Below are 72,089 nucleotides of genomic sequence, written 5' to 3'. Positions count from 1 at the left end.
TTTCTCCCCCTCTACAGGTACTTCCTTTCCCACACTTCAGCCATCTCTGCCAGGGCAGCTCCACCAACCTCCCACCTAGATTACCCACGTCCATTCTCTACAGCACAGCCAGCAGGATGGTTCCAAAACAGAACTGTGTATGTGCTTCCCTGCATAAGACACTTTCCATTGCTCTTTGAATAAAGACAGAAGTCCTGAGCTTAGTCAAATGGACCAGCAGTGTTACCACCACCCTCCCCAGGTTCACCTCAGACCATGTCCCTGGTCCCCTCCACGGGCCTGAAATGTTCTTTTCTTCCCTCTTTACCTAATTTCTTTTCATTATCCAAATCTCAACTCAAATACATCAAATTCCCCTTTATATGTTCTGACTATACCACATGTCTCTCCCTAATAGCACTTACTGCATTTCAATTTTATATCTATTGTTTTGATCAGGGTTGGCAAACTACAGCTTACAGTCTAAATCCACGCACCATCCATCTTTGTAAGTAAAGTTTTATTGGACACCACCACCCTGTGTGATTATGCACTACAACAGTAGACCTGTGTGGTTATGACAGACCGTGAGGACCGCAAAGCCTCAAGTATGTACTCTCTGACCCTTTACAAAAGCAGTGTGCTGATCCCTGGTTTTGCTCATTTCCTAAGCTTGTCTTCCACACTGGACAGCAACCCCACAAGGACAGAGATTGTGTCTGTTTTTCTTCACCAGAACATCTTCATAGTCTACACACAGCGCCTGACACTCAGCAGAACTTTGGTCAGCATTGGCTGAAAGAATGAATGCTCAGATACACCATGTTGTCAGGTCACACTTTCCCTCTTAAGGCACTTTCCTAAGTCATGACGCTGGTAGATAAGATGATAATTTTCCCGTTTTCTTTTTTCCTTGCCTCTTTGATAATAGTTGAGGCTCACTGACGACTCTTCATCTTCTGAAGAGAGAGTGGGCACAGGAATAGACAGTCTGAGGAGAGGGAGCTTGTGCCTCCAAGTGTGGGTAAAGGGATCACACGTGAACCAAGAATAGCTTTGCATGACAGTCCTCTCCTCCACACACATCACCACACAGCCCGTGAGGGATCTAGGGACCACACTCTCACTTTATAACACAAAGAACTGGCTTGAGGTGAGGCATTTTAAGACTCTCACTGACGTCTTATGGCTGCAAAGTCTCTTCTTTTCAACACACCATTATTTCCAAAAAGCGTGCTTTGTGGAGATGTTTATGAGGGAAAAGGGTGTTCTGTGATGAAATATGCCTGGAAAACCGAGCATATTCCACAGCCCTGGTGGAGATTCCGCAAGAAAGAAACCTGTTTAACATTTCCAAAATATGTTTAACCTGGGTATACCTTTTTCCCATAAAATACCTAGACACCCTCTGTAGAGACTCAGAGAAACACATATTTTTAATAATCTGACTATCTGCCATTTATCACAATGTGAAAGCCAGTACAAGCATCCATTCTATTCTCTGCACAATACATGCTCCATGCCTGTCACTGCTGCCTGAAGATGAGACGATTTGGGCTGGGAGTGGGGAGCTGTGTCTCAGGTCTTCCTTCCTATAAAATGCCTTCAGCATCTAAATTACCCACATTGCTCCTTTCTCTCAGAGCAAATGATTTAAACTCTGTTAAAGAAAAGCAATTTCAGTATCTGAGAGAAGGAATTCACTCAAAATAGAAATGACAGAGACAATCCTCTTAAGTGCTTTTTGAGTCTAAAGAGTAGCTTACCTACATATGTGAAAGTTGAACATCAAAGTCCACCTCACTCGACGCTCCATAAGCACCCACCTATGTTCCATGTTCACACATAGGGATCAGTTAAGCAGCAGCCTTCCGAGGTGCTGCCTCATCTGCTCTCTGTCGCATTAAGTACGTAACTGGAGCCACCACTTATAGAGGATACGCTTTTTTCCTCATTCAGTGACAAGCCTCTCATTTGTCTTTATATCACCCCCACTACCTGGCATAGTGTTCAAGAATCTTCCTTGAATGAAATTGAAAGCCTTTTGATTTTCATCTTACAGATCTCTAACCAGTAAATATTTCTTGGGCTCCTACTATGTGCTAACTTCATTCTAGGCTTAAGCCCAAGACCCAGAGTCTACGTGGGGAAATAAGCAGGGATATGATGTAATGAGTGTTATGTCATCATTATTAACAATAATGATGATTTTCTGGAAAATTGGGAGAAGGCTCACAGAATACACCTGGTCATTGGAGCACCTCACCCCAGAGGCAGGCTGGAGGAGCTGGACCCACACATCCCAGAGGCCCAAGAGGCTGTGGAGAGCAAGGCAGCAGGCAGGAGGGGCCATCTGCGGCATGGATTGTGGAGGGTCTGGTGGGCTAGCCTGGGGTGCTCCAACTTTGTCCTATGGATAATGGAAGCCATGGATGATTTTTAAGAAGATTTTGTTCCCAAATTGATTAAATCTATGTTTAGGATGAAAACTCAGTGTGGAGGAAAAATTGTAAGAGAGAAAGCCTCCTCTTTATTTGTAAAGGCCCTGGAATGAAGCTGCAGTTTTCCTAAACTAATTTTCTTAGGTATCTTAGTGGGCATCCCCTAAAATGCAGACAGAGTCTGTCATCTGGCAGGTGACATGCAGTCTAAGCAAAGTTACAGGGTGCTGGAGGTGGCGTGCGTGAGGAGCCATCTCCTCTGAGGATCTCCAACCTGTTCTCGCCCAAACAACGCAGAAAGCCAAGGATCGAAAGGAACCTACTCTTTCAAAGCCTTCTTGTTTCCTCCTCCGTGGGGACTAGAGAAGGCGCCAGCGAGGTGAGGCTGGTGAGGGCTCAGCCGCGATGAGTCTGGGAAGGACAGGACGCTCGTGCCGGCCCACTGTCCCACCCACGTGGCCGGTGAGAGGGCCCTGCAGGATGTTAGACAATACTGGGAAGGAAAAGGAGGGAATCCTCGACCTTGGGCTGGAGCAGGGCTGCAGACCACTGAACCCTGGGTGTTTCAGCTAGTCTTAAGAAGAAAAAAAATTCTTGGAAGCTGACGAGGCAGCAAGTGAAAACAAAAGATTCTATCTGGTAGGAAATAAGACAAAATGGAGAGAAATTTGTTTTGTTTGGGGAGATAAAATAAGCAACAGACCACTGAACTCAGGTCAGAAGAGCACAGCAGCCTTCCCCCAGAACTGACAGCAGACGAAGGAAGTGTGTTGGAGGCACGTAGAAAAACGAAGCTATTTTGAGGAAAATTGTCTTAAACTCAATATGGCTGCTTTCTGCATAGAAGGTGGCATCTGTATGACCAGACTAACCAAAACCACTATGATGAAAAATATCCTGGGAAATGCTGGATGGTATGACCCCTAAGTCAAGCTTATAGTCGGGAGCTCTCTAGTTTTTTTGTGCAGATCCCTGCCAGAAGGGGGGTGGGGGCATCCTGAGCGATGCACACTGGCTGTCTTCCCTAAGTGGATTCCCTCACTGAGGCAGCCCAATTACCAAGTTTTCATTTGGCTTGGTGCTGTGCAGACCAGGCTGTGGGGGCCAAAACCCCCAATCAGAACAAATTCAGATAGGAAAGTAGCCGCGCTCAGAACACCTGAGTCATTCCCCGCTCAGCCTTGGGTCAGCCCAATGGCTGCAGGGCTATTGTGCTTGAAAAAAATAAACTTTGGGCCAGTAAAATTTTCCATATGCTTTGGAGTCAATGTTTATACAAAAGCATTTCTGCTGGCAATAATTCACTGAATGCTTTTTGAATACACTTACCAACTACTGAGAGGACTGAGGAACATAACTGCCAGAAGGACTTTGTGACCCTCCATCTGGTTTGCATCCAAGCAGTTTCAGAAGTGGAGGGGCATCCTCACTGGGTGAATTCTCTCCTATTTCATCTCACATGACCCCCTCCTACAGGATGGCCAGAAGGGCTTTCCCAACAGCAGCTACTGCATCAGGAGATCCTTAGAAACTGAACACTTCAATCCCAACCATCTTCTTTCCAACAGAGGGGACTAGCCATAATATTGGCCACTTTGAATATGAAGCCCAGTAAAGCATGCACCATCTGATGTGTCTTATAGAGGTAGACTGATGAAGTGTCACATGGTCAAATGATTTAGAAGATTAATGCAGTTATCCAGAGCAGTCCTGGCAAAAGACACAGGTACTGGGACAAAGGTCATTTGAGATTCATAGTGATAGGTCATTATCATGGTAAGAGAGCTGGAGGTCTGCCCTGCCACTAATTAGCCATGTATGAGCCCAGGTGGTTTTTTAAAAATATATATATAACAATTCCATTGAGATATAATTCATATACTGTATATTTCACCCGTTTAAAGTGCACAATTCAATGATTTTTAGTATATTCATAGAGTGCAACCAGAACCAAAATCAATTTTAGAATATTTTCATCACCCCAAAAGACAACCCGTACCCATTAGCAGCCACTCTGTTCACAACCAACCACTCCAGCCCTAGGCAACCACTAATCTACTTTCTGTCTGTATAGATTCCAGGCAAATTTTTAATATGCCTGAGTCTCAGTTCCTCCATCTGTAGAAGGAGAGGAACTGGGATATGTGGATGCTAGAAAAGCCCTCAAAAGCCTCTATCTCTTTGAGACGCCTAAGACTCATAATTACATAATAAGTGATTTTTCATGGGACCTTGCAAAAACAAGCCATAGCATTTGTCCTGGCTTAGGTTAGGCTCTTTCTTTAGGTTAGTAGTGTAAAATTTCCTTGAGAGGTCAAGAGGATATTGCAGCCCATTTCCCTGGTCCTCATGGGCTCCACTCTGTTGCACATTCCCCTTTGAAGAGAGGAGCCCCATCCATGCATGCAGCTTCCACACAGAGCACAGCAACAAAATATCTCACTAGGGTCCCAAGGTTGAAAGCACTAGTCACATTCTAAAGAAAAGTGATAGACTTTCCAAGAGATAGCCCAGCACCCGTCCTGGGATACAGTCACCATCCACTTCCAGCCTAAGGAGAGGCTCCATGAGCAGATTGAGAGGGGATTTCTTTAAATTAACCATTTTTAAATAAACAATTCAGTGGCATTTAGTACATTCACAATGTTGCACAACTACCGCTTCTAATTCCAAAACGTTTCCATCCCTTCAAAGTAAAACCTCTTACCCATTAAGCAGTTTCTCCCCATTTTTCACTCCTCTAGCTCCTGAAAACCACCAATTTGAGTTCTGTCTCTTTGCATTTATCTATGCTGCATATTTCATATAAATGAATTCATACAATATGTGACCTTTTGTGTCTGAATTATTTCACTTAGTCTAATGTTTTCAAGGTTAATCTACATTGTAGCATGTATCAGTACTTCATTCCTTTTTACGGCTGAATAATATTCCATTGTATAGATATACCACATTTGTTTATCTATTTGTCCATTGATGGACAGTTGAGCTGTTTCCATCTTCTAGCTATTGTGAATAGTGCTACTGTGAACATGTGTGTGTATGTACTTGTTTCAGTACCTGTTTTCAATTCTTTTGGGTATATACCTAAGAGTGAGAATGTGGGATCATATGATAATTTTATGTCTAATTTTTTGAAGACCCATCACACTGTTTTTCACAGAAGTTGTACCATTTTACATTTCTAGCAGCAATGTACAAGGGTACTTGTTTCTCCATATCTTTGTCAACACCTGTTGTATTCCATTTTTCTTGATTATTGCCATCCTAATGTGTGTGAAATGAACCTCATTGTGGTTTTGATTTGCGTTTCCTTAATGTCTAATGGTGTTGAGCATATTTTCATGTGTTTGTTGGCCATTTCTGTATCTCCTTTGGAGTAAGTCTTTTTGCTCATTTTTCTCAATTGGGTTATCTGTCTTTGTTGTTGACTTGTAAGAATTCTTTATATATTCTGGATATTAGAACCTTATCAGATGTATGATTTCCAAATATTTTCTCCCATTCTATATATTGTCTTTTCACTTTCTTGGTACTATCTTTTGATGCACAGAAATTTTTTAATTTTTTTATTGGTGTCATAATAATTTATAACTTTGTGACATTTCAGTTGTACATTATTATTTGTCAGTCACCATATATATGTGCCCATTTATCCCTTATGCCCACCCTCCAACCAGCTTCCCCTCTGGTAACCACTAATCTGTTCTGTTTGTCCATGTATTTGTTTATCTTCCATATATGAGTGAAATCATACAGTGTTTGTCTTTCTCTGTCTGGCTTATCTTACTTAACATAATACCCTCAAGTTCCATCCATGTTGCTGCAAATGGGACAATTTTGTCTTTTTTTCTATGGCTGAGTAGTATGCCATTGTATATATATACCACATTTTCTTTATCCATTCATCAGTTGATAAGCACTTGGGTTGCTTCCACATCTTAGCTATTGTGAATAATGCTGCAATGAACGTAGGGGTGTATAAGTCTCTTTGAATTGTTGATTTCAAGTTCTTTGGATAAATACCTAGTAGTGGAATAGCTGGGTCATATGGTATTTCAATTTTTAATTTTTTGAGAAATCTCCATACTGTTTTCCATAGTGGCTGTACCAGTTTGCATTCCCACCAACAGCGTTTGAGGGTTCCCTTTTCTCCACCTCCTCTCTAACATTTGTTGGTTTTTGTCCTGGTAATTATAGCCATGCTAATTGGTGTAAGGTGATAACTCATTGTAGTTTCAATTTGCATTTCCTTGATGATTAGTGATGTTGAACATCTTTTGATGTGCCTGTTGGCCATCAGTATATCTTCTTTGGAAAAATGTCTGTGCATATCCTCTGCCCATTTTTTGATCGGGTTGTTTGTTTTTTGTTGTAATGTTGTATGAGTTCTTTATATGTTTTGGAGATTAACCCCTTGTCAGATATATGATTTGCAAATATTTTCTCCCAGTTGGTGGGTTGTATTTTCATTTTGTTCATAGTTTCCTTTGCCTTGCAGAAGCTCTTTAGTCTGATGAAGTCCCATTTGTTTATTTTTTCTTTTGTTTCCCTTGCCTGAGTAGATATGGTATTCGAAAAGATCCTTCTAAGACTGATGTTAAAGAGTGTACTGCCTATATTTTCTTCTAGAAGTTTTATGGTTTCGTGTCTTAACTTCAAGTCTTTAATCCATTTTGAGTTATTTTTGTGTACGGTGAAAGATAATGGTCTACCTTCATTCTTTTGCATGTGGCTGTCCAGTTTTCCCACTACCATTTATTGAAATGACTTTCCCTTCTCCATTGAGTGTTCTTTGCTCCTTTGTGGGAGATTAGCTGTCTGTATATGTGTGGTTTTAAGAAATTTTTAATTTTTGTGAAGTCCAATATATCAACTTTTTCTCTGTGTTGCTCATGCTTTTAATGTCATTTCTAAGAATCCATGATCAAATCCAAGGTCCTGAAGCTTTACCCCCATGTATTTGTCTAGGAGTTTTATGGGTTTAATTCTTACATTTAGGTCATTAAACTATTTTGAGTTAATTCTTTTATATGGTGTCAGATAGGGGTCCAATTTCTTTCTTTTGATTTATGGACAACCAGTTGTTTCAGAACCACTTTTTGAAGAAATCATTCTTTCCCCAATGAGTGGTCTTGGCACTTTGTCAAAAATCAATGCGTGGATTTAATTCTGGACCCTAAATTCTATTCTATTAATCTATATGTCTATCTGTATGCCAGTACCACACTGTTTTGATTACTGTAGTTTGTAGTAACTTTTGAAATGGGAAGGGGTGAGTTCTCCAACTTTGTTTTCCTTTTTCCAGATTGTTTTGGCTATTCAGGGCCCCTTGCAATTCCATAGGAATTCGAGAATTGGCTTTTCCATTTCTGCAAAAAGGTCATTGGAATTTTAATAGAAAAAGCATTAAATCTGTAGATTGCTTTGGGTAGAACTAATATCTTAACAATATTAAGTCTTCTAATCCATGAACACAGGATGTCTTTCCACTTATTTGTCTTTTTTAAATTCTTTCAGCAATGTTTGTAGTTTTCAGTGGACAAGTCTTTCACCTACTTGGTTAAATTTATTCCTAGGTATTCTATTCTTCTGACTGCTATTGTAAATGAAATCGTTTTTCAAATTTCCTTTTGGGATTATTCATTGCTGGTTGGTGTATAAAAACTCAACTGATTTTTGTGTGTCAATTTTATACCTTGCAACTTTGTTCAATTTATTTATTAGCTCTAGTAGCTTTCTTGTGGATTCTTTGATATTTTATATATATGAGATCATGTTTTCTGCAAACAGAGCTAGTTTTACTTCTTCTTTTTCAATGTGGACATCTTTTCTTTTCCTGCTTAGTTGTTTGAGCTAGAATTTCCAATACAATGTTGAATACCATTGGTGAAAGTGGACATCATTGTCTTGTTCCTCATCTTAGGGGGAAAGCTTTCAGTCTTTCACCATTGAGTGTGATGTTAGCTGTGAGTTTTTCATAAATGTCCTCTATATTGTTGAGGAATTTTCCTTCTATTCCTATTTTGACGAGGATTCTTATCATGAAAGGATGTTGGATTGTTTTATCCATTTTAATATCTGCCTTTTGAAATGAAGAGTTAAATCTATTTGCATCTAATGTAATTAAATATAAGAAAGGAAGGATTTGCAAAGGTACATGCACCCCTGTGTTCATTGCAGCGTTATTCACAATAGCCAAGACTTGGAAGCAACCTAAGTGCCCATCAAGGGACGAATGGATAAAGAAGCTGTGGTATATATACACAATGGAATACTACTCAGCCATAAGAAACGATGAAATCCAGCCATTTGTGACAACATGGGTGGACATTGAGGGTATAATGCAAAGTGAAATAAGTCAGAGGGAGAAGGTCAAATACCACATGATTTCCTTCATTAAGTAGTAGATAATAACAACAATAAACAAACACATAGAGACAGAGATTGGATTGGTGGTTACCAGAGGGAAAGGGGGGAGGGAGGAGGGTGAAAGGGATAATTCGGTACATGTGTGTGGTGATGGGTTGTAATTAGTATTTTGGTGGTGAACATGATGTAATCTATGCAGAAATAGAAGTACAATGATGTACACCTGAAATTTTTACAATGTTATAAACCAATGTTACTGCAATAAACAAAAAATTTAAAAAAAAAATAAAAAAATAAAAAAAAAAGAAAGGAAGGATTAATTGATAAGAAAGGACTTCCTTCTGACATTTTCCTATTCATTTTCTCTATGTCTTATATTTTTTTGTCCCTCATTTCCTCCATTACTGTCTCCTTTTGTATTTATTTGATTTTTGTATTGAACCATGTTAATTCCCGTCTCATTTTCTTTCATCTATATTTTTTACTTATTTTCTTTGTGGTTACTATGGAGATTACAATTAACATTCTAAACTTATAATAATCTAGTTTGAATTGATACGAACTTAACTTCAATAAAATACAAAAACTCTGTTCTTATACAGCTCCATCCCCACCCATTTGTGTTGTTGCTGTCACAAATTACATTTGCATACATTATGTGCCCAATAACATATTTGTAATTATTTTTATGCATTTGTCTTTTAAATAATGTAGGAAATAAAAAGTGAAGTTACAAACCAAAAATGCAATTATATCAGATTTTATACTTGCCTATATGGTTATCCTTCCTGAAGATCTTTATTTCTTTACATAACTTCAAGTTACTGTCTAGTGTCCTTTCATTTCACTCCCTTTAGTATTTCCTGTAAGGCAAGTCTAATGGTAACAAATTTCCTCAGCTTTTGTTTATCTAGGAATGTCTTAATTTTTCTTTCATTTTTGAAGGATAGTCTCAGATATAGATTTGTTGGTTGACAGTTTTTTTCTTTCATATTATAAATGTCATCCCACTGCCTCTGTCCTCCATGGTTTCTGATGAGAAATAAGCTGTTAATACAATTGAGGATCCCTTGTATATGATAAGTCACTTCTCTCCTGCTGTTTTCAAGATCCTCGTATTGTCTTTGACTTTCAACAATTATGTAATGTGTCTCAGTGTGGGCCTCTTTAAATTTATCCTACCTGGAGTTTCTTGAGCTTCTTGATTTTGTAAATTCATCTCTTTTCTCCTATTTTGGATCTTTTCAGCCATTATTTCTTCAAATATTCTTTCTGCCCCTTTCTTTAGCTCTCTTCTCTTTCTGGGATTCTCATAATGCATATGTTGGTTTGCTTAAGGATATCCCACAAGTCCCATAGGGTCTGTTTAATTTTCTTCATTATCTTTTCTTTCTGATCCATGGATTATATAATTTCAATTGTCCTATCTTCAAGTTTTCTGATTTTTTCTTCTGTCTGGTCAAATATGATGTTGGAATCCTCCAGTGAATTTTTCACTTCAGTTATTGTACTTTTTAGCTCCAGAATTTCTATTATTTCTATTTAGTTCCTTTTAATAATTTCTATTTGTTTTTCTTTAGTTCTTTGTCCATGGTTTCCATTAGCGCTTTGAACATATTTAAGACAGATGAATTAAATCTTTGTCTAGTAACTTTAATGTCTGGGATTCCTCAGGGATGATTTATGTTCATTTATTTTGTTCCTTCCAATGAGTGACACTTTTCTATTTCTTTGTATGTTGTGATTTCTGTTTGAAAACTGGATGTTTGAATATTATAATGTGGTTACTCTGAAGACCAGATTCTCCTCCTTCCCCAGGGTTTGCTGTTTTTGATTTGAAAGTTTAGTTATTTATTTGTGTAGTGACTTAACGAACTATTTTTTCAAAGACTCTAGTCCTTGTCTTATGTAGTCACTGAAGGTTTTGTTCCTTTAGCTTGCTTTCAGCTAGTGTTTTGACAGATTTCTTTGAATGCCAGGAGCTAAAAAACAAAGCAAAACAAAATTCTACCAATCTTTGAAGATTGACTCTTGACTCCATCAACACTTAGCCAACCCGTTTACAGCTCTGCTTTAGCCTTCATTTTGTGCTTGCTCTGAGCCTATAGATCAGCCAGAAATGAAAGCTTAGGGTTTTTTTCAGAACTTTTCTGTGCCTGTCTTTCCCAGGGCATGGATGTTGCTTTCTAAATTCCCTAGTATATACAGGTGCTTTTAAATGCCCTATTTTCCCAAATAAACTCTCCAGCTTTCCCTCCTAGGACTTAGGTGGTGTATTGTATGTCTCAACCATAATCTTTTGCTCAGGAAGCCGTGGATTGTTTGTTTGCCTCACAATGTTTTCAAGAAATGCCCCCAACTTTTCCATCCTGAGTGATTTCTGAGTTAGGTGAGACAGAAAGGAGCACCCGTGGCAGTCTTTCAGGTAGCCCCCAAACAGGTGAGAAGAGACAAACATGATAATTTGCAAGTAAGTCCTAGAGTTCCACTTTGGTAATTTAGGCTGCCTTCTTCAAGACCAGCAACAACTGTAAAGTTGGTGGGGAGGGGGGGTAAGGCTAAGTAAAAATGCCACAAAGATTCCAGGCCATTTTAAAGTTGTTTTTTCCTTAATTCAGCATTCTCTTGGTTGCTGTATACTTTTGACTATTTTTTAAAGTTCTGAGAAAGTTGGTTCTAACTGTTTCTGCTCATTTTTTCACATTTCTGTGGAGCAATGGGAGCTGCATACTCTTCCATTTTGCTGACTCACCTTGCCAAGAGGGGGATTTTTTTATAAGAGAGTTTTTGGCTTAGTGGGAGGGGAGGTGCTATCCTATTCCCACTCACCCCCCAAGACACATGAATCTCAAGCCAAATAATGGTGCTTCACAAGTCCAGTGGTACCTGAAGGGCCTGTCAGAGAGGTCTTCAGGATTTGGATCAGTGTGCCACTTCTTGTTGGAAAAGTCTAACCATGAGGGGCTGCATGAGCTGCCCTGATGGCAGAGCAAGGAGAGCCAGTTGCAGCAAGAGCTACAGTTTCACCCGTGACACAGGTCATGGCCCATGTCATCATGAGCCAGATTCTACAGTGCAGAGGTAGCTGAGCTTAAGCTCTCTTGGAAAGACCCTGCCCTAGGAGGATTGAAGAGTGAGATAACCCAGCAGAGAGAGTCTAGATGGGGTATACTGTTAAAGCAGAAGTTGAGAGTGAGTCAAAGTGGTTAGCTGGACCATACAAGTGTGTCAGGAAACAGTTCAGCATTTGAGGTACCCTTTCAAAATAGGTGTTCTCCAAAGAATCCACTGGAGCATCTATGTAAAGGAAAAACCAGCATCTGGGCACCTGGAGAAGACACCAATGATGTCAGACAATAGCTACACCAGGCAAATTAGACCTTCTTGCCACAAATTGTCCTCCTTCCCAACCCCTAACTCAACAGAAGGAGGAAAGGTTGGATAAATGTTCTCCTTCCCCATTGCCAGGTCCTAAGGCTAGATCAAGACAGATGGGGTTGGGGCAGGGAATGGGCGCACTTCCAATTAGATGAGAGATTAAAGTTTTTATTTAATTCAGGTTGAACTTTTAATACCTGAAAGTAAACAAGAAAGCTATGGGCTGTGCCCAAGATCTCATCCAAGGGCAGTGAAGACAGCTTCAAATAGATTAATTAAAAATAGCATCATTTCCTGCTTTGCACATTCCCAAGCCAAGTCCATTCAATATATTGGTGACACACATAACTAGAAGAAGGCGGAAGGAAAAGAAAGATGGAGGAAGGAAGGAGATGGAGGAAAGGAAGGGGCAGGAGGAAGCAGGAATTGAGATTTGAACAGTTTTAATCCATTGCTCCATCTTATAAATCAGAAAAATTGGGACAAGAATTAAATGAAAGTTTTAGCATCACATGCAAGTGAATTAAAAATCTTAGGGTGGAAATGTGTTCTCATTGCACTGCCTTCCCTGCCATCTTATGCAAGGTGTGAGGGAGGTGTGTAGACATGAGCCCATAGCATCCCAGGCTCCTGTCCAGAGAGAGCACCTCCTCACTCTCAGGCCTAGGAAATGGTCAAGGCAGAAAGGACTCCCAGAGGCCTGCTGCTGGGGTCCTGGGGAAGGCTTGCCCCAGCCCGAGGTGTGCAGGAAACCACGTGGTCCTGGTTGGCTTCTTTAAACCTGGTACCAGGGAAGCTTCAGCATATTGAATGTCTGAGCTGTGTGAGATATTCCAATTCCAATATTCAGCAAAAATTAAGAAAGGAGAGGTGAGGAAAGCAAGCCCAAAGTTCACTAGAGTAAGATAAGGATTGAACCACCTGATTATTCATAACTCTACCAATCCCATCTGGAAACGGGTGAAATGAAGTAGCCACCCTTGCCCTCGTGTCTCCAAGCTCTAGCCCAGGGAGCAGCAGGTGACACCCAACAGCGTTTGTTCATCTTCTTCTCAAGGGGATCCTGTTTAACTTGGTTAGTTCTTGCTGTGCACTTTGGTTCATGTCTTCCTGGTAATAAAATGGAAATAATATGGTTTCTTGGCTGCTCCATAAAATGTTCTATGAATTTATTCTAAAGGAGAAAAGGAAGAAGGAGAAATAAATGTGGTGTTGGCTTTTCAATTGTGGTTTCTATTTCCATAAACCTTAGATCACAAGAATGCATGAGATATTTACACAAATCTTTCCACCATTCCTGTGGCCTTTGGGGGCGTAGTATTTGCATGACTTCATCATCATGGCTGGCATGTGCTTTCTCAGCAGCTTTGCTTGCAACAGGAGCAGTCCCCACCAGTGTTTGTAGTTCCGTATGTGTCTGTGTTTGTGTGTGTGTGTCTGTGTGAGAGAGAGAGTATAGGCAAGATATGTATATATGTGTGTGGAGGGAGAGAGAGAGTGAGGAGAAAGGAAGAAATTGTCATTTCTCTTTTTTGAAATTGTCATTTCCTTGCTTTTTCTGTAGGAAATTCAACTTTGAATAGGGATTCCAATTTTTTTACATCACAATATCACGAATTTTCTCATTGTAACTGTTCATTTATCCCTATATAATTTCTTTGGGAATGACAAAGGCAGAGGACCCTGAGAAAAGCAGGGTCCCATTTTTGCAATGAGCAAGTAGGATGGCTGATCTGGCCCAGAGGAGAAGAACATAGGAAAGAATTAGAGGTGAGGCAAATGGGACCCAGGTTCCAGCTTCTCAAGTGAGTCAGATTTCTATGGTTGCAACAGGTTCTCCAACAGCTGGGAGATGAAACATCTGGGGATGCCCTCGAGCCAAGTGAGACCTTGGCACTAAGCAGGGGAGAGGGAGTCAGCCACACACAAGCACAGAGAGCACAGTAACTCCCAGGCAGTGCAATTGCTAGGATTGTACAGCTGTTTCCCATGGAGACAGCTATTGCCCAAGCGGCGCCTACACAGAAGACTTCAAGGGCTAGCTGTGTGTACCAGCTTAGACATAAGTAACAGGTGCTAGTCACCACACCAAGCCATCTGATGTCCTGGTGGAATACAAATGAATCATCCATAGTCCAGACACTGCACCAGCTTTTCTCACATTAGTCATCATGTTTCCTAGTTCTCTGATTTTGCTTTATTGTGCACTAAGAATGTTGATATCACAATCATCACTTTAAATGGCAACAGATCCAAGGGGATGGTGTGGAGGCTGAGGAGACAGCCCTTACCTAGCAGTAGACACTCTGCCATTTTAAGCTCACTTGTACATCTTCCTCATACCACCCATGGGAGACAGCGCACTTTGGGAGAAAGAGCACGAAGTTCAGCTGAGTCGAACTGCACTTAACATCCTGTCCTCACTACTCCCTAACCACGAAATTTTGGTCAGGTTCCCTAGCCTCTCTGTGCCTCAGTAGCCTTAGCTATAAACTAAAGAAAATAATCAGTCCCTTACACAAAAGAGTGCTGCACAAATGAAATGCAGCGCTTCACGCAATGTGCTACTGCAACGGTGGGGGGCGGGGGGCATGGGAGGTGGCTCAGTAAATGAAAACTGAAAAAGGCACCAGTTGAATTAGAGAACAAGTGTCCTCTATTTCAAACTTATAATTCTTCTGATCCCCCTAACACCTGCAGTGGACAGGAGCCCCAGAGAGCAAGGGAGGATCCCTCTAGCCAAGTGAAACTAAAGGACTTTATTCACAGTAGGAAAACACAGGGCACCAACAGGAACTGTCCAGTGATTCACACTCAGCATGTGGGGGACTTTATTGGCCAGAGGAGTGAGGCCCAGATGCCCTGAACAAGGGCCTGGTGTCCCCGGGAGATTGTGGTGCCTGCAAGAGAAGACACATGCTCTGGTTCTCAGGAGGAGTGCATGGGCACAGCAAGCTTCATGGATGTGTGTCCGTGCTTGTGTCCCCAGCCTAGCACAGGGTCTCTCCACTACATCTATCCCTTATGAGGCTTCTTGGGAAATTTATATTCATGCAGATTTAACAGGAAGCAACATAGCTTTCACTACATGCAAATTACATAGCCTAATGGAAAAGCTTCAATACATTTTCATATTTTAATGTGACATTAAAGCTCTGTTCCATCTTGGAGAGCTTGACCCTGGGTCAAGGGCCTTGTGTTCCTAGCTCCTCAGAGCCAGCAGCTCACAGCACCATCCTGGGATTGGTCCCATCTTCTCCCACTGACCGTAGGTGGCACATGCATCTCCTGAAATGAACAATAAAATGGTGGACTGTGATACAGGGCATAGTCAGCATTTTCATTAAATACCATTTAGCGCTTTTGAGATCAAAGCTAGTAGATTTTAAGTCAAAACCTTTATAAACCTCAGAATTCTTCACAGTGATTCTTAACTTAAGCAGTGGGCAGGGAGGATGAGAAAGGTCCCCCACAGAGGGAAAAAGCAAACCAATTATTCTTTTAAAAGTCAAAGTGTCTTAAATCTCCTGATGAAAACATATACCCCATGCAAATCTCTGTGAGGAAGCCTTTCTCTGTGTTACTCAACATATTAGCTAGGAATGGATTTTTTCTTTGCCAGAAAGTACTAATTCTTTATATATTACAACCAGATCAGACAACTCCTCATGGACTGTGATTCTAACAGTGTTTGAAGTTAATCTAGGAAATGATTTAAACAACATCATTTCACAAATCAGTAACAACATAAATAGAAGCACGCAGAAACCCTCTGAGAGTTTCCTTTCATAGTGATTTCACTGGGAAATCAGACGTGCAACAGTCCACAGGGCGTGAGGAAGGTCAATCAGAGGTGTCACAGCCACAGGGCGTGAGGAAGGTCCCTGGGAAATCACACGTGCAACAGCTGCAGGGAATGAGGAAGTTGTTCAAGGCATGGAGGAAGACATGGCTCATTCTCAAGAGCAGTCAGGAGTGACGAGCGAGGAAACCCCAGGACGGCAGGGTCCACCTCCACTAGAGATGTAGCAGGTGGGGAACTATTTGTGGCAGTTTCCAGATGAGTGACTGGTTTTCCTCTTTTCCTCCGAAGTTTTGCAATACTGTCAATACACGTTAAGGCAGGTCTGGCTGCGGAGTTCTGGACTTGGTTTTCCTTTCTAACAAAAGCTTAATCAATGACAATCGACCTCAGCTGTCATTTCCTCACCAGAAACTCGACTGTGGCATTTGGATTTGGACAAAATTGGAAGAACCTTTCACTCAAGCCAAGAAAGTACAAAATGATACCCAGCAATGCAAAGCCTGTAACTACAGGGCAAAAAATCAATTCATTGAAACATTTCATTAACCGTAACCCCCAGACATCTTAAGTTCTACTTCTAACCCCACACCTGTAAGTCCAGCTCAAAGCTGACTGGCTCTGGGGGCAACCTCACCTCACCCTCATCTCTCTGGACTTCAGGGTCTCCACTTACTAAATGAAGGGTGGGGGCTGCATGATCTCCGGGAGCCCTGCCAGCTGCAATCTCTAAGTACACTCTGTTCTGCTTTACAAACAGAGCCACCATGCCTGCTGAGCCTTCCCTGGGCCAGCTTGGGGATTAAAGTCTTAGTGTTGACCTTCTGGATGTCCTAATGTACAGAAATCCTTTAGATAGAGAAGGGAGCAGTTAAAATATCTACAGACACCCTCTTTAGACACAAATATATTTTTACTCTAAATTCCATCCCTTGTCCCCATTCAAAAACCATAACCTCTATTTTTATTTTTTCCTTTGTCTTAATCTATAACTATAGGTGGTCCAGATATTTAAGGCTCAGAGGTAGTTTACAGCAGGCAATAGGGATATTTCACAGAGCAGGTGGAAACTAGGGGCAGAGATCCTGGTAAAGATTTTATAAACTGCCCAATAGATCATTCTGGATATATTATTACAGGCTGTTCCTGCTAGGCCTTCCTCTCAAGGTGAATGATTTAAACAATGTATTCCTGAAATGCCTTGCTAGACCAGATCCTCCAAAAGCCTTCTTCAGAAACATAGGCTGGGATACCAGGTTGGCATTATTTATTTGTGACAACCAAGTGGTGCATCATATTTCTGTGCTTTCTAAACCATCATCTACCTGTCATTTTAGTATAGTTTCAGATTGTTCTCTTTGATTGCAAGCAACAGAAACCTACTTGGCCAACTTAAAGCAAATAGCAATTTATAGAAAAGATATGGTATAGCTCAAAAAATCTAGGGAGAATCTGAGGGATGGGGCACAATGTGTCTTGGAATAAAACCATGTTGCTAATGTAACCTAAGTCAGGCAGCGAGTGAAGCTTTCCCTGGGATGTGTTATCATGCTGAGAGTCCCAGACACCGGATCCTTCTTCACACACCTGGATATGTTGTATTTTTAAAAGCAAAGCTCTCAGCCTGTGCAGTGTAAATGCACAACATGTGCAATATCAGCATGTGCAAGAGCCTTGATTATAAATCACAGAACCTGGAAAGCGAAGCAACCGCGCGAGGCCAACCTCGTCTCTCTTTCCTGCTTTGTTCATTAGCCACAAAGGCCTTGGCACTGTGAAATCCTCCATGATGGTGATGTCCAGGCCCAGGATGCCCAGTTCTGAAGAAGCTAGCTTCCATATAACCAGGCTATGGTATTTCTAACCATATGTAGAAATGTGTTAGAGGCACAGTGATCCCTGATCTATCCAAATCTGTACCAATGAGGAATGTAGCCAAATTGCACCACTGTACCGAGCATATTGTTCAGGACAAACTGCATGAACTCTATAATAGGGGAGGAGTTAGAAAAGCCAAGACCTCTTTGGTGGGCTGTAGATGCTGCCCTTCTTTATTCAGCCACCTATGCCAGTGACAAAAAGTTATGCAATATTAAATTTCCCTCAGGGAGATAGACTTTGGCAGATTTCAAAAGATAAAAGCAAGGGGTTTGAAACCAGAACCCTGACAAATTATATGATTTCAGACAAGTCACTTAGCCCCTTCATAGAGCTGTTGCTGGACTTCAAAGAGGTAATGTTACATACAATGTCCAGCACAAGTGTTTGCTCAATAAAGAGTAGCTAGTACTAAAAAAGAATAGGAACAGAAAAAGGTTTTAGTGCACCTCCCCAATTTTTCTAACTATCTGCTTCAATTCAGAATTAAAACACCACTTTAGTATACTAGGCATGTGTGTCTGTGGAAGAGAGAGAAAAGGCTGATGGAAGAAGAAACAAAACGTATGACAGCACATCCAGAGAGAGAGCAAGCAGGCAGGTGAGGCGGGGGACTGGAGGAGAGGCAGGAAGAAGGAAGGTGTGTAGGGAGAGGTGTGCGGAGAAGAAAGCAGCACTACACACATATGCAGCAGCCCCCTGGCAGTGAGTGCGGTCTAAGACACCAGGAGTGGATTTTAAGAAGTAAAACATCTGTCCTTGAAGTAGTCACAACTCAGCCAACACTTTTTGTGAGTTGTTGAATGTTGCACAGCTCTCAAGCACGGTGTATGTGAGGCACACGTCATGGCTGTGCCTCCTAAGCATCCCTCCCTCCCACCCTTTGTGCAGGAAGCCACCCAGGCAGCCCATGGAACTTGGGGAAATGTGGCTCCACGCCCAGCTCCAGGAGAGAGCCCCGAGTCGTCTAAGTCAAGCTCGCACCTCCACCTCCTTTGTCAATGATGGTTCTGGAACTCCACCTGCAGCTGGTCAGCCTCAGCAGCCAGGTGGATGGGAGGCTCCACTGCGAAAGCTGCTGCCCCTGGTGCTGCTGCCAGTCGGAGTCAACCATGAAGAAATGGAGCCACCAATCTGCAGCCTGCCTTCCCTTTGGCCTTTCAAAGATATAAGAAGTACATTTCTTTACTTGTTTAAGCCACTTTGAAGTGGGCCTTCAATTACTTGCAACAAAAAGCATCCTAAAAGGTCTACCTGGTGAATGCTGCTCCACCTGGTAAATGTAGCATAAAGGAAAACAGTCCTAGCTCCGCCACCAACAAGCTACTGAGGATCTGGTTTCCTCATCCTCAATATGAGCAGTTCACCTCCATGTGTCTGTGATCCCTATGACCCTTCCTCCTTTCAAATGGCAATCTCCATGGTTCTTCCATAGAAAATGGGACCCCTGGGACTCTGCCTTTTACCACCTCTCTCTTTCTCCAAGAGCAGGAGGAAAGGCCAGGGTGCAAATTATGTACAGAAGAGATTGCAAAAGAACAAATTGCATTACTCAGTTAACTGGTTAAAAGGATTCAGCTAACTTCTGTAAGCTTCTAGTCATTATTTCCCTTTAGTCCTTGGGGTTACTGTTCTTCTGGACTGGTCCATTCTAATTTTACCCTTAGACCAAGGTTGAATCATTCCCTTTAGCTCACTTAAAGTAAGGTCTTTTTTTCTTCTGGGGGTCCCAGACACAACCATACTTGAAATCTTATTGAAAATACACTCAGTTGAAGATACCAGCCTTTCCAACTCAGAGGCCCCTGTTCCAACCATACTATTGCTGTCTTCTCTCTGTCTATGCATGGGCTCTATCCAGACCCTACCTTTATAACCTCCTCTCTTCTCAGAAAGGATCCTTTGTTCTTTACATCAATTACCTTGGATATGACCTTCCTCCTAAAGCCCCAAAGACATTTACTTCCTCTGTGAGCCATACCCCTCAATTAGTCATTCACTGAAAATATTACTTGTTTACATCTGCAGGTGGATATGCTGTGCTGTCACTGTAGATTATAACAAGATAAAGAATAAGAATGTCTGCACTTTGGGAACGTCCAGTATAGCAAATGGTGCAGGGGTGCAAATAACTTCAGTATTAGACAGCATCTGATGATGTCATGGAAGAGATCCAAATAAAATGTTAAAGAAGTTTGGGAAAGAGAGATAAGATTTTCAGTTGGGGGAATTCTGGGTAAAAGTTGCTTGGAAAACATGAAATTTAAGCTAGGTTTTAGAGGATAGAGAGAACTTGAATTGGTAGTGATGATAAGGGGAGGGCACTGTAGACAAAGAAAAAAGGCAGAGGCAAAAGCAGAATGGCAGGAAAGGTGGTGCATGCTCCAGAAGAGGCACTTAGCGCAGCACGGCCCTGAGCACAGGAAGCAGATTTAAGGAAGCTAGGAAGCCAGGTGGGGCCCAGGTGGCAAGGAGCTTTGGATCTGAGGTAAAAAATACTTTTAGTCTGGTAGACGATAGGGAATCATATTTCTATCTTAGCAGTTATCACATTGTATTTTAATTTGGCTTTTAGTCCAATTCTCTGTGATATAGATTGTGAGATATGTAAGGATCTCTAAGGCTGTGTCTTTTTTTTTCTCTGTAACTTCAGCACTTATTCCTGTATCTGGCATATAGTAAGTTCTCGATATACATTTGTTGAATGGATAGTTGAATTGATCACATCTATACTTTTTGATGAGTAATCTCACAGTTACAGTGGGGGGAGGTCCGAAAAATTTAGTAGCTCAGAATTCAGAACCCTGTAGAGTGATGAAGGAAAACAAACAGAGAAGAATGGATTAGAAAGAAATTGTGAAGGAAGAACCAATAGGCCTTGATGGAATGTAAGAAATAAACATGATGGGAAAATTAAACTGACTCTAGCATTTGATCCCAAGAGACAAGGAGTATGCAGTCCTGGGTGCTTGGAACCTTGTTCCCAGCAGATTCTCCCTGTATCACGGCAAAGACTTGACTGGTTTGTTTTTTTCACTACTGTATCCCCAACACCAAGAACATAGAGTACTGAGCTCTCAACATTATTTGAACAAACAAACAACTAAATGAACATGTTACATTTTAGATGATGGCTATTCAACCACTCATAAATATCTGATTTAGTTAGAAATATGAGCCTGGTGCTTAGGGCTAAGCATTTCAATTTTAGAGTCATCTGCAAAAAGGCAGTTGTTGAAGATGCAGCTTGCACCCATCCACAGGGAGGAGGCAGGAGGAGGAAAAGGAAGGGGCAGAGGGGGTGGCTTGTGGTTACAGAGATCAAAGAGGTTTTCAGACAGAGCTGGATTGAACCATTTTGTCAACTATTCTTGAGAACTTAATGAGAATGAGGATTAGGTCTTGCCATTGAATATGACACATTGTAGGTCACTGGTGACCCTCACAAAAGTAGTTTTAGAACTGTGGGTACTGCAGATAGATTTTATTATCCCTAGTCAGATATCACAATACAAAGACACAGGATCAAGGCACGTATTTACATTTTCATATAGAAACAGACACCTTGCCTCTCTTTAGGGGTTGGGGACAGCCCAAAATACACTCATTTTAGGGGAGAATTAGGGTTTTTTGCCAAATGGTAGGTGACTACGTGGGGATCTTATAGTGGGACATTCAATTTGAATGCCTATGTGGTAAGAGAAAGTGGAAGTTAAGAGTCAAGTAGAAAGAAGTTTTTAAGCCAGGTTAAATGGACACCCGGGTCCAACACAGAGCTAATTCCACCATCAAAGAGCTGTGTCACAGTGCTTGGCCTTCCCTGGGCACTGGAGGGGCCCAGCTCCAGCCATTCAAGTGAAATGAGGTTCCAAGATATGTAGGAATCTGGGCCCCACCCAGGGCAATTCATAGTCTAAGCTATGCGAGGCTGATGCTGAAGCAGATTGGAACCCCCAGGCTACACTAAAATTGGCCCAGGCTCCCTAGGGTCCCTTAGGCCAGAAAAGACCTGCCCTCCACTGGGTCCCTGCTGGCTCACACCTGACACTCTGCCTTAGCACATTAGGAGCCCCTTACTATGTCCTGATAAGCAACTTACCAAGTCCCTTCTCCACACCAGTTCAATGAGCTGGTTCATTTACTGCAATCATGACTAGAGTTCTCTCCATAAGTAAAAGCCTAAATATTATTAGTTTTCTGGAACATCATCTATATTAGAAATCTAAGCAAGGGGGAATCAAATTCTTTTTTTAAAAAAAAAGAAGAGCCAGAGTTTAGAAAACTCTGATGAATGTCAAAGGCCTCCTCTTTGTAATTCTTTGCAGGAGCCCTATCCCTCTTCTGGTTGCAGAATACTGCACTCCAGTTAGGAAAAAGAATATATGGAGGGATTAAGAGCCAAAACACATGCTTCACGACATCCGAGGAGTGTTAACACAAGAACCATCTCAGGGAGAAGGCTGAGAGAAATCAGATCTGAGGGATGATGGGATGTTAGATGAGTTGAAAAGGAGCAGAAATATTCTGTATGTGTGTTTCAACATTTCATTGAAATTATCATGCAAAAGAAAATAAAACTCCGCCAAGTATGTCGTGATAGCAGTCAGCCATCTGCTATGACACCAAACACAGATTTTGTAATCCCCAGGCACACATGCACACGCCGGCGCACAGGAAAGCGCCGCTGCGCGCACAGCGCCGGCTCTATAAATCCCCGTTAGATCAGACTGAGGGCGGTGGCTGGAGTGGCAGAGTTGCCAGAAATAGCTCTTTCCTGCAAATGTCTCAAGATCGCAGCTGCGATAGGGCCTGAAGAGAGCGGGCGCCCTCGGTGGAGGGTGGAGGGCTAGAGAAATGGAGTCTGCACCGAGAGGCAGAGGCCAGGGAGGCAGGAGAGGGCCTGGGAGCCGCTTTGAAAGGATCTCATAAAAGTGCCGTTTGTTGGGAGCCCGGAGGAAGTGGAGGCAGCTTTGGCACACGTGGCCACAGTGCTAAATTAACTGTTAACACAAATAATCAAAGTGCAAGACCCATCGAGCGGCTGGCGCCAGTCAAGCGAGGGGCGGGGGGGGGGGCGGTCAGCAGGGTTGGCGGCGGCAGGCGGCAGGTCGGGTCTGGGCGGGGGACGGGGGATCTAGGGCAGGGGGAGAGGGGTGAGGGAGAGGAACTCACTGGGGGACTCCGGGACCGGGGACCCGGGGGAGGGGAACGAGGGACGCACTCGGGGACTCCGGGGACCGGGCCGCAGGGCAGAGGGCAGTGGGAACTGGGGAACGCACCCTGGGGGAGGGCAGCGCTGCGCCCCTCGCCCGGCCTGGCGCCTGGTGCACTGAGGTTCTTACTTCTGCACAAGTGAGCATAGGTGCACAGCCGTCCTCTGAAGCCCAGGGTCCTAAAGGTGGTGGAGCCTTACTGGAGGGGAGGCTGATATCTAGCTGAGGGAGCAAAAAGAGATCAAATCCGAGGTCGGGCCGTTGCTGGAAGGCCTGGTGACGGGCCTGGGCCCCTCATGCTGGCCCTGACTGTGGTGTGCCAGAACCTCGGGTTCCGGCTCCTCAGGGAGAGTCCCAGAGAGGAGAGCCTCAGAACCCTACTTCTGAGTACATGCTCTTTGTTTCCACCAGGAGAGAGGGCTGAACATTTTTTCACAAACTTGGTTTACATGCCACCTCTGCAGCCTTGCCCTGTAAGCTGCATGCCAGAAACCATTATCTTCAATTTGCGGATAAAGAAATTAAGTGGATGGACATAAGACGGGCCAGCTCTTTGCCGGGCCTCCTCACCCTCATGCTGCACAAGGGCCCTGGGTGTCCAGTGCCAGGTAATATCCACATTGCCAAGCAGTGGGATGGAATCAAACCCTGTTTATAACAAAGTGGGGGAGGAGGCCGAGTAATGGCATGTGTTTTGGGTGCCCTTCCTGGGAGCCTGGAATTATAAGATGGTACTTCCTGGAAAGAACTGTCTTTTGAGGAGATTCTTAAACATTAACAATACCTATTCTTGGGTAAGGTGTTCTCATCCAGGTGTGTCTCTAAGAATCAAAGCAAGGTAGATTCAGAATTAGTCTGGCAAATAAATGGCAAAGAACACAAGTAAGAGAGACCAGCTGGCCAGCAGCAGAAGGGCAGCCTCCAGCTCTGAGAGAGAGCCACCCTAAACGCCTCTGCAAGGACAGTCCTGTCTTTACCAAGCCAAAGCAGTCAGGTTCTAAAGACTGAAATATAAGGTCAAATTGGTAATCTGGCATAACTTTGTTTTTATAAGTTTTTAAAAACTGGATTTCACTTTAACTTTAGTGCATTTATGTCCAACAAGTGTGTTTATATAGAGACAGCCAATGAAAAACAAGAGAATTTCTCTCTTTGGAAAAGTATTAAAATTATGATATAGTGATTAAGAAAACTACAACGTGCTAGTTACATTCCCATAAGATGTCTTAATAAGAAGGAAGATTGCTGCAATTCGTCCTCTACTGCTTCCCTGGATGTCAGAACCACTCTGTGAGGGAGACAGGTGTGCCCACAGTCCCACCCTCTCCCTGAGGCCCCCAGGAGAGGGCAGGCATGCCACCAAGGCCAGTCAGCCCATGCGTGTGATTGGCGCCCAAGGCTACATCTGGAGCCTATACTCTTTCAACCCTCCCAAAGGAGACGGTCCGGAAAGGCAGCAAGAATGTGTTATCCCTCTATATTCATTCGTTCAATCAATAATTATTAAGCACCCCCCATGTGCCCGGATCAGGAGCCAGGATCCGTGAAAGAAAAGAATACAGATGGAATTCCTGCCTTGCAGAGCCCTCCCTGGGGTGTGGGGAGAGGGACAGGAAGTGAAGCAGCTCACAAGTGACCACCTGATTACAGACGTGACTTTGTGGGGCTGGTGGAAGCAGAGTGCCGAGATGCTCCCAGGAGCCAGGTTCTCTCCCAGCGCTCAGATGGAAGAGAACAGCGACCGCGGTTCCCTCTCAGTGCTCCTAATGGTAATGAGAATCCCGCCAGAGAAATCAACACTCCGTGTAGGGAGTGCTGGCTGTGTGCCTGCCGCTGTGCAAGGCACCTTCACGGATTGTTGCCTCCTACCACTCATCTTATGATTGAGGCTTTAATGTTATCCCCATTTTACAGATGAGGAAACTGAGATTTAGAGAAACTGAGGACACTCCACAGGTCTCACAGAGACAGAGTAACGCCTAGCTTCAAAATCATGTCAGGTCTTATGTTTTTTTAACGTTTATTTTCTTCCCTCTATGTCCCAGCATATAAAATAGAAAAAGGATGCAGCTCATGTCTTTGGTCTGCTTTCACTACAACATTAAAAACATGACCATAAGTGGTGCAACATATAAATACAGGGCATATTCCTGGTCACAGAGAGACCCGAGTCAGGGCTGGGGGCATGGGCCACTTGCTCTGCACTGGATCTGCACCTGTCTTTCTAAGCACAGAGTTCACTTATGCAGGCTAATGATGATGCTACTGATAGTGATGATAACAGCACTGTGCTCTCCCCATGGCCACCTCATGTCATCCTTACAGCAACCTCGGGTAAGTGCTATTATTCCCTTTCTAGAAAGGAAGAAACTGAGATGTCAAAAGCTTGCGTACCTCACACAGTTAAGACCTGACAATCAGAACCCAGGTCTCTAGGCCTCCAAAGCCTGTGTTTGGCCACTGTGGTACATGGCTCCTCTACAAAATGAAGCAATTAATAACCAGAATTCTCCCTTCCAGCTCTCATGTGCAATAATTATAGGGTGAAAAAAGCTTCGAATTCAGTTCCATGTTTTAAAAAAAAAAAAAAGGCATTTAACTAGGTCAGGTAAACAAAATGATATTTGGACTGGCTTGGTCCAACACTAAAGACTCATAATGGGACCGCTGGATTAGGTTGGAAGGGCCGAGTTATCTGCAATCGTGTCCCAAGTCGTGTGGGTTGGCTCTAGACGCACAAGCAGCTACAGGCCCCTATTTGGCTGCCCAGAATCCCCCAGGAGCAGCAGAAATGGGACCACGCTCCCAGGCACATCCACTGTGCCCACTTCACAGGGCACCCTGAGACTCGGGGAAGGGCTGGAGCATCACGTTATAGGATATGGTCATCAGCCCACTCTGCAGGGAAGGGAAGCCTGTCCCAGCCAGGCTGCTTTCCACTTTGCAGCTAGTTCCCATTATGGGTGACAAGGAGAAGCCCACTGAAGTCATCCAAAAAACTCACAATGTGAGGTGCGGTTCACAAGGAAAGAAATTAGATAGCCCTCCCTCATTGTTGCTGTCACATTAGCAACAAAAGCTCCAGCAAATCTTGGATGATCAATCTGAGGAGCAGTTCACACGTGCCCCAAACAGAGGTATGTAATGGGTTCTCAGCACCCAGCACCTCTGCTCTCCATCGCTCCTGCAGCTGTGGCAATGCTCAGCTGCCCAGTGATAGCTGGGGACCTCCACCTTGACAGCCCCCAGTCACAGCCAGCTCTGACAGGAGCCTCTGATATTCTCTCCATACACAACTGATAAAACTTGCTGGAGTTTTACATGTTCACAACCATTCACAGGAGGAAGAAATCCCTAGAGATGGAATTTCAGATGCCAGGAGAGGCAGAAGGTCCTATCTGCTGTCTGTAAACAGCTTAATATTCTGCATAATCAGAAGAATGTCTCTGTCTGAAAAAGAAACCTTCCAATAAATCAGACATGTGGTACAGTGGACAGAGGGTCCCAAGACCTGGGCTGCACGCCTGTCAGCAGTGTGCCCTTGGGCAGACCCCTCAGGCACGACTGAGCCGGCCTAGCACCTGTCAGGCCGTGCCCAGCACACCTACAGAATTTTAAATGGGACTTTCTCAGGCTTCATACAGATACAATGAAGTATGCTGAAGTCAGCAGAGAGAATCTCGAAAAAACAAAAACAAAAGTCATGTTTTCCCTCTGAGCACAGAGGGCGCACTGTTACACCCTCCCAGATTCCAAGGACAGTTCTCCTAAAATCTCAGTACATCCAAGTGAATGGCTGTCACCAGCACTGGATTCATTTAGACCGAGTCAGAGAGGCATGTGTGTGGAGAGTCATAGCTGTTCCTTTGAGACTGGATTTGGTGAAGAACAAACATACTGGGTCTGCTACAGAGGTAGCTCTGGCCAGAGGAAAGAACACCAGCCCCAGTCTCCACCTGCCCTCCCACAAAACCCTTCGGGGGATTGCTTCATCCGTCTCTGCGCTCTCCGCCATTCCTTTCCAACTCAGCATCCTGCCCTGCACATTGTCTCCCACGTTGATGTCTCCCAGACCACCTATGGCCTGGATTGTCTCCATCCCCTTCTCCAAAGTCCTCCATAGCACTTGGTATGAGCCTTCATTACTGATCTTCTCACACTGTACGCATTTGCTTCCGTGTTTCCCTCCACAATGCTGTGTGAGCTCCATAGCATGGATGGCAGTTTTCTGTATCCATGTGCAGTACCAGTCTATCGTGTAGACTCAGAGGAAAAACAAGCATGCCTTTTACACCTCTGGTATCACCAAAAAGTGCCAGGTCCAGTACTAGAAAAAGCAAACGGTCTTTCTGAGCAAACTCTTAAGACCAATAAGGGTTCTATAAACAAAATCATAAATATCAAAAGACCCTGCAAAAAGCAAATCTGTATTTGTAGAATGCACCCAAGGTACAGCATATAAATAACATCTGATCATGTCATTGGAATTAAGAGATCAGAGACATAATATTTAAATTTTAAAATGACAGCACAGAGAAAAAAATTCCTTGCAGAGGGGATCTGTGTCTTCCCATTCCCCATGGACACATGACAGGCACTCATTAGGAACTGAATGGATGAATGAAGAGCAACTTCGAGGAGATGAAGAAAAGGAAAAAAGTAATATTGGGTAAAATATTCAGTTAGTAAATAAAAAACTTATTTCAGGTTTTAAAAAAATTATTTTTATTAAATGAGACAGCCATAGCAAATGTAAGCAAAGTTCTATCCACCCCACTCATGAGAAGTAAGAGAGAACACTGAGGAGCCATGGGGCTTTTAACAAGACCATTTAAGATGTTCTGGTGTAGGTCTGTTTATGGGTCACATATCCTTAGCACACAGCATGGCTTTTCCCCTCTAGGCTTCTAATTGTGCTCAAGTGAAAAGTTTGGGGTCAGCTAAATTTGACACCTCCTGTGAAATTCCAGAGGTTCAAAAGCTAATGGAATTTAAGGCGAAAGGATCTTTTTTTTTTTTTCTGTTCAGAAACATACACAAGAGGTCATCATGGGTATCCTTTTAATAGGAGAAAGAGAGAACTGGAGGGAGGTGGAAGGAAAAATGCAAGCAATCAGAGCATTTTTTAAGTTCTTACAACAAATATGGTTTCGTTGCTGTTAACATTTCCAACATCTTAGCTCCTTGCTTGCAGTATTGGGGAAAATACATAACTTTTTATTAGAAAAGGTTTTCTTAAAGATAAAAATGTTTTTATACAAAAAATGACATAGCAGCCAGAAGATTATTGTTTTAAAGGAGATATTCTGCTGATTCCAAGTCTGTGACAACGTTAGAAAACATCCCAGGAGCCCTCGCCAGTGGAGCTGCTTCTAGAGGCACTGAGTTTGCTGCCTGCCCTATTCTGAATGTCTGAAGTCTTCTCCAGAACATCCAAGATTTAGCCACTGTGGAGCTTCCTAGACTTGGTTATTTGGCTACCAGGGATTCCTTTGAAGCTTGTACAGTTTGGAAGAAGCTGTGGGAGGGAGGCCGGAGGGGCAGGGAGGCGAGCAGGGGCAGACCGTGAGATGGGGGCAGGCCTTCCCTCGAGAGCCCGCGAGCCCGCGGCGGGATGTCCACCAGCCGCCGTCATCGTGGGGTCAGATGCACTTCAGCCTTATGCTGGCGGTCCGTTTTTTTCCTGTCTAGAATCTGAGGGTTTTCCATTTTATTCTCCAAAGAAGCCAAAAATATTGCACATTAACCGTAACAAGGCCAAGGAAAATAATATTACAAACCAAATAAAATCAGAATATAAAACAAAATTTTAAAAAGTAAAATAAGGCAGTTGGTCACCAAACTTTTGCAATTGAAAGAAAAGATGGCTTTTGTCTTACCTGCTGTGTATATATTTTTCATTCTGACTTCATTGTCAGCAAAGCAGTTGCCTTTACCAGGAAACCAATCTGAACATTATAATGAAATCTTCCAGATATTTGAGGCCCGTGTTGTTTACAAAGAAACATCTAAAAATTCCCTTGTACTTGAGACTTCTCCAATCTTAGCCATGGTTTATATGTTTTTTGCTTTTGTTGGTGTTGGAGAGCATCAGAATTCCACTACTAGAATCACTCAAGACTCTGAAGAGCTCAGGAAACTAATTTACTTGAAATCGATGTAATTTATTTCCACTCTTCTCTACACGATTGATAAGAATCAAACGCTTCAAACTTCAGACTTACACTCCACCTCTGGTGCCTCGGGTTCCAGGAAAACAAACCCACTTCTCTCCATTCAATGTCTAACTTAAAGGAAAACACAGGAGAATTTCTGGAAGATGATACATTTTCCAAGAGATTTCAACAAGGGTTTTCAAAAGTTTTGCACTTTTGTAGATTTGGCAACCACAAACAACCAAACAGGGACAAAACATAGTGTTCAAAACCAATGACTGTGTCTCTTACAAATTATTTCTCTCACTTAAAACAATCCTTATGCGAACCTAGACTTATTGTATGTACATATACACAGTTCCACTTGGTGAAGATGCTCTGAACACGTCGTGCATGTGTCTGCTGGCCCAGCTGTTTAGGATTTCATTACGGCTGTCCTGCTTGCTCTCACAGGCACACAAGAACAAGTAGTGAGGATTTTAGTCCTAAATGCATCTGTAACAGCAGATGAATGTTACCAGGGTTTTATTGCGTATCATCCCCTATTGTTGTTGAGGTTTCGTGTTGTTGTTTTTCTTTCTTCTACTTTTTGTTTGGTAGTAGGAAGTGGCTGTTGAGAGTGTGGACAGAAAATAGACTTGATGCTTGGAGATTACAGTCTGACCTTTGTTCTGGTCAGCCTCCTGGCCCTTCGCAGCTTATGCTACCCCATAGCACACATGGAAATCCAGTTAATGAGGGAAACACACATTCTGCAGTGGAGACAGCAAGACTGGATTTTAGTCTCCTGAGGAGAGAACTGATTTCATTCTGTGGCTCCAGATAGAAGTGAATCAAAGGATGAGATGTAGCCTATCACTTCTTCATTCCGTCCTTATATGTATTTTTTGCACCAGAACTAGCTTGACTCACCTTTTCCCGTTGTTTTCTGTTTAGAAACACTGTGTTCCTCTCCATCCGCTACCCTCTCTTCTCTTACAGCCAGTCCTTGCATCCTAGACTTACAAGCTGGGTCACTCCTGCTACCCTCAGCAGAACCTGATCAAGGCCTGTGGAGTGTTTGCTTTCTCCCTTTCCAACCCCGCTCCACACTGCACGTTCCTGGGGAATATAGGGAATACCAAAAATAAGACATATCAAATACGCCCATTTGATGACTAATCAGGAAACCTCACTCGCCACCTATTGGCAATACTTTTTGTTAGTCAATAGAGAGAAACAAATATTTTGAAAGAAAGATGAAAACTTAAGTGGCAAAAAAAGCACCTACTGTTATCTCCTTGAAAAGCATGGCCACCTACAGCTACAGGCATTACTTTTTCCTTGTCAACATATTCATACCACGGGTTTCTAGAAGAGCTCTGAACCCCCACACTTTTATGTCTACAAATAGGAGCTGATTTGATTTGTAGTTTATTTGTTTTTTAATTTATTGAGAGAGGACAAAATCTTATCTATATTCTGGCCCCATTCAGCAAATTTTCCCCAGCATGTGTAGAACCAAAAGTATGAACTGATTTTTTGTGTGTGTGTGTGTGAGGCAGATTGGCCCTGAGCTAACATCTGCCAATCCTCCTCTTTTTGCTGAGGAAGCCTGGCCCTGGGCTAACATCCGTGCCCATCTTCCTCCACTTTATATAGGACGCCACCACAGCATGGCTTGCCAAGCAGTGCGTCGGTGCACGCCCTGGGCCTCCGCAGTGGAGCACGCGCACTTAACCACTTGTGCCACCGAGCTGGCCCCTGAACTGATTTTTTTTTTTTAAGGTGAGACCTGAGAATTTTATTTTTAAGTTGTATCCAAGAGGATTTTGACCTAGTTTTATTGAGAAATAATTGACACACATTACTGTATAAGTTTAAGGTGTACAGCATGATGGTTTGATTTACATATATTGTGAAATGAGTACCACAGTAGGTTTGGTTAACACCCATCATAGACACAATAAAAAGAAAAGAAAAAGGGCCAGCCTGGTGATGTAGCAGTTAAGTTCGTGTGCTCTGCTTCGGCGGCCTGGGGTTCACAGGTTCTACACAACACTTGTCAAGCCATGCTGTGGCGGCGTCCCATATAAAGTAGAGGAAGATGGGCATGGATGTTAGCCCAGGGCCAATCTTCCTCGGCAAAAAGAGGAGGATTGGCCACAGATGTTAGCTCAGAGCTAATCCTCCTCAAAAAAAAAAAAGAAAGAAAAGAAAAGAAAAATATTTCTCCTTGTGATGAGAACTCAGAGTTTACTCTCTTAACAATTTTCCTATACATCATATAGCTGTGTTAACTATAATAATCATACTGTGCATTACATGCCCAATACTTGTTTATCTCACAACTGGAAGTTTTTACCCCTTGACCACCTTTTTCCAGTTACCCCTCCCTCCACTCCCTGCCTCTGGTAACCCCAAATCTGATCTCTTCTTCTATGAGTTGGGTGAGGGATTTTTTTTCTTTTTAAGATTCCATATATAAGTGAGACAATACAGTATTTGTTTTTCTCTATCTGACTGGCAGACGTTATTATGGCTGAATAATATTTCATTGTATATACATACCACATCTTCTTTAACCATTCTTCCATCAGTGGATATTTAGGTTGTTGTGTCGTGGCTATTGTGAATAATGCTGCAATGAACATGGGGGTGCAGATATATTTTCAAGTTAGTGTTTTCATTTCCCTTGGATATATTCCCAGAAGTGAAATTGCTGGATCATATAGTAGTTCAATTTTTTATTTTTTGAGGAAACTCCATACTGTTTTCCACAGTGGCTGCACCAATATACATTCCTACCAGCAGTATATTAGGGTTCCCTTTTCTCCACATCCTCTTCAACACTTGTTACCTCTTGTCTTTTTGATGATGGCTATCCTAACAGTTGTGAAGTAATATCTCACTGTGGTTTTGATTTGCATTTCCCTGATAAGTGTTGTTGAGCATCTTTTCATGCACCTGTTGGCCATTTGTATGTCTTCTTTGGAAAAATGTCTATTCTGGTCCTTTGCCCATTTCATAATTGGGTTATTTGGTTTTTTGCTATTGAGTTGTATGAGTTCTTTATATATTTTGGATATTAACTCCTTATCAGATATACTATTTGGAAATATTTTTTCTCATTCCCTAGGTTGTCTTTTCACTTTGTGGATGATTTCTTTTACTGTGCAGAAGCTTTTTAGTTTGATTTAGTCTCATTTGTTTATTTTTGTTTTTTTTGCTGGTGCTTTAGGTGTCATTCCAAAAAATTGTTACAAAGACCCATGTCAAGGAGCTTTTTTCCTATGTTTTCTTCTAGGAGTTTTATGGTTTCAGGTCTTAGATTTCAGTCTTTACTCCATTTCAAGTTAATTTTTATGAGCTGTGTATGATAGGGGTCAAGCTTCATTCTTTTACATGTGAATATCCAATTTTCCCAGCACCATTTATTGAAGAGATTGTCTTTTCTCCATTGAGTGTTTGGTTCCTTTGTCAAATATTAGTTAAGCATATATGCTTGGGTTTATTTCTGGGCTCTTGATTCTGTTCTGTTGGTATATGTCTGTTTTTATGCCAGAACCATACTGTTTTATTTACTGTAGCTTTAGAGCATAGCTTGAAATCAGGAAGTGTGATGCCTCCTGCTTTGATGAACTGATTTTGGATGACCTAATTTTGAGACCTTGGCCAATCCCTCAATCTCCTTGAATCTGTTTCTTAATCAATAAAATATGGAATTTGGACTATTTCTTGGTATGATTCATTCAAGTTCTGAAGTACCATTCTCACCAGATTTTATATCAATCTCACCATAGGGACCAAAACACCACAAAAGACAAGTCCCAAGGGTGCAGGGAAGCACATCTCTGAAGTGCCGCTTAGAAGAGTGTCCCTTGAGGAGGAGCACGCATACGAGTTTTAAATGAATGAGAAATAAACCCTTGTCATTTTCAAAACTTTATACATTTGGGGGTTTATTTGTTACAACAGCTAGTGTTACCTAATACACTGCTAGGCTTTAGTTTTATCATTTAAAAGAATGAGACTGATAATTAGCATCTAGGAAAGTTTTTGTGAGGTTTGGTGTGCCTACAGGAGTGTGCATTATTTCTCTGCTCCTTCCCTCCTTCCAGCTGCAGAGGGAGGCCCAGAACCCCCTTTCTCACTGCGTGGGCATGAATGAGGCCTGTGCTGCGTGCGGCCCACCAGTGGGCGCTGTTCTGAAGAGCAGCTCACGGGCCTGTGTTGCCTGAGAGGGAGCTGTGTGGGGTGCAGCTTCCTCACATGAGGACACAAGGCTGGGAACAAGGGCATTTGGAGAGTTCATCTCTCCAAGGGCTTGAGAAGCTGAAAAAAGTCACTTGAATTTTAGTTTCGTGCCCAGATCACCCCACTTGCTTCATCTGCCTCTCCACCTCCACAGTGCCTTTCCTTGCCCTGAGGTTGAGCTGCTGTTCGCACCTGGAAGACCACGTTGTGCCTTGGGAACAAGGGTCATCCCATGAAGATCATGTGTCACAAGATACCAGTCTCCTGTGTCTGCCACGGAAGCAGGGAGTGGACCTCCAGTGTTCCTTGGGGGACAGCACACACTGAAGTCTGGACTCCTCCTTCTAGAATGCCATGCTATCACAACGGCAACTCCCTACAGCCACCTACAGAACCACAAAAAGACCACACCAAGTTGATCAGGAAAAATCCATGGCATGCAATTACAAACATGAGCAGAGCACAGGATACCAGGTAGGACCCCAAAGAGGCAGGAAGAAATAGGGAAGAACATCACCATCATCACAGTGATGGCAGCCTTGCCCCAGAGGCCCCACCTAAAAGCAGTGGTAAATATCCCACCACAGAAGACACTGTGAGCTTGGTTATTGCTGTGAGTGTGGAAAGAAGTGAATCTACAAATTCAGCTTACGCTAAGCCACATGCTCAGTAAAAACTAAGAACTAGAAAAACAAGTGCTTCTTCGTTCACGATGATGAGAAAAGCAGCGGCTCACTCTCACAGAGACTTTCCTTGTTTTCTTTATACATTAGCCTTGGTGGTCTTCAAGATTTCCTTAACTTCACACCATATCACTGTTATTCTCACAGTCTTCCTACCACTTTTCTTGCAGATTTTCTCAAAACAGATCTTAGTGTCTATTCTTTCTATGGATGCTTTGAAAAATTTAAGAGTTTCCATCACCCAGCCGGAAAACTCCTCTTGGGGCCTGCCTCCCACAGAAGCCTGTGCCTTCTAGAACAATCCCAGTACACTTGTTCCTCCAGGCATGCAAAGGACCCCAAAGGTTTGTGGGATGAAGGAGATGAGTTAGCAGAAGCCCCAGAGAAGGTAAAGTCTGCCTGCGGAACAGGGCCTTGCCTCTGAACTGGCTTTCAGAGACCACACTACCTCCTTACACTGGTCTTGGCCTGGGAAGTGTGAAGCCAGTGTGTGAGGGACAGTTGGCCACATGCCTGCCCAGCACAGTGTGAGCTGGTTCTTATCTCTACCCATGCCCCCCTTAGCTCCTCTGTGCTCCTTGCTTCTCCCCCTCTAACAATGCTTTGCACTTATCATCTTGTGTGACTCATCCAAGCTGGTTTCCATGCTCCATCCTCTCTGCCCAGAGCCAGGTTTCCCTCTCTCTGTTACTCAGTAAGACGCTTCCCACTGAGTGAGGTGCTCAGAAACGCTTCCTCCCCTCCCCTCTCTCATCTGGATGCCTCCTGTCACACCACCCTTCTGGCTTCCAACAGCCTTGTCTACTTTTCCCATTCTTCTTTCAATCATTCCTTACAATTATCCTCTCCCCCAGGAAAGGCCCTAAGTGTGTTACCATACTTCTGTTTTCTCTATGAGTGTTTCTTAATTTTTTTTTTTGAGACTCTGATAAAAGATATCAATCTTCCCCAGAGAAAAGGCTGTACACTTTCATCCCAGTCAGCCAACAGCATGGCCCGTTCCTGGTCTTCCAGCAAAGCACGTTTGTTCTAAATTTCTGGAGCCCTGGGCACCAGTGGGTGCTCCATTCTGGAGAAACAGAGGGTGTCCTTAAGAGTGCCTGTGTGGTTGGTGAGGCCTTAGGGAGCCTGGCCACCACTCATGTTAACCTTTCTGCTCCTGGGCCCCAAAGCCATGGACAAACATCCAGAAGAAATAAGACACATGGCTGGGGGGAAGAGGGGAGGGATTAGAAAGTGTAATTCAATCTAATATTTGAGGCTTGGCAAGTGTACCTATGGGATTTCATGAAAACCCCTGAATCTTTTTCGTTTCAGAGCAATTAAGCAGACCCCAGCGTCCTGGCTCCAGTAAGCCGCTCAGCACTCGGTTTTATTGCGCATTTCCTTTCTCTTTGCCAGCATCAGCTCCCATCCTTGCACTGTTTTGGTGCCATAGAGGGGCCCTCAGGAGCAAGTGTGGGGCTGGGGGGCCGGGCGCAGACGTGGGCCAAGCCAGTGAAGCACATGTGGATTCCAGGGCCGCGGCACTCAGGCAATGATGTGTGGTATAATCAAAAACATCCAGCAGTAATTTAATAGTTCCTACCAAGTACAGACACAAAGTCTAGCAGTCCTTCCCTCCACATACTTAACCCTTGGAGGAGGAGAGAGGGCCAAGAGAAAGGGGAAATTAATCCCACAGAGCTGCTACCCTGGGACTTTCTGCTTTTTGGTTTTTGCTCTGATGTTAGAGAGAAAGATGTGAACTTTGGAAACTTGCAGTGAGCAGTAATTTATGTTAAAATGTCTTTCTTCAGTTCTGGCAGAGGGGATGCAGGTAGGGAAGGGCAGTGAGGACCCTCATGCCCTGGGGAGGGCCCGTTCCACTGAGAGGACTGTCCATCTCCTGGACCAGACAGAACATCAGTCAGCACAGCGCCATGAGCAAGGCACTGCACTCTTTAAAAAGTGTTTGAATGAGACTTGGCTACATGGTCAGGCAATTGACTTCGTACTATCTGAGGCCACATCTCCACTGAGAGAGCGAGCGATGGCCTCCCTTTTCCCAGCTCTGCAGCTCGCCCCCATCGCTCTGGAGTGTGGACATCAGTGTCATGCGCCAAGGTGGCCGGGCACGTTCTGATCTGCAAGTGGAGTTCAGTAACTGGCAAGTGACAAAACTGGAAGCATGAGCTTTGGAAGAAACTTGTCTTCCAGTTAGAAGTTTTGATTTTAAATTACAATAGAATATCCTAAAATTAGTCATCTACCGTTGTCAAAATTTTCCCTATCTGGTAAGATCAGTGACAGCTCTCGCCTGTCTGTGGCTTGTCATCCCATCTACAGATTCACATACATCTGAGACCCCTGATGTTGAGGCCTCTGCTCAGCAGTCCACACACACACACGTTCGTTAGATACCTACGGTTCACCCAGGACCATGCTGCAGAAAACATGGTCTCCAAACGTGGCATCACTCTCAAAACACCAAAGGAATGTTGAAGAGATTCCCTGATCCACTAATTCACAGACTCAGAGTGGGAAGCCTAAGAACTTTTATTTGTAAAGCCTCCCCAGACCACTCTGACATGGAGCGAGGAACCATTGGCAGAGCATGTTCTCATCCTCAGGCCGCCCCTGGAGAAGCACACCCTCCATGTTGTGCCCCCCAAGAGGGGCTGGACCGGATGCCCAGGTGCACAGTGTTGCTTTACAACATTGACAACTGGTGGAACCTGCAGAAATTGATTGACCTCTCAAGCCTTCACTTTCCTTATGTGCAAAACGACAATGATAACACTATCTGCCTTGTAGAGTTTTGTGCACATGGAATGAGTTAACATTTGAAAAGCATTTGGAACAGTAAGTGGCATATTGTGAGTGATAACTAGGAATTTATTATTATTTCACTTTGAGATGTAAGTTAGATGATATAGAACTGATTGCAATGGCTAAGGAAATTCACAACATTGGGACAGTCGATCACGGAAGGTTTCATAAGGAAAGAGAGCCTTGAGCTTGGCCTGGTGGGGCAGGAGTGGCATTCCATATTGGAAAGAAAATCTTTAGCAACAATATGCAGGTGGAATTGAGATGTACAAAGATGATACAAAGGATATAATTATGTGTTTATTTATGAATTAACAACAGACCCAATAACAATCCTAATTGATAGCTAAATTAAATGGTAATTCATTTCAAGCAATATTTTCAAACTTCCCAACAGGCCTAACTGTGTATAGGTAAGATGTGTGTGTAAACTTTGGGCGGGAATGGGGGCTTCTTCAGAGAACACATGCCCACTCCCCCTCCAGGGTCTGATATCCTAAATCTATGCATGTCCTAACTACTCAAGGACTTCAAGGAAGAAACATGGATGAGCTGAGCCTCCAGGCTCCTATGACTGGATGACATGTACTTCTGCTCCCTCCGCCCACGGAGAAAGGGAGCCAGGAAGAGGTGGGCCAATAGCTTACAGTCTGGATCTGGGCTGAGAATGGAATTCTCTACTCCAGACGGAGAGTCCTGGTGTGTGGACCAATCTCTGCCTTCTTCCTGATAGAGAAAAGTTCTCTATCAGCTATAAAATATTTGATATGTATTTTTATAATACATAATTGGAGATTGTATTTATTTGTTGATTTACATATTTGATAAATATGTACAACTTTATAAGAAACACATGCTATTCTGTATGGTGGGAGAAGTTGGATCAGATGGCCCTGAGAATTTAAGCTTTTCAGAGACACAGTGTTTTTCCTTGAGACCAGGAATAGTGTTTTGTTGGGAAATGTGTGTTAAATGACAGCGTTTAGCATCCTGTCCCAAATAAGAACACGCTTTCTAGTGAAATTCAGCAAACCAAAGCAATCATGACAAAAGAATGTGCTACATCAGAGTAATTTGGGTCCTGATATTTTTTCCTCTACTTTCTTTGACATTAAATATTGTCTGAGAAAAAAATATGATTCAGAGTGAGCCATCTGTCTTTAGTTTCTTTTGGGGGGGTTGCCAACTACAGTAATCAGCGTAATCCCAAGATCAGTAATTCTGTCATACTGATAGGGGCCTGATTAGAAGAAAGTGCACCAGGAGCCTCTAGGTTTGCTTCCCTGGGTTCCTTAGAAACTTCCAAATTGGCTCTCATCCCTGCCAAGTTCCATCCCTGACATGTTCCAGTGCAGGTTGTCTGGGGCAGTCCTGGCTGGGGTGGGGGTGCACGCTTTCCCCCAGTCCCACCAGAACATGGACTGTGGTCCACGGCCAGGTGCAGGGAAAGCAGTGTCTGCTCACGTACTGTCTCCTATGGTCTCCCCAATCCTTCCATTGCAGTCTTCCCCTGCAAGGTTGTGCATTGCTACAACCAGCTCCCTTTCCCCATGGAAGCAACCCCACTCCCTCCCAATCAGCCAGCCACCCAGCCACCTCGGTACTCCAGGCCATCCATTTCTCAGCAAGAATTGTTCTACTTGGATGGCTCAAAGTCATTCAACCTTTGGCCTTCCAATAACTGCCCTGTAGTGCAATGTCCAACAAGTTAGATAGCTTCCTTGCAGTCTAACCTCACTTTATGTATGCGTGTCATCTTCTCTATTAAGAATCACTTTTCACAGAGCCTTCTCATGGCAGAGGCCAAACTGGTGAATGACCTCAGTCATGGAGGTGGCCCAAGACGCTCAACAGTCACAGAGGTGGCCCAACATCACATAACCAAAGTCCCACACATTTCCCCCATGACTCCCATTGGCCTAGAACTGATCTAGAAAAGCAGGGACCTGCAGAATCGAGGCACTTAACTCAGGGTCCAACCACATTTTCCTCCTTCCCTTCTGAAAAGCATCTCCCTCCTGCCCTCTCCCATCTCCCAGGGCTTCCTGCTTCCTAACTCCTCTCTAAATTAAAACAACATATTTATCCTGGAACTCAAACCGTTTCAAGCCAGTGTAGTAATTCTCCAAGCATTTGCATTTTCAGATTTTTATCTCCAATCGTTAAATGGAAGCTTCATGTCCTGTTAAAGGAATGTCTGGTTCAAGGGGAGGATTTTTGGATAAATCCTCCTTATGCCTAAAATCACATCAAGAGTTCCACATGCCTGGATCTGAAAGAGCCATGGGCACTGGGGCTGGTGTTCCTCTGCCCGCCCAAACCATCTCTCACCCTGGGCCTCCCTTCCTCCCTCCACCACAGGCTCTCCAGTGGATGTGGAGAAACAGACTCTCCCCCTCCCCCACTAAGCCAGCCCCCCCAACCAGGAGACCTCACACCTGGTGGCGCTCCTTGGACCATCCCAGACTCTTCCTACAGCACTGATCTCAGGACAGGGGCATGAAGGCATCTAGATGGGATGAGAGAAAGAGAGTGGGGAATTCTGGTGAATGTGGGGAGGTGCAGAGGGGACCCAAAGCAGGCCTGGGGGGGCGCTGATGGAGGGTGAGATGAAGAGTTTGTTTTTGAACACTGGATAGTGGCAGCCACACCTATACCAGTAGAGAGTGACATCAGATCTGAATGCTAGAGACCTAATGAAATAAAGGAAAACATTTAGAAGATGACTTATTTGTACAAAAGTTGTACTGATTATAGTTATTTTGGTTAACTGCTGATCATTTACGTACATCATGAAATGTGTGCCAGATTAACTGTTTCTTTTGATTACAGCAACAAATCCTGCAAATGTATGACCACTTGGTCTTTATAATTAGTTTCTTCTGTGGCAGTATCTACTTTGGCAGCATGATTTTATGCATTTGTCCTAAAACAAATGAAATCAAATCAAGTAAAAAAATACAATAAAGAGGACAAAACAACACTGGGCCTGTCCAGAAGTCTCAGGTAAGCAGGTCTCTTCCCACTCTGCTTCCTGGAAAGGAGATCAGTCCTGACAATTAGGCTGCAGCTCTGTTCTGCCCACTTCTCTATTCCCAGCGGGCAGACCAGTGCCCCACACTGTAGATATTGATCAATATTTAATGAGCAAATGACAAAGGAATGCCTGAGAGCAGAGGTAGCATCGGTGTAGGTGAGGTTTTGATAGCTCTGCTCTGACCCCCTGAGAACAGGGAGGACAAAGAACAACTTAGCACAGGTGAGAGAGGTCTTGGTGGTCACCTGATTGGCACCCTGGCTCCATCATGAGTTCTTATGACATTGCCCACATCGTTCACCAGTTGGAGCCTCCATTTTTCTCTCAGGAATATGGAGATATTAATCATCCCATAGAATTCATGAGGGGATTAAAAAAGTTTTAAAAAAACAACTTTGTAAGTGCTAATGCTAAAGAAATTTTATGTTTTCCTCATAGGCGCTTTCTGTCCACTTTAATGGGAATTTCCTGTGGCAGAGTATACAATAAGTATTGTAAAGCCTCCCTTCTATGGAGGATATTTGAAAGAGCCACATTAGATAAGGAGGGAGTCTACAATTGGGCCTTGCATTTCAGAGAGAACTATTAGTGTTTTCAGAATTTTGCTTTTCAACTCAGCAAACACCCACAGAGGAGAAGCACTATGTGTCTGTCCTGTCCTCAGTGCTGGGCACCTGTGCTGCCCACAGGCAGCTTTCAGGACCAGTCCAAGTTTTATTGAGCAAAGTTAAGTGACAGGTTGAAGGCAGCCCTCACCACATGCATCCTTCTAGAGGAGCCCAGATGGGCTGGGCCTCCACACAGCTCACTGAAAGAAGGTGCTCTGGGTCTGACAACCTGCCCTCCAGAACAGGTGAGCCACTCCATTGTTCATCATTTCATTACTGTGGGCCTCAGTTTCCTCTCCTGTACCTTTTTTTGTTTGTTTTAAACACACTCTACCTTGAATCAAGATGAGTGCTATGGACTGAACTGTGTCCCCAAAATTCATCTGTTGAAGCCCTAACTCCCAATGTGACTGTATTTGGAGAAGGGGCTTTTAGGAGGTGATTAGAGTTAAGTGAAATCGTAAGAGGAGGGTCCTAATCTGACAGGATTGGTGGCCTTATAAGAAGAGGAAGAAAGTTCTCTCTGCCTCCACATATGGTGAAAAGGCCACGTGAGGACGCAGTGAGAAGGCAGTTGCCTGCAAGCCAGGAAGAGAGCCGTCACGAGAAATTCAATTGCCTGGCACCTTAATCTTGAACTCTGAGCCTCCATAAGTGAGAAATAAATGTCTACTGCTTAAGCTGCTCAGTTATGGTATTTTGTTATAGTAGCCCATGCTGATTAAGACAGTGAGGTTCAATTACGAACTTGAAGCAAAGCTCCCACCTCAAAGTAGGTGCTCACTTTCCCCGAGCACAGTACTGTGAGTGTGATTAACCTCCTTGTGGCAAATTGAGGTTACGTAATGCTGCAGAATGTGGTTCTGAATACGAAATCTCCACATAGTGTAATAAGGAAGAAACCATATACTGGTGATTGGACTTCTCTTGGAAAACAAATTTCTCTTTCTTACTTTTGCCAGTCAAATTCCATTCGGCTTTTCTGCTACAGAGACAGGTAGCAGAAAATCCACTAAGTCAATTAGAAGAAAAGCTACATTCTTTGCAAACAAGGATCCCATAAGCAGATGTGTGTCTAACTTCCTTCTCGTGAATGTCCTCAACATTCAAGAGATCTTTGATAAAGTTATTACTGAAATAGGAGATGTTGTGTGACTCCTCCAAGGGCTGGCCAGAAGCAACAGTATGAAATGGCTGGAGTCTGCCTTTTTCTGCCCTCAGCCAGCTCTGAGTTGCTACTTTCAGGTATCCTATCTCCCCTTGGCCCCTCTTCTCCTTTCTCCTTGCCCCCTAGTCTTCTGAAAAGGATGTAATGAAGTAACCATCATTAAGAATTAAATCACTGGGATCTCGAGTCAAGATGGTGGCGTAAGCAGACTCGGAACTCACCTCCTCCCGAGGACACAGCCAATTTACAACTACTCGTGGAAAAATTACCTCTGAGACAGAACTGAAAACTGGATAAGAAGAACTCCTGCAACAACAGACAATCCTAACTGAGGCAGAAGAGGCAGAGACTCCCTTCTGGAGAGGAAAAATGCCGCCTTCACAAGCCTCCAGCTGCACGGCCGCCGGGAGCAGCTCACAGGTACCCAGCCCTCCCTGGAGACACAGGGCGCTGAGCCGGGGAGCGCCCCCACTGTGGGTATTTTGTGGACCAGGCACAATCAAAACCAGCGGCATAATATCTGACTTTGCCTACTACTAAAACATTGGGGAGTACCCCCAGAAAACCCTGTTCACAAAGAAACTAAAACCGGCTATTAAAGGGCCCGCGCGCAAACTCACCCGTTTCAGAAAGCATCCTAAAATCACCAGAAAGAAAGGTGCATGGTGCTTTGGTGAAGAAAGACTCACCTGACAGGCCCTGAGAGCATCTCAGTGAGGGGTGAGACCTCACCAGGGACTGGGACATTGGCGGCGGCCATTGTTGTGGCCTGGTGTGGGTGTGCTGACACAGACGCCATTGGAGTTCTCCCTGAGGCCTGCTAGCCCAGGGTCTGCCCCACCCACTAGAGCACCGATTTAATCGAGCTCAGCCAGGGCAGGCAGCCCACCCTAGAGACAGGCCCCACCCAACAACAAGCCCTCAGGCAACTTGTGGGCCTGCATAGATTGGTGACTGGATTCTCTGCAGCCTGGCAACTGAGCCGACTTTAGCTGGGCAGGGCATGCACAAGGAGCGGGTGGGGAGTGTGGGGCGGTGGCAGAGTGTGTGGGACTACTGCCATGGAGAGACTGGGTCCGCTTGGGGAGGTTGGGGTGTGCACACGGGTCAGGACTGTGTTGACTGTGTGTGTGGACCTGTGGGCTTGTCAGCTGCAGAAGACTTGTGCTTCTCAAAGACCCACATAGGGGGTTTGCCCCACCTTCCAAAGCCTCAAACAATTGGGTGCTCCTGTGCCTGAGGCCAGCCCCACCCAGCTGTAATCCTCAGAGAGCTGACAAGAGACCTAGTAGGCTAGAGGCTTACAGCAATTATAAGGCCCTGAGCCTAACAACCCACCACCCTGGGGGCCTATTCACTTAAAAGAAATACTGCAACACAAATGTGGTATGAGAACTTGCAGCCAACTGTGCTGGGGCTGCCCACACCTGATAAAGAGACTGAAGGGCCCACAACAACTACAAGCAACTGAGCATTACAACAGCTGGCCTGGAGCATAAATCGGCCTCCCTGGGTGCCTACAGGGAGAGCAAACAGGCCACAACAGAAGGACACACATAGCCCATGTAGGGGTCACCCCTGGAACATTGAGAACTGAGGGAAGCACACTGGAAGCCTCCTAAGGCATCACTTACATAAGGTCACCTATCCAAGAGCAGTAGACGTAGCTGACCTACCTAATATGTAGACACAAGCACAGGGAAACAGGCAAAATGAGGAGGCAAAAGAATACATTGCAAGTAAAGGAACAGGGCAAAACCCCAGAAAAGGAACTAAGTGAAACAGAAATGAGCAAACCTACCCGACAGAGAGTTCAAACTAAGAGTGTGAAGGATGCTCACTGATCTGGGGAGAAGAATAGATGAACTCAGTGAGAATGTCAACAAAGAAATGGAAGATATAAAAAAGAACCAATCAGAAATGAAGACTACAATACTGGAAATGAAAAATTCATTAGAGGGACTCAAAAGCAGAGTAGAGGATACAGAAGAATGGATCTGTGAGCTGGACAAAAGACTAGAAGAAATTAGCCAAGGTGAACAGGTAAAAGAGAAAAGAATTAAAAAGAGTGAGGACAGTCTAAGGGACCTCTGGGACAACATCAAGCGCACTAACATCCGTGTTGTAGGTGTCCCGGAAGGAGTAGAGCGAGACAAGGGGGCAGAGAATGTATTTCAGGAAATAATAGATGAAAACTTCCCTAACCTAAGGAAGGAAACAGACATCCTGGTACAGGAAGCACAGAGAGGCCAAACAAGATAAACCCAAAGAGGCCCACACCAAGACACATCATAAGCAAAATATCCAGAATTAAAGATAAAGAGAGAATCCTAAAAGCTGCAAGAGAATGTCAAGTTACATACAAAGGAAACCCCGTAAGGCTATCAGCTGACTTCTCAGCAGGAAACTTACAAGTTAGAAGAGAATGGCATGATATGTTTAAAGTGCTAAAAGGAAACAAACTAGAGCCAAGAATACGCTACCCAGCAAGGTTTTCATTGCAAATGGAAGGAGAGATCAAAATTTTCCCAGACAAGCAAAAATTAAAGGAGTTTGTCACCAATACACCAGTGCTACAAGAAATTTTAAAGGGACTGATTTAAGGGGAAAAGAGAAGACCACAAATAGGAAAAATTATCTATTTCCATGATAAGAACGTAATGGATACAAATGCACAAAAAAGAGGTTAGATATGATATCAAAAACATAAAAGGAGGCAGGAGGGGAGTTAAAGAGTACAGCTTTCAGACAGAGGTCAAACTAAAGTGACCATCAATTCTGTATAGAAGAAGAAAGGAACAGAGAAGGACTCCTAAAACACTGAGGAAAAAAAAAAAGTTAAAAAATGGCAGTAAGTACATACTTATCAATAGCTACTTTAAACGTCAATGGACTAAATGCTCCAATTAAAAGGCATAGGGTGGCTGACTGGATAAAAAAACAAGACCCATGTATATGCTGCATACAAGAGACACACTTCAGACCTAAAGACACTCACAAACTAAAAGTGAAGGGATGGAAAAAGATACTCCACGCAAATGGCAATGAAAAGAAAGCTGAGGTAGCAGTACTCATATCAGACAAAATAGAATTTAAAACAAAAACTGTAAAAAGAGACAAAGAAGGTCATTACATAATGATCAAGGGAACAATCCAACAAGAGGATATAACACTTGTAAATATCTACGCACCCAATGTAGGTGCACCTAAATTTATAAAGCAATTATTAACAGACATAAAAACAGAAATAGACAGTAACACAATAATAGTAGGGGACTTTAACACTCCACTTACACCAACGGATAGATCATCCAAACAGAAGATCAATAAGGAAACATTGGCCTTAAATGATACACTAGAACAGATGGACCTAGTAGATATATATAGAACATTCCATCCAAAAACCGAAGAATAAACGTTCTTTTCAAATGCACATGGAACATTCTCCAGGATTGATCACATATTAGGCCACAAAACAAGTCTCCATAAATTTAAGAAGATTGAAATAATACCAACCATCTTTTCTGACCACAACGGTATGAAACTAAAAATCAACTATAGGAAGAAAATCAGAAAAGCCACAAATATGTGGAGATTAAACAAAATGCTACTGAACAATGACTGGGTCAATTAAGTTATCAAAGAAGAAATCAAAAAATACCTGGAGACAAACGAAAATGAAAATACGACATGCCAGTATTTATGGGATACAGCAAAAGCAGTTCTAAGAGGTAAGTTTATAGCGATACAGGCCTATCTCAACAAACAAGAGAAATCTCAAATAAACAATCTAACAATGCACCTAAAGGAACTGGATAAAGAAGAGCAAACAAAGCCCAAAATCAGTAGAAGACGGGAAATCATAAAAATCAGAGCAGAAATAATTGAAATAGAGACCAAAAAAACAATAGAAAAAATTAATAAAACCAAGAGCTGGTTCTTTGAAAAGATCACCAAATTGATAAACCTTTAGCTAGACTCACCAAGAAAAAAAGAGAGAAGGCACAAATAAGTAAAATCAGAAATGAAAGGGAGAGGTTGCAACAGACACCTCAGAAATACAAAAGATTATAAGAGAATACTGTGAAATGCTATATGCCAACCAATTCGACAATCTGGAAGAAATGGATAAATTCTTAGAATCATACAACCTTCCAAAACTGGATCAAGAAGAAGTAGAGAATTTGAATAGACCAATCACCAGTAAGGAGATCGCAACAGTAATCACAAACCTCCCCAAAAATAAAAGTCCAGGACCAGACGGCTTCCCTGGTGAATTCTACCAAACATTCAAAGAAGACTTAATACCTATCCTTCTCAAACTCTTCCAAAAATTGAGGAGGAGGGGAAGCTCCCTAAATCATTCTATGAAGCTGTCATTACCCTGATACCAAAACCAGAGAAGGACAACAGAAAAAAAGAAAACTACAGGCCAATATCACTGATGAACATCGATGCAAAAACCCTCAACCAAATACTAGCAAATTGCATACAACATTACGATAAAAAGATTATACACCATGATCAAGTGGGATTTATTCAGGGGATGCAGGGATCATTCAACATTCGCAAATCAATCAACGTAATACACCACATTAATAAAATGAAGAATAAAAATCACACGATCATCTCAATAGATGCCGAGAAAGCATTTGACAAGATACAGCATCCATTTATGATAAAAACTCTGCATAAAATGGGTATAGAATGAAAGTACCTCAACATAATAAAGGCCATATATGAGAAACCCACAGCTAATATCATCCTCAATGTTGAAAAACTGAAAGCTATCCCTCTAAGAACAGGAACCAGACAAGGATGCCCACTGTCACCACTCCTATTTAACATAGTACTGGAAGTCCTAGCCAGAGCAATCAGGCAAGAGAAAGAAATAAAAGGGATCCAAATTGGAAAGGAAGAAGTGAAACTGTCACTATTTGCAGATGACATGATTTTATATATAGAAAACCCTAAAGAATCCACCAGAAAACTTTTACAAGTAATAAACAAATATGGTAAAGTTGCAGGATACAAAATCAACATACAAAAATAGGTTTCATTTCTGTACACTAACAACAAAGTAGCAGAAAGAGAAAGTAAGAATACCATCGCATTTACAATTGCAACAAAAAGAATAAAATACCTAGGCATAAACTTAACCAAAGAGGTGAAAGAGCTGTACACAGAAAACTATAAAACATTGCTGAAAGAAATTGAAGAAGACACAAAGAAATGGAAAGATATTCCGTGCACTTGGATTGGAAGAATTAACATAGTTAAGATGTCCATACTTCCTAAAGCCATCTATAGATTCAATGCAATCCCTATCAAAATTCCAACAACATTTTTCACAGAAATAGAACAAAGAATCCTAAAATTTATATGGAACAACAAAAGATCCCGAATAGCTAAAGGAATCCTGAGAAAAAAGAACAAAGCTGGAGGTATCACACTCCCTGATTTCAAAATATACTACAAAGCTATAGTAACCAAAACAGCATGGTACTGGCACAAAAACAGACACACAGATCAATGGAATAGAATCGAAAGCCCAGAAATAAACCCACACATCTATGGACAGCTAAACTTTGACAAAGGAGCCAAGAACATACAATGGAGAAAAGAAAGTCTCTTCAACAAATGGTGTTGGGAAAACTGGACAGCCACATGCAAGAAAATGAAAGTAGACCCTTACCTTACACCATACACAAAAATTAACTCCAAAAGGATTAAAGACTTGAATGTAAGACCTGAAAGTATGAAACTTCTAGAAGAAAACATAGGCAGTACGCTCTTCAACATCAGTCTTAGCAACATCTTTTCAGACACCATGTCCGACCGGGCAAGAGAAACAATAGAAAAAATAAACAAATGGGACTACATCAAACTAAAAAGCTTCTGCACAGCAAAGGAAACCATCAACAAAATGAAAAGACAACCTAACAATTGGGAGAAGATATTTGCAAACCATACATCTGATAAGGGCTTAATCTCCAAAATATATAAAGAACTCATGCATCTCAACAACCAAAAAACTAACAACCCAATTAAAAAATGGGCAAAAGACCTGAAGAGACATTTCTCCAAAGAAGATATACAGATGGCCAACAGACACATGAAAAGATGTTCAAAATCACTAACTATCAGGGAAATGCAAATCAAAACTACAATGAGATATCACCTGACGCCCGTCAGAATGGCTATAATTAACAAGACAGGAAACAACATGTGTTGGAGAGGATGTGGAGAGAAGGGAACTCTCATACACTGCTGGTGGGTGTGAAAACTGGTGCAGCCACTATGGAAAACAGTATGGAGATTCCTCAAAAAATCAAAGATAGAACTACCATATGATCCAGCTATTCCACTGCTGGGTATTTATCCAAAGAACTTGAAAACACCAATGCATAAAGAGACATGCACCCCTGTGTTCATTGCAGCATTATTCACCATAGCCAAGACTTGGAAGCAACCTAAGTGCCCATCAAGGGATGAATGGATAAAGAAGATGTGGTATATACACACAATGGAATACTACTCAGCCATAAGAAACGATGAAATCCAGCCATTGTGACAACATGGATGGACACTGAGGGTATAATGCAAAGTGAAATAAGTCAGAGGGAGAAGGTCAAATACCATATGATTTCCTTCATTAAGTAATAGATAATAACAACAATAAACAAACACATAGGGACAGAGATTGGATTGGTGGTTACCAGAGGGGAAGGGGGGAGGGAGGAGGGTGAAAGGGATAATTCAGTACATGTGTGTTATGATGGGTTGTAATTAGTATTTTGGTGGTGAACGTGATGTAATCTATGCAGAAATAGAAGTATAATGATGTACACCTGAAATTTCTACAATGTCATAAACCAATGTTACTGCAATAAACAAAAAATTTTAAAAAAAGATAAAAAAGAATTAAATCACTAATATTTCTTAAGGACTTTGGCACTTCCTTCTGGGGAGGTTACATTTCCACAAACAACACATTCTTAAGATAAATAAAGAACCTTCAAATTATAAATTTCAATCACCAATCCTCAATAGGGGTAGCTGTAACCCAGAATGGGATGAGGACATGACATTCTCATCACAGACGACCACCTCCGTGAGCAATTCTGGTCCTGCTCTGCCAACGTCCATCAGCCTTTCTCCATCGACAGTACAAAGGGTTCCTCAGCATGATGAAGAGGTGATAACAAAGGGGTTTAGTAGAATGCTTTTTGTGTGTGTGTGTGTATGTGTGAGGAAGATCAGCACTGAGCTAACGTCTGATGCCAATTCCCCTCTTGTTGCTGAGGAAGACTGGCCCTGGGCTAACACCCGTGCCCATCTTCCTCCACTTTATATGGGATGCCGCGTCAGCATGGCTCTACAAGCAGTGTGTCGGTGTACGCCCGGGATCCGAACCGGCGAACCTCGGGCTGCCACAGTGGAGCACGTGCACTTAACCACTTGCACCACCAGGCTGGACCCTAGAATGTTTTAAAACCCCTCTCCCAAAGATGGGGTTCTGTCCCACTTCTGAAAATAAAAGGATGGCATGGAAGAGCTGAGAGACTCCTGGTCAGTGGCAGGCCCGAGGAAGAAACGTAACCTTCTTGTTTTTAGGACTGAGCTCTGCTTTGGCCCCACATGGCAGAGAGTTTATAAACGAGGCAAAAGAGACAACGTTCCTTTATTGAATCATTTACACCAAGCTTCAGGTCAGTCTTATGGTCAATAGACGTAAGCAGTTACTTTGAGAACCCTGAGTGAAGACCCTGTCCCATTGCCCTGCTCATTCCCAGAAATTCTGCCATTCTAAGATTAACCAATAAGACAAGAGTTCTCTGTTAATAATGCAGTTACATTTGAGGCAGAGTACCCTTCAAGTCTTTGGCCCCTTATTCTGTATTCTGGAGATGCCAGCCATCGCTTTGATTTGGGCAGAGAGGCATGGGTCCTGGTAGTGTCCAATACCCCAGAGGGCAGGCTGAGGCAGAGGGACATAGCAGGGCCCACAAAACACAGAATTACACAGTGGCCAGGACCACAGAGAGTATAGACAAAGGGTTGCAGGAGTACGTAGAACAGAGGGAAGGAGAGGCCAGAAAGTGGGAAATGTTTGCAGAGAGCCAGTTACAGTAAACATGTTCCATAAGACACGGCCCTGCCGCCTGTGCCTTTGCAGAGCATCTATTCCCAGTCAAGGAAGCAAACAGCTGACTAAGTAACTGTAACTTTCAAAGACGCAGATTTCTTTATCACTTTGATGCATTAACAAATGCCGCCATAAAAGACATTTAAAATAAGACTTGCCATTTTTTCCAAAACCAGGCTAATGCCTCTGTAAATAACATAAAGGAACATGACTTAATATGTGGTATTAACTACTAGATGTGTGCAGGCCTTGTCATTCCAGAAGTAAATATTTGCTTATAAAGAAAATAGCGGGATTTGTTAAACCAGTTTTTCAGGCCCAGTGCAGAAAAGTAAAAATCTGATTTATTTCTTCCCCTGTTCTGTTCTATTAAAATGAAATCATGCAGAAAGTAACTCTTCTGTATGTGTGCATGTCTATAAAGGTGAGGGAGACTTTCAGTGAACAATTATCAAAATATGACACCCACTGCAACTACTCGATGCAACTACACAGAAGCCAAGGTTTCCTTAGAGGGTTTCTTATGCTCTGTTCAATCAAGGGTGTGCTGAAGCCTGCTTGCACTAGCTCACGAGAGCCTATTATGCACACCTTTTCACAACACCTCATTGAGTGACATCACGTTGGTAGCTTGAAATCATCCATGGTGGGAGTATTTCTACCACAGAAACCAGCAAACTCTACAAACCAGGGCTTCTGTTCCCCAGAGATCTAACTATTAAACATTTACCAGCATACCACCGGAAAAAGTTGTTGTAGAGCAGAAATAGACAAACTAAGGCCCTCTGCCTGTTTTTGTATGGCTCACGCTAAGAATGGTTTTTGTGTTTTTAAATGGTTGGAAGAACCACCTTCAACCACTATTATCAAATACTAAATGGCCTTGAAAGTTAGATCTTGCGACAGATTTGATAATGTTTCTTAATAAATTCAACCTAAAATTACAAGGGAAAACAGTGTTTATATACAACACTTATAATGCAGTAAAGTCATTTTGTCAATAGCTTACACCGTTTGAATCACAAGTAATGTCAAGATGCTTTACACACTTTCTGGGTTGTTAGAATTTAAACAGAAACAAGATCTCCATTCCTACACAAATATGCAGTGGATATATATATTTTTTGAACTCATACTACAGATGTAGCTTCAATTCTTGCATGTTGTTGAAAGTATGAAAGAAATTTCCATATTTCAAAATCCATTTAAGCTTTCTGGGTTTGGAACCAGATATTGTATTCCCACCTTTCTCTGCTTATCTCTTCTAAATACAATTAAGTAACCCTGGAAATTGTAAACAGACAATGATAAAAGAACTCTAAAGCCTGGAAAGAAGGAAGCAGGCTGACTAGAGACTTCAAGACCTAAGGAAAAGCAACGTGGTTTCCTAGGTTTCTTTTAATCTGTCATAGTCCTCGAACTAAGGGGCCAGAGAAGCCTGCAACTCAGAACCACCAACAGGCATAGACAAAAACCTTTTCTAACCTTCTCTCTCTAGCCAAAAGATTGGGAAAGACAAAACCCAACAGAGTCCTGGTGGAAAGCCTCAACTTCCCCTCTGCAACCAATGTACTAGCAGGCAGCCCATTCACCTGCAGGGCCAGCATGAGCAGAGTCCCCGTTGCACTGCTCTCCACCAACTGCATCAGGAGGTCTAGGTCCAGGGGCTTCTAAGCTTTTGCCCCCCAGTGACACAAGGTGGGCCAGCAACACAAGGCAACCCAGAGAAGTGCTGTCCATCCCTGTAGGTAACACCAACAGGAATTTAAAGGAGGACCCAGAAGTGTCAGAAAAACGAATCAGACCAGAACAGCATTGCAAGTGTTCTAAAAACTAAACTGATATTGGAACCAGAGCCAACAAAAGTAGGCCAGCACCTACAGGACAACTACCTGCTAAACAGATTTAAGTAGGCTAAGAGTCTCCTAACATAAACAAAATGTCCAGGATACAATCAAAAATACCAAGAACCAGTAGAACCATAACTTCAATGAAAAAAGACAACTGACACAAATACAGAGATGAATTAGAAGTAGAAATTATGGGGCAAAGATTTTAAACTGGCCATAATAAAATGCTTCAACAATCTCTTGAAACAAATGCAAAAATAGAAAATCTTAGCCAAAAAAATGAAGTTATAAGGAAGAACAAAATGCAACTTACCAAACTGAAAAGCACCAATAACCAAAATTTTAAAACTACTTGATAAACTCAATAGTTGAGTGGTGATAATAGATGATACATTCAGTGAGGTTGAAGACAGATTAATAGAATTTATTTAACCTGAACAACAGAGAGATAATAGACAAAAAATGAACAGAGTACAAACGGTCCCTGACTTACGATGGTTTGACTTACAATTTTTCAACTTACAATGGTGCAAAAATGATACACATTCAGTAGAACCCATACTTCAAATTTTGAATTTTGATCTTTTCCCAGACTAGGAATATGAGGTGCAATTACTCTCTTGTGATGCTGGGCAGCAGCAGCGAGCCAGAGCTCCCAGTCAGCCACAAGATCACAGATGTAAACAATTGATACACTTACAACCATTCTGTATCCAGACAACCACTCTGTTTTCCACTTTCAGTACAGTATTCAAAAAATTACATGAGATATTCAACATTTTATTGTAAAATAGGCTTTGTGTTTGATGATTTTGCCCAGCTGTAGGCTAATGTAAGTATTCTGAGCACATTTAAGGTAGGCTAGGCTAAGCTATGTTGTTTGGTAGGTTATGTGTCTTAAATGCAACATTTTCAACTTGCAACATTTTCAACTTTGTTGTTAGTGCCATCAAGTTGATTCCACCTCTTAGCGACCCTGTGTACAGCAGGGTGGAACCCTACTCAGTCTTTTTGTGCCATCGTCTCATGTTCTGGCACTATATCAGACAGTGCTCCACTGCCATTAATAGGGTTTCCATGGCCAACTTTTTTTGGAAGTGGCTGGCCAGGTCCTTCTTCCTGGTATGTCTAGTCTAGAAGCTCCACTGGAACCTGTCCACCATGGGTGACACTGCTGATATTTGAAATACAGATAGCATAGCTTTCAGAATCACAACAACTTGTAGCCGCCACAGTATGACAACTGACAGATGGGTGGTGTGGTTCCCTGACCAGAAAACAAACCTGGACTGTGGCAGTGAGAGCACTGAACCTTAACCACTAGACCACCAGGGCTGGCTGTTTTCAACTTACAATGGGTTTATCAGGATGTAACCCCATCATAAGTTGAGGAAGATCTGTAACAGAAATCTGTGGGATAATGAAAGATCTAACATTCATATTATCAGAGTCCCAAAAGAGAGGAGAAAGGAGTATGGGACTAAAAACTTCCCAAACTTGATACAATGTATAAACCTACAAATTCAAGAAGCTGAGAAAAAAAACAAATAAATCCATACCAAGTCACATCATAATTGAATTTCTGTAAATTAAAGACAAAGAAAAAATCTTTAAAACAGAGAGAAATGACATATTACCTACAAGAAAATAATTCATATGACAGCAGATTTCTAATCTGAAACCACAGAAGCCACAAAGAAGTAGCACAACAATTTTCAAGTGCTGAGAGAAAAGAACTGTCAACTGTTAATCTTATATCTGAGTAAACTATCCTTGAAGAATGAAGAGGAAACTTTTTAAATTCTCAAACAAAGAAAAACTAAAATAATTTGTTACTAGAAGACCTACCCTAAAAGACTGGTTAAATGAAGCTCTCCAAATATAAAGAAAATGGTAATAAAAGAAGGCTGGAAATTTCAGGAAGGAAAAAGAACAATAGAAAGAGTAAAAATAGAAGTAAACATAATAGACTATTCTTAAATGAGTTACTTTAATCATATTTTATGGTTGAAGCAAAATTTATAGATTTGATAAAATCAAATTTATAAAATTGTTATGGTGCTAATGTATGTGCAGGAAATACTTAAGACAATTACATTTAAAAACTAGAGAGAGAAAAGGGACCTAAATTGAAGTAAGTTTGACATTTCATTCAAAGTGATACAATGTTAACACCAGTAAGCTGTAATGTTACATATGTATATGACAATACACAGAACAATCACAAAGAACACTACACAAAGTGATATACTCAAAAATGTTATAAAGAGGGGCTGGCCCAGTGACGTAGTGGTTGGGTTTGCATGCTCTGCTTCATTGGCCGGGGTTTGTGGGTTGGGATCCTGGGCGTGGACCTACACACTGCTCATAAAGCTGTACTGTGGTGGTGTCCCATATACAAAATAGAGGAAGATTGGCACAGATGTTAGCTTAGGGACCATCTTCCTCACCAAAAAAAAAAAAAAAAAAAAAGGTTATAAACAAATCAAAATGGAATTCTAAAAAATGTTCAAGCTAAACATAGGAAAGCAGGAAATAAAAAGAAAGACATGAGAAAGAGAACAAAGAGGAAAGAAATAGTAAAAAGCCAGACCTAAGCCCTACTATAACAATAACTACTTTAAATGTAAGTGGTCTAAATACACCATTAAAAGCACACAGATTGGCATAGTAGATTTAAAAAAAATAAAAAATGACCCAAATATATCTTGTCTACAACAACCACACTTGAAACATAGTAACATAACTAGGTTTAAAGTAAAAAGATGGGAAAAGATATGTCATGCAACATGAATTTTTAAAAAGCAGGAGCAGATATATTAATATCATATAAAGTAGATTTCATAGTAAAGAAAATGACTAGGGTAAAAAGAGGAACACTACATCCAATCTTCAAGAACATATAGCAATTCAAAATCTGTATACATGAACCACCAGAATTTCAACTAAAATAGCCAAAAGGAAAAATAAACAAATTATAGTGGGGGACCATAACACTCTCAGAAATTGATAGATCTACTAGACATAAAATCAACAAGGATATAAAGGAACTCAAAAACACCATCAACCAACAAGATCTAAATGGTGTTTATAGAACACTCCATCCAACAACAGCAGAAAGCACATTGTTTAAAAGTGCCCACTGAGTGAAAATGGAAATACAACATATCAAAATTTATGGGATGCAGCTAAAGCATTGATAAGAGAGAAATTTATAGCATTAAATGTTTGTAATGGAAAAGAGGAAAGATCTCATATTTAAAAATGTGAGTTTCACCCTCACAAAATGAGAAAAAGAAAAACAAAATAAACCAAAACCAAGCAGCAGAATGGAAATAATAAGAATAAGATAGAAGTCAATGAAATTGAAAACAGGAAAACAATTAACAGGGGAAAAGTTGGTTCTTTTAAAAAAATCAGTAAGAATAACAAACCCATGAGCAAGTCGACAATGATAAAAAGAGAGAAGACAAAAACCATCAATATCAGGAAAAAAACAAGTGAAATCACTAAAGATCTTGCAGGATAATGAGATAATACTGCTAACAACTTTATAGTTATAAATGAGACAACTTGGAAGAAATGACCAATTCCAGGGAAACAATAAACTACCAAAACTCAGCCAAGATGAAACAGATAACTTAAATACTCCTATAATTATTAAATAAATTGAATGTGTAATTTAAATTCTCTAACAAAAGTAATCTCCAAGCCTACATTATTAAGAAAACAATTTTATGCAAACGCTTCCAGAAAATTTAGAATGGGGAATACTTCACAAATAATACTCTGAATAACTCTACACACAAAAATTTGAGAAAACAGATGAACTGTACCAATTTCTTAAAAAGTACAAACTACCACAATTCACTCTGTATGAAATAGATAATTTTAGCTTTAGCTAAATCATTTTAGCATTATTAGCTCTATATGTAGAGATTTGAATTCATAATTATTTTTTAATTTTTTGTTTATAGCAGTAACATTGGTATACAACATTGTATCAATTTCAGGTGTACATCATTATACTTTTGTTTCTGCATAGATTACATCATGTTCACCACCCAAATACTAATTACAACCCATCACCACACACATGAGCCGAATTGTCCCTTTTGCCCTGCTCCCTCCCCCATTCCCCTCTGGTAACCACCAATCCAATCTCTGTCTCTATGTGTTTGTTTATTGTTGTTATTATCTACTACTTAATGAAGGAAATCATACGGTATTTGACCTTCTCCCTCTGACTTATTTCACTTTGCATTATACCCTCAATGTCCATCCATGTTGTCACGAATGGCCGGATTTCATTGTTTCTTATGGCTGAGTAGTATTCCATTGTGTATATATACCACATCTTCTTTATCCATTTATTCCTTGATGGGCACTTAGGTTGCTTCCAAGTCTTGGCTATTGTGAATAATGCTGCAATGAAAACATGGGTGCATGTACCTTTACAAATTGGTGTTTTCAAGTTCTTTGGATAAATACCCAGCAGTGGAATAGCTGGATCATATGGTAGTTCTATCCTTGACGTTTTGAGGAATCTCCATACTGTTTTCCATAGTGGCTGCACCAGTTTGCACTCCCACCAGCAGTGTATGAGAGTTCCTATCTCCACATCCTCTCCAACACATGTTGTTTCCTGTCTTGTTAATTATAGCCATTCTGACGGGCGTGAGGTGATATCTCATTGTAGTTTTGATTTGCATTTCCCTGTTAGTTAGTGATTTTGAACATCTTTTCATGTGTCTGTTGGCCATCTGTATATCTTCTTTGGAGAAATGTCTCTTCAGGTCTTTTGCCCATTTTTTAATTGGGTTGTTAGTTTTTTGGTTGTTGAGATGCATGAGTTCTTTATATATTTTGGAGATTAAGCCCTTATCAGATGTATGGTTTGCAAATATCTTCTCCCAATTGTTAGGTTGTCTTTTCATTTAGTTGATGGTTTCCTTTGCTGTGCAGAAGCGTTTTAGTTTGATGTAGTCCCATTTGTTTATTTTTTTCTATTGTTTCTCTTGCCCAATCAGACATGGTACTTGAAAATATGTTGCTAAGACCGACATCGAAGAGCGTACTGTCTATGTTTTCCTCTAGAAGTTTCATAGTTTCAGGTCTTAGATTCAAGTCTTTAATCCATTTGGAGTTAATTTTTGTGTATGGTATAAGGTAAGGATCTACTTTCATTTTCTTGCATGTGGCTGTCCAGTTTTCCCAACACCATTTGTTGAAGAGACTTTCTTTTCTCCATTGTATGTTCTTGGCTCCTTTGTCAAAGTTTAGCTGTCCATAGATGTGTGGGTTTATTTCTGGGCTTTCGATTCTATTCCATTCATCTGTGTGTCTGTTTTTGTGCCAGTACCATGCTGTTTTGGTTACTATAGCTTTGTAGTATATTTTGAAATCAGGGAGTGTGATACCTCCAGCTTTGTTCTTTTTTCTCAAGCTTCCTTTAGCTATTCGGGATCTTTTGTTGTTCCATATAAATTTTAGGATTCTTTGTTCTATTTCTGTGAAAAATGTTGTTGGAATTTTGATAGGGATTGCATTGAATCTATAGATGGCTTTAGGAAGTATGGACATCTTAACTATGTTAATTCTTCCAATCCAAGTGCACGGAATATCTTTCCATTTCTTTGTGTCTTCTTCAATTTCTTTCAGCAATGTTTTATTGTTTTCTGTGTACAGCTCTTTCACCTCTTTGGTTAAGTTTATGCCTAGGTATTTTATTCTTTTTGTTGCAATTGTAAATGCGATGGTATTCTTACTTTCTCTTTTTGCTACTTTGTTGTTAGTGTACAGAAATGAAACCTATTTTTGTATGTTGATTTTGTATCCTGCAACTTTACCATATTTGTTTATTACTTCTAAAAGTTTTCTGGTGGATTCTTTAGGGTTCTATATATAAAATCATGTCATCTGCAAATAGTGACAGTTTCACTTCTTCCTTTCCAATTTGGATCCCTTTTATTTCTTTCTCTTGCCTGATTGCTCTGGCTAGGACTTCCAGTACTATGTTAAATAGGAGTGGTGACAGTGGGCATCCTTGTCTGGTTCCTGTTCTTAGAGGGATAGCTTTCAGTTTTTCACCATTGAGGATGATATTAGCTGTGGGTTTCTCATATATGGCCTTTATTATGTTGAGGTACTTTCATTCTATACCCATTTTATGCAGAGTTTTTATCATAAATGGATGCTGTATCTTGTCAAATGCTTTCTCTGCATCTATTGAGATGATCATGTGATTTTTATTCTTCATTTTATTAATGTGATGTATTATGTTGATCGATTTGCGAATGTTAAACCATCCCTGCATCCCCTGAATAAATCCCACTTGATCATGGTGTATAATCTTTTTATCGTAATGTTGTATGCAATTTGCTAGTATTTGTTTGAGGATTTTTGCATCGATGTTCATCAGTGATATTGGCCTGTAATTCTCTTTTTTTGTGTTCTCCTTGTCTGGTTTTGGTATCAGGGTAATGTCGGCTTCGTAGAATGAGTTACCGAGCTTCCCCCCTTCCTCAATTTTTTGGAAGAGTTTGAGAATAATAGGTATTAAGTCTTCTTTGAATGTTTGGTAGAATTCACCAGGGAAGCCGTCTGGTCCTGGACTTTTATATTTGGGGAGGTTTTTGATTACTGTTGCGATCTCCTTACTGGTGATTGGTCTATTCAAATTCTCTACTTCCTCTTGATCCAGTTTTGGAAGGTTGTATGATTCTAAGAATTTTTCCATTTCTTCCAGATTGTCGAATTGGTTGGCATATAGTTTTTCATAGTATTCTCTTATAATCTTTTGTATATCTGAGGTGTCTGTTGTAATTTCTCCTCTTTCATTTCTGACTTTACTTATTTGTGCCTTCTCTCTTTTTTTGTTGGTGAGTCTAGCTAAAGATTTGTCAATATTGTTTATCTTTTCCAAGAACCAGCTCTTGGTTTTATTAATTTTGTCTATTGGTTTTTGGTCTCTATTTCATTTATTTCTGCTCTGATTTTTATGATTTCCCTTCTTCTACTGATTTTGGGCTTTGTTTGCTCTTCTTTTTCCAGTTCCTTTAGGTGCATTGTTAGATTGTTTATTTGAGATTTTTCTTGTTTGTTGAGATAGGCCTGTATCGCTATAAACTTCCCTCTTAGAACCGCTTTTGCTGTATCCCATAAATTCTGGCATGTCGTATTTTCATTTTCATTTGTCTCCAGGTATTTTTTGATTTCTTCTTTGATTTCTTCATTGACCCAGTCATTGTTCAGTAGCATTTTGTTTAATCTCCACATATTTGTGGCTTTTCTGATTTTCTTCCTATAGTTGATTTCCAGTTTCATACCATTGTGGCCAGAAAAGATGTTTGGTATTATTTCAATCTTCTTAAATTTATGGAAACTTGTTTTGTGGCCTAATATGTGACAAATCCTGGAGAATGTTCCATGTGCATTTGAAAAGATCATGTATTCTTCGGTTTTTGGATGGAATGTTCTATATATATCTACTAGGTCCACCTGTTCTAGTGTATCATTTAAGGCCAATGTTTCCTTATTGATCTTCTGTTTGGATGATCTATCCGTTGGTGTAAGTGGAGTGTTAAAGTCCCCTACTATTATTGTGTTACTGTCTTTTTCTCTTTTTATGTCTGTTAATAATTGCTTTATAAATTTAGGTGCACCTACATTGGGTGCGTAGATATTTACAAGTGTTATATCCTCTTGTTGGATTGTTCCCTTGATCATTATGTAATGCCCTTCTTTGTCTCTTTTTACAGTTTTGTTTTAAAGTCTATTTTGTCTGATATGAGTACTGCTACCCCAGCTTTCTTTGCATTGCCATTTGCATGGATTATCTTTTTCCATCCCTTCACTTTCTGTTTGTGAGTGTCTTTAGGTCTGAAGTGTGTCTCTTGTATGCAGCATATATATGGGTCTTGTTTTTTTATCCAATCAGCCACCCTATGCCTTTTAATTGGAGCATTTAGTCCATTGATGTTTAAAGTAACTATTGATAAGTATGTACTTATTGCCATTTTTTAACTTTTTTTCCTCAGTGTTTTAGTAGTCCTTCTCTGTTCCTTTCTTCTTCTATACAGAATTGCTGGTCTCTTTAGTTTGACCTCTGTCTGAAAGCTCTACTCTTTAACTCCCCTCCTCCCTCCTTTTATGTTTTTGATATCATACCTAACCTCTTTTTTGTGCATTTGTATCCCTTACCATCTTATCAGGGAAATAGATAATTTTTCCTATTTGTGGTCTTCTCTTTTTCCCTTAAATCAGTCCCTTTAACATTTCTTGTAGCACTGGTTTCTTGGTGACAAACTCCTTTAATTTTTACTTTTCTGGGAAACTTTTTATCTCTTCTTCTATTTTGAATGATAACCTTGCTGGATAGAGTATTCTTGGCTGTAAGTTTTTTCCTTTTAGCTCTTTAAATATATCGTGACACTCTCTTCTAGCCTGTAAGGTTTCTGCTGAGAAGTCAGCTGACAGCCTTATGGGGTTTCCTTTGTATGTAACTTGACATTCTGTTGCGGCTTTTAGGATTCTCTCTTTATCTTTAATTCTGGACATTTTGATTATGATGTGTCTTGGTGTGGGCCTCTTTGAGTTTATCTTGTTTGGGGCTCTCTGTGTTGCCTGTACCTGGATGTCTGTTTCCTTCCTTAGGTTAGGGAAGTTTTCATCTATTATTTCTTGAAATACATTCTCTGCCCCTTTGTCTCACTCTTCTCCTTCCGGGACACCTATAACACGGATGTTAGAGTGCTTGATGTTGTCCCAGAGCTCCCTTAGACTGTCCTCACTCTTTTTAATTCTTTTCTCTTTTACCTGTTCAGCTTGGCTAATTTCTTCTAGTCTTCCGTCCAGCTCACAGATCCATTCTTCTGTATCCTCTACTCTGCTTTTGAGTCCCTCTAGTGAATTTTTCATTTCCAGTATTGTATTCTTCATTTCTGATTGGCTCTTTTTCATATCTTCCATTTCTTTTTTGACATTCTCACTGAGTTCATCTATTCTTCTCCCCAGATCAGTGAGCATCCTTAACACTCTTAGTTTGAACTCTCTGTTGGGTAGGTTGCTCATTTCTGTTTCACTTAGTTCCTTTTCTGGAGTTTTGTCCTGTTCTCTTACTTGGAGTGTATTCCTTTGCCTCCTCATTTTGCCTGTTTCCCTGTGCTTGTGTCTACGTATTAGGTAGGTCAGCTACATCTCCTGCTCTTGGTTAGGTGACCTTATGTAAGTGATGGCTTAGGAGGCCTGAAGTGTGCTTCCCTCAGTTCTCAATATTCCAGGGGTGACCTCTATGTGAGCTATGTGTGTCCTTCTGTTTTTTTCCTGTTTGCTCTCCCTGTAGGTACCCAGGGAGGCCGAGTTATGCTCCTGGCCAGCTGTGGTAATGCTCAGCTGCTTGTAGTTGCTGTGGGCCCCTCAGTCCTTTTATCAGTTGTGGGGAGCCCCAGCACAGTTGGCTGCAAGTTCTCATACCACATTTGTGTTGCAGTATTTCTTTTAAGTGAGTAGGCCCCCAGTGTGGCAGTTTGTTAGGCTCAGGGTCTTACAACTGCTATAAGCCCGCAGTCTTTAGGTCTCTTGTCAGTTCTCTGAGGATTACAGCTGGGTGGGGCTGGCCTCAGGCACAGGAGCACCCAATTGTTTCAGGTTTGGAAGGTGGGGCAAACCCCCATGTGTGTCTTTGAGAAGCACAAGTCTTCTGCAGCTGACAAGTCCTGCTGCCCACAGGCCCACACACACAGTCAACACAGTCCTGACCCATGTGCGCCTCCCGACCTCCCGAAGTGGACCCAGTCTCTCCATGGCGGGAGCCCCACACACTCCACCACCGCCCCACACTCTCCACCCACTCCTTGTGCTCGCCCTGCCCCACTGAAGTTGGCTCAGTTGCCAGGCTGCAGAGAATCCAGTCACCAATCTATGCAGGCTCACAAGTTGCCTGAGGGCTTGTTGTTGGGTGGGGCCTGTCTCTAGGGTGGGCTGCCTGCCCTGGCTGAGCTGGATTAAATCCGTGCTCTAGTGGGTGGGGCAGACCCTGGGCTAGCAGGCCTCAGGGAGAACTCCAATGGCATCTGTGTCAGCATGCCCACACCACAGGCCACAACAATGGCCACTGCCGATGTCCCAGTCCCTGGTGAGGTCTCACCTCTCACTGAGATGCACACAGGGCCTATGAGGTGAGTCTCTTTTCACCAAAGCACCGTGCACCTTTCTTTCTGGTGATTTCAGGTTGCTCTCTGAAATGGGTGAGTTTGTGTGTGGGCCCTTTAAGTGCCGGTTTTAATTTCTTTGTGAACCAGCTTTTCTGGGGGTACTCCCCAATGTTTTAGTAGCAGGCAAAGTCAGATATTATGCCACTCGTCTCGATTGTGCTGGGTCCACAAAATGCCCTCAGCGGGGGCGCTCCCCTGCTCAGGGTCCCCCTCTCCAGTGAGGCTGCATACCTGTGGGCTGCTCCCAGGCGGCCGTGATGCTGGCGGCTTATGAAGGCGGCATTTATCCTCTGCAGAAGGGAGTTTCTGCCTCTTCTACCTCAGTTCGGATTGTCCATTGTTGCAGGAGATCCTCTTATCCAGTTTTCAGTTCTGTCTCAGGGGTAATTTTTCCACAAGTAGTTGTAAATTGGCTGTGTCTGCGGGGGGAGGTGTGTTCAGAGTCTGCCTACACCGCCATCTTGACTTCCTCTCTCTGAATTCATAATTTAGAAACTTCTAAAAAAGGCATGTCTTGGTAGATGGCTTTCCCAGAGTACCCAAATGTTTAAATATTGACACCAGTATACACAATCTCTTCCAGAAAGTAGAAGAGAGAACACTTCCCAACTCATTTATAAAGCTAGTATTATCCTGATACCAAAATCAGACAAACAGTACAAAAAAGAAAACCATTGGCCAATATAACTCATGAATGTAGATGCAAAATTTCTTGATCAGATATTAGTAAATAAAATTCAGGTATATATATATAATGTACTCATAATGTCTAAGTCAGGTTTATTTCAGGAATGCAAAGGCCAGACAAATGTTCAAAAACTAATTAATGTAATTTACCATATCAACAGTCTAAGGAAGAAACATTATGTGATCATATCAATTGATGCAGGAAAAACACTTGACAAAATTCAACATCAATTCATGATTAAAAAAAAAACTTTTAATACATTAGGAATAGACGGGAATTTCTTCAATCTCGTAAAGAACACCTACGAAAATACTAAAACTAACATCATACTTATTAATGGAAAACTGAATACTTTCCCTCTAAGATCAGAAGCAATGCAAGGATGTTTTGTCTCAGAACTCTTCTTTAACATAGTTCTAGAAGTTCTAGCCAGTGCAATAAGGCACAACAAAGAAATAAAAGATGTACGGATTACAAAAGAAGAGAAATAAAGCTGTCTCTATTTGCAGATGACATGATTATCTATGTAGATAACCTAAGCAATCTACCAAGAAAACTCATAGAATTAATAAGTGAGTTCAACAAGGTTGCAGGACACAAAATCAGCACTCAAAAATCAATCACACTTCTATCTACTGAAAACAAACAAGTGGAAACCAAAATTTAAAATTCACTACCGACTACAATATCTTCAAGCAAATTAAATACTGAGCTATAAATCTAACAAAATATGTACCAGATTATGGTAAAAATTGCAAAACGTTGATGAAAGAAATCAAAGAAGTCATAAATACTTGGATAGACATGGATTAAAGGACTTAACATAGAGATGTCATTTCTCCCTAAATTTATATGCAGGTTTAATACACTTCCTCTTGAAATCTCAGAAAGGTTTTTTTAGACATAGACAAATTTATACAGACATGGATAGGTCTCCTAGAAGAGTCAAATCAATTTTGAAAAATTAGAATAATGTAGGAGGAATCACTCTTCCTGATGTCAAGGCTTACTAGCTTACAATAGCTACAGTAATCAAGATTGTGTGGTATTGGCAAGCGATAGACACAAACATCAATAGAACAGAATAGAGAACCCAGAAAAAGATTCAAAAATATTCCCAATTAATTTTTGACAAAGGGTCAAATGCAATTCTTTGGAGGAGGGAAAGCCTTTTCAACAAATAGTGCTAGAACATTTGGACATTTATAGGCAAAAAACGAACCCCACCCTAAACATAATACCTTACACAAAAGTCAACTCAAAATGGATCATAGACTTAAATGTAAAACTGTAAAACTTCAGGACAAAATTTGGGGACCTAGTACTAGGCAAAGATGTCTTAGACTTAACTCCTGTAGCATGATCTATAAAAGGAAAGATTGATAAATTAGACCTCATCAAAATTTCAAACTTTTGCTATGCAAAAGACCCTGTTAAAAGGACAAAAGGACAAGCTACAGAATGGGAGAAAATATTTACAAACCACATAATCAACAATCTAGAATATCTAAAGAACTTTCAAAACTCAACTTTAACAAAACAGAATACTCAATTATAAAATGGGCAAAAGACATGAAGAGACATTTCACTGAAGGGGCCATAGAGATGGCAAATAAGCACATGAAGAGATTTTCATCACCATTAGCCACTAGAGAAATGCAAATTAAAGCCACGAGATATCACTACACATTTTTCAGAAGGTGAAAACAAAAACATTGCCAACATCAAATGCTGATGAGGATACAGAGAAACTGGATCATTCATACATTGCTTGTGCGAATATAAAATGGTATGCCACTCTGGAAAATACTTGGGCAGTTCCTTTTGAATCTAAAAGTGAACTTACCACATGACCCAAAATTGCACTCTTGGGCATTTATCCCAGAATAATGAAAATTTATTTGTACACAGAAACTTACATGTGAATGTTTATAGCAGCTTTATTCATAATAGTCCAAAACTCAACACTATCCAAATATCCTTCAATGGGTGAATGGTTCAATAAACTGTGATACACCCATACAGTAGAATACTACTCAACAATAAAAAAGAACAAACTATTAATCCATGTAACAATTTGGATGAACCACAAGGAAATTATATTGAGTTAAAAAAACCAATCTCAAAAGGATACATACTGCATGATTCCATTTACATAACATTTGTGAAATAGCAATTATAGAGATGGAGAATGGTGGTTGCTAGGAATTAAGGATAGAGATGGAGATGTAGGTGTGGCTGTAATCTGGTATCATGAGAGAATCTCATTGTGATGATACAAGATGACATCTGGATTTTGGTGGTGATTACACAAAGTTAGACACGTGATAAAATTGCATAGAGCTAAACACACATATCTACACACAGAGTGCATATATAACTAGTGAAATCTGAATAATCTGCATGGATGGTACAAATATCAATTTCCTGGTTTTTATATTGTACTATATTTATTCAAGATGATAACATTGGGAGAGGCTGGATGAAGGTGCATAGGACTTCTCTGTACATTACTATGCAAGTTCCTGTGAGTCTATAATCATTTCAAAGTAAAAGTTATTTTTTAAAAAGACATATAAAGGTAACGGGATTGATCATTTATACACTTGGATACGCAAAGAAAAGGTAGCTTCTTTGTTTTCCTAACTAATTTGGTCTTGCTCTCAAGCCCCACACTCCTGGATATCAAGAGAGGAAAACATTAAATCTCCTAATTAAAAGTATTTATATTTTTTCTGGTTTAAAAGAATAGCTATACAAGGTCCGTATTTTTTATAGATGAATACTGAAATATGTAGTAATTAAAGTGACATGACACCTGGAATTAGCTCCAAAATGTTTTGTTTTTTTTTTGAGGAAGATATGCCCTGTGTTAACATCTGCCAATCCTCCTCTGTTTTTGCTGAGGAAGACTGGCCCTGGGCTAACATCCATGCCCATCTTCCTCTGCTTTATATAGGACGCCGCCACAGCATGGCTTGCCAAGCAGTGCACCGGTGCGCACCTGGGATCCGAACCGGTAAACCCTGGGCCGCCATGGCGGAGTGCATGCACTTAACCGCTTGTGCCACTGGGCCAGCCCCTCAAAATGTTTTTTAAAGAAAAGAAAAGGAAAAAGAAGAGGAAATGATAGGTGAAGTGAACACGGCAAAATCTTGATAATTCTAGACTCTAGATATATGTGGCTCATTATACTTTTTTCTTTATTTTTTGTGTGATGTTTGAAAATATTCATCAAATAACTTTCTTTTAAAAAATCTATTAAACTGTGCAATTGAGGAGCTTCCACCTAAACTTCAATAGGAAGTGATAAAACTGCAGTACAGTGGCATACTAAAAGCACATACGAAGAGAAGAATTTCATCGAATTCTATAAATGTCTTCCAAGTGATGAATGTCTTCAATTAAAATCATATGCTCATGGATTAATATCAATATTTGGCCATAACTGTGTGTGAAAAGACATTTTCAAAGGTAAAATAGGTGAAATTTCATTCCAGATTAGCATTAACAGATGGACGTTTGCAATTGGTTTTGATGACAGAGAACACTAACTGTGAACTCCAGTTAAGTGAAACGTTATCCCCCCAATCAAGAATTTTATTTTTCTCATTAGTAGACCTGTATTACAAAATACTATACACAATTATATATTTTGTATTTTGTCAATATAAAATTTGTTTTCTCTCATTATATAGGTACCTGTATAATATCCTCATTATTGCCTCTTGGCTTGCAAAGCCTAACATGTTTACCACCTGACCTTTTACAGAAAAGGTTTTCTGAGCCCTGTTATAGAGAATAGTTTTCACTTGTGACGGTGTAGCAGCTCCAGAAACCTCTCTATATATGGAGAGATCCTAGATGCAGACAAAACAAGACAAAACTTTAGAAATACAATGTTGATCCTGTTTCCATTCTCTATCACTTTCTAATGCAGCATGAGATGTGTGACACCCTTCTGCTGCTCTCCCCTCCTGCAAACACCATGTATTTGGCACCTGCATTAATAGTCCTAAAGGGATACATGACTTTAGAAGTGTTAAAAAGACCAGGAAGAGGTGCGCACTATAAGTACAGGAGTAGGTGGCCTCTGCTCTTTCCCCATGTCACTAGGTCCAGCCTTTCTCCAACCTCATCTCCATGCCCTCAGTCCATTCTCATTCCTTCTTGGAACAACAAAACTGCCCTCTAACTGGGTTCCCTGTTTTCAGCCTTAGGCCTGTTATGGACTGAATGTTTGTATCCCTTCAAAATTCAGATGCTGAAGTGCTAAGTCCAGTGTGGTTGTATTTGGAGATGGGGAGTCTAAGGAAGTAATTAGTTTAAATAAGGGTGAGACCCTGAGCCAATAGGATTCGTGTCCTTATAATAAGAGACTCCAGAGAGCTCATTCTCTCTCTGCACATATGAACTGAAGAATGACCATGTAAGAACAAAGCAAGAAGGAGGCCATCTGCAAGCCAAGGGCAGAGTCCTCACCAGACATTAACCTGCTGGCACCTTGATCTTGGAATTCCAGTCTCTAGAACTGTGAGAAAATAAATTTCTGCTGCTGAGGCCACTCAGTCCATAGTATTTTGTTAAGGCAGCCCAAGCAGACTAAGACAGACCCCTTCCATTCATCCAGCCCAACTGCTATAACAAGTTCCCCAAAATTCCTCAAAACTCAAAATGTTTCTGTTGTTCCTCATGGTTTGACAAATAAAATCTAAATTCCTTAGCCTGATATCCAGGCACTTTATTGCCAGCAAAACTCTCACTCACCCCATTTGAGTCCCCACCCTCCAGCCAAGAGGTCTGATCTCTAGTCTCCTGATGTGTCCCTGTTACTCCTACTCAAGTCACTTTCTTCTTCTTGTCCAGATCTGGCACAGCTTCAAGGGCAAGCTCAAATCCCATATAGTCTCAATGAAACATTACCTACTTCCATCCTGAGAAAATTATCCCTTTACCCCTGAAATGTCACGGCATTTTGTTCTTTCCCTTCCTGTAGACTTATCACATTCTACATTGAATTGCACCTTCTTGTGTATATTTCTTAGAATTCCCCAACACATACAGCTCACTCTTCAGTAGATTGTACTGTTTTTGAAATCCAAACTATGTCTAATTAGTGTTTTCAATTTTCACTCAGTAGCTAGCCAAAAAATGATCACTCAGAAACTATCTGACAAAAAAAATTTACATTATTTAATTGTATTAAATATTTTCTCATTATTTACCAATGATGAGTAAACTGAAATAAACTGATCAATATGAGTTTGCCCAAATGGTCAATATTTGGAATCTCAAAGATTCTAAATACTCATTCTAACCCCAAACTGAGCAAAGGAGTAGAGCACAAGGGTAAGTTCACTGAGGATGGATTTTGCTCAGTTTCCCCTGATCTGTAGAAACAAGAGGGAAATCTGTAAGGAGAGCTCCTTCAGCACCAAAGCCCTTTGCTATTTGTAAATAATAAATGATATCAGACCTTCCTTCAGCATTTTGCCTGAAAAGCCAGAATGTACAGTCATGCATCGCTTAACAATGGGATGCATTCTGATAAATGCATCCTTAAGTGATTTTATCGTTAGGCGAGCATCATAAAATGTGCTTACACAAACCTAGATCGTACGGCCTACTACACACCTAGGCTATATGGTGCTAATCTGATGGGACCACCATGTATATGCAGCCTGACATTGACAAAAACACCATTATGCAGTCCATGACTGTAAACATATAAAGACCTATTATTCAATATCTTATTAATCAGCGGTTTCTCACTCGTTTTCCCCTTCCAGGGACAGAGGTGATCCCTAGTCATTTAACTTTGCATCATTTAGGGAGCAACAATGAAACCCCATACACTTAAACATAGCACCCTAAGAACTTCCAAAGTGTCCCTGTTATCAACAACCATATTATTGACCTACACATATTTCTGACAAATCAACATAAACTATTCTCCAAGAAGGGACAGAGAGTCTATCACTTTCTGTATCTTCTGTTGAAAGAGAATTTCTTTATCTGAGGTCATCATCCACGTCTAACAGGGAACAGGACATCACCCTCTTTGGCAGTTTGGCAGATTCTTTCCTTGAGAATCTACCTGAGTCTGACATCGTCAGCACTCACCACCCATGCAATTTTTTCTTGAGATGTAAAAGATAACATCCTGACCTTCTTCTTGCCCGGGATCAATATTTAAAATAGCTCACATTTGTTGGTGGCTTGCTTACACCTGGTGCTTTAAAAGCATTTTGTTACTTAATCCTCACCATACTCTCAGAGTGCAGTATTATTATATAACTAGGCAAGTGAGAAAACTAACCTTAGAGAGTGAAGGTAACTTGGTTATATTCCCAGAGCTAAGGTCAGGATGAAACTATTCTGTTGACTTAAAGTACACGCTCTTAATCCTTTTGATTCATCACTAAAATGGAAGAGGAAGTTGAGGAACTGAGCTGCCTGTTTACAACTGGGAAGTTCTTGGGGGGTGTAAGCATGTGTAGGTTCTCCAGAAGACCCACTTTGCTTGGTCTGGTTAGACCCTTGATACAGGATGTCAGAGGGGCCAACAAGAGTGTCCATCAGTAAGAAGTGAGAGATTAAATTGTAATTCTTTTCGAGGGTGAGCAGCCATATTGGTTTCAAAAAGTACCTGAAACGGCCCTTGTTCTACTGATAACTTTAAGAATGATGATAATATTGTTCAAGTCACAAGCCCCACTGTCTTGACCTCCTCTCAGAGACCTCTTCTTTGTGTGTGTGTGTGTGTGTATGTGTGTGTGTGTGTGAGGAAGATCAGCCCTGAGCTAACATAGGATGCCAATCCTCTTCTTTTTGTTGAGGAAGACTGGCCCTGGGCTAACATCCATGCCCATCTTCTTCTACTTTATATGGGATGCCGCCACAGCATGGCTTGATAAGTGGTGCGTCGGTGCACGCCCAGGATCCGAACCTGTGAAACAGGCTGCCAAAGCAGAATGAGCACACTTAACCGCTGCGCTGCCGGGTGGGCCCGAGACCCCTTCTTCATCCACCACCAAGGACTGGCAAGTCTCCTTCCCTGTATCTCCTCACACTTCATCCCTTCCTTTCCCACTGCCCCCACCCAGGTGAGGCCCCCATGCCCTAGACCACAAAAACAGCTTCCTCACTGAGTTCCATCCTGAACTGAGGCTTCTCCCTCCTCCAATCTCTCCCACATCTCCCTTCAAGCCAAGATTGCCTAACAAGAACATTTTCATCCTGTCTGCTCAGGATAAAGCCCTACCTTCTCAGTTTAGTGTTCAAAGGTCTCCAAAATCCAGCCGCAGATTATCCTTAAAACCTCATTTCCCACTTTTTACACACACAAATCCAATCAAAATCAATTCAATCAGACTGGCTTATTCACTTTCTCCCTAGAATATTTCCACTTCACAACCTTTGTTTTTAGTTTTTACTTTTTTTAGCAACTTAAAACTACAGACATGTCATATCTTACGGTTTCTATGGATTAGGAAACAAGGCACAGCTGAATGCCTCAGGCTCAGTGGCTCTCACAAGGCTGCAGTCATCTCTCCGGTTAACTAGGGGCTTGACCCTGCAACTTGACTCTTGCGGCTATCGGAAGACCACAGAACCTGTTTGACTGTTGGGTAGAGCCCTCACTCCCTTGCCAAATGGGCTTCTCCATAGGGTTGCTCACAACTAGGCAGTTTGCTTCCCCCAAAGGGAGAAACAAAGAGTGCGAGTGGGCCCCCACACAGCAGCTGTGGTCTCTTTATGATCTAATGTCAGGAGACGTATCCCACCATTTCTACTGTATTCTGTTCATTAGAAGTGAGTCACTAAGTCCAGCCCACGTTCAAGTGGAAGGAATTACAAAGTGTCCAAAAACAAGAGGTAGAGATTATGGGGCTATCTTAGAGGCTACCAAATACACCTAAAAATTTTTTTATTTGAATTAATTATAGATTTACAGGAAGTTACAAAGATAGAATAAAGAGGTCCCATGAACCCTTCACCCAGCTATTCTCAATGTTACATCTTATGTAAGTATAGCACAAAATCAAAACCAGAAGATTAACATTGGTACAATGTGTACTAGTTTTATGCGATTTTATCAAATGTGTAGATTTGTGTAACCACCAACTCAATCAAGACACAGAACTCTTCCGTCTCCACAGAGGTCTCCTTTGTGTTACCCCTTATAATCATGCCCAACCCTCCCCCACCATCTCTAACCCCTGGCAACCAATAATCTATATTCTATCACTATAATTTTGTCATTTTGAGAATATTGTATAAGTTGCATTATACAGCATGTGAACTTTTGATGTTGGATTTGACATGCTTTTCTACTGGAATTATTCAGTATAATTCTCTGGAGATTGATCCAGGATGTTGCATGTATCATTAATTCATTCCCTTTTATTGCTGAATTGTATTCTATGGTTTGGATGTATTGCAGTGTATTTAACCATCATCTATAAGGAATATTTTAGCTATTTTCAGTTTTTGGCTGAAACCATTTCAGATTTTTGTTTTGACGCAAGTTTTCATATTTCTGGGATAAATGCCCAGGAGTGTAACTGATGGGTTACATGGTAAGTGTGTGTTTAGTTTTTTTGTAAGAAACTGCCAAACTATCTCCCAGACTGTCTGTACCATTTTAAATTTCCACAAGCAACATATGAAAGATCTAGTTACTCTATATCCACTACAGCATTTATTATTGTCAGTATATTTTTTTAATTTTAGTTGTTCTAGTAGGTGTGTAGTGATATCTCACCATGATCTTAATTTGCATTTCCCCAAGAGCTAGTTATGTTGAACATCTTTTCATGTGCTTGTTTGACACCTGTATGCCATCTTTGGCGAAATGTCTTTTCATATCTTTTGACCATTTTCCAAACAAATTGTTAGTTTTTTTGCTGTTGAGTTTTGAAACTGTTTCATATATTCTAGATATGAAACCTTTGTCATATATGTGGTTTTCAAATATTTTCTCCTAGTCTTTAGCTTGTCTTTTAATCCTCTTCACAAGTTCTTTTGAGAGCAAAAGGTTTTAATTTTGATGAAGCCAATTTATCAATTTTTTTAAATTTCATAGTCCATGATTTTGATGCCATATCTATGATTTCTTCACCAAGTCCAAGGCCTGAAAATTTTATCCTATAATATCTTCTAAAAGTTCTACAATTTTAAATCTACAATCTATTTTGAGTTCATTTTTATATAAAGTGTGAGGTTTACATCAAAGTTTATCTTTTTTGCCAGTGAATATCCAATTATTCCAGCACCATTTATCCTTCTTCCACTGAACCGGTTTTGCACCTTAGTCAAAATCAGTTGGACATGCTTGCACATGGTTGTTTTGGGGTCTATATTCTGTTTGATTTATCTGTGGCCATCCCTCTGCCAATATCTCTCAGTATTAATTACTTAATAA

At 41.4% G+C, this 72,089-nt stretch overlaps 1 protein-coding gene across 1 annotated transcript; it reads right to left on the bottom strand.

Annotated features, from left to right (window-relative positions):
• Positions 1-15,292: 15,292 nt before the first annotated feature.
• Positions 15,293-42,609, bottom strand: LOC147914034 (uncharacterized). The gene is made up of 3 exons (XM_087447118.1): positions 42,451-42,609; positions 18,835-19,007; positions 15,293-15,458 (listed from the first exon to the last, which is right to left on the bottom strand). The coding sequence occupies exons 1-3, from the start codon at positions 42,558-42,560 to the stop codon at positions 15,373-15,375; spliced, it is 369 nt and encodes a 122-aa protein (XP_087303244.1). The 5' UTR covers positions 42,561-42,609; the 3' UTR covers positions 15,293-15,372.
• Positions 42,610-72,089: the final 29,480 nt, after the last annotated feature.

Source organism: Ceratotherium simum, chromosome 23 (assembly GCF_057802395.1).
Source record: "Ceratotherium simum simum isolate JZ-2026a chromosome 23, ASM5780239v1, whole genome shotgun sequence".
Lineage (NCBI taxonomy): Eukaryota > Metazoa > Chordata > Mammalia > Perissodactyla > Rhinocerotidae > Ceratotherium > Ceratotherium simum.
The sequence above is the reverse complement of the archived record's forward strand: the minus strand, read 5'-3'. Positions and strand labels throughout refer to the sequence as shown.

Excerpts from the sequence above, each read along its gene's own strand:
- LOC147914034 (XM_087447118.1), bottom strand. The coding sequence starts at position 42,560 with ATGGCGTCTGTGTCAGCACACCCACACCAGGCCACAACAATGGCCGCC. Across the intron at positions 19,008-42,450 it reads ATGCTCTCAGGGCCTGTCAG|GCCAAAGGGAAGGCAGGCTG; the intron begins GTGAGTCTTTCT and ends TATCTTTGAAAG. Across the intron at positions 15,459-18,834 it reads CATTGACAAAGGAGGTGGAG|GAGATGCATGTGCCACCTAC; the intron begins GTGCGAGCTTGA and ends TGTTCATTTCAG.